At 64.3% G+C, this 67,155-nt stretch overlaps 3 protein-coding genes across 7 annotated transcripts in view; 1 reads left to right on the top strand and 2 right to left on the bottom strand.

The window, feature by feature from the left end:
- KIRREL2 (kirre like nephrin family adhesion molecule 2) overlaps nt 1-20,913 on the bottom strand; it is a 24,117-nt gene extending 3,204 nt beyond the window's left edge. Inside the window, exons 1-12 of the mRNA XM_075906974.1 lie at nt 20,420-20,913; nt 12,922-13,071; nt 11,978-12,127; nt 11,681-11,838; nt 11,259-11,409; nt 8,639-8,744; nt 8,278-8,426; nt 6,942-7,069; nt 6,593-6,719; nt 5,498-5,598; nt 4,912-5,110; nt 4,073-4,183 (exon numbers count right to left, since the gene is read on the bottom strand). Coding sequence (XP_075763089.1) covers nt 4,073-4,183; nt 4,912-5,110; nt 5,498-5,598; nt 6,593-6,719; nt 6,942-7,069; nt 8,278-8,426; nt 8,639-8,744; nt 11,259-11,409; nt 11,681-11,838; nt 11,978-12,127; nt 12,922-13,071; nt 20,420-20,471 — 1,582 coding nt within the window. The 5' untranslated portion in view covers nt 20,472-20,913. The remainder of the gene's footprint in view (nt 1-4,072; nt 4,184-4,911; nt 5,111-5,497; nt 5,599-6,592; nt 6,720-6,941; nt 7,070-8,277; nt 8,427-8,638; nt 8,745-11,258; nt 11,410-11,680; nt 11,839-11,977; nt 12,128-12,921; nt 13,072-20,419) is intronic.
- A 14,339-nt stretch (nt 20,914-35,252) lies between these two features.
- On the top strand, nt 35,253-61,030 carry NPHS1 (NPHS1 adhesion molecule, nephrin). 5 transcript variants are annotated; one of them, XM_075906961.1, is made up of 30 exons: nt 35,253-35,387; nt 36,369-36,485; nt 37,917-38,111; nt 38,766-38,888; nt 38,978-39,109; nt 39,386-39,467; nt 39,691-39,794; nt 41,320-41,441; nt 41,586-41,757; nt 43,666-43,823; nt 44,308-44,449; nt 44,852-44,976; nt 48,409-48,577; nt 48,762-48,891; nt 49,005-49,177; nt 50,614-50,754; nt 52,097-52,237; nt 52,313-52,434; nt 53,096-53,267; nt 53,666-53,822; nt 55,236-55,387; nt 56,004-56,115; nt 56,311-56,483; nt 58,068-58,118; nt 58,275-58,391; nt 58,514-58,538; nt 58,688-58,793; nt 60,053-60,152; nt 60,327-60,496; nt 60,828-61,030. In XM_075906961.1, the coding sequence occupies exons 2-30, from the start codon at nt 36,431-36,433 to the stop codon at nt 60,960-60,962; spliced, it is 3,756 nt and encodes a 1,251-aa protein (XP_075763076.1). In that variant the 5' UTR covers nt 35,253-35,387; nt 36,369-36,430; the 3' UTR covers nt 60,963-61,030. The 5 variants fall into 5 exon arrangements, with proteins under 5 accessions (XP_075763076.1, XP_075763077.1, XP_075763074.1 ...); XM_075906962.1 differs by having other exon boundaries at nt 35,268-35,387; nt 36,386-36,485; XM_075906959.1 differs by lacking the exon at nt 35,253-35,387 and having other exon boundaries at nt 36,358-36,485; nt 60,345-60,496.
- A 92-nt stretch (nt 61,031-61,122) lies between these two features.
- On the bottom strand, nt 61,123-66,832 carry NFKBID (NFKB inhibitor delta). Its single transcript, XM_075906983.1, is given in 13 exon segments — nt 61,123-62,929; nt 63,123-63,287; nt 63,510-63,626; nt 63,833-63,978; nt 64,396-64,447; nt 64,561-64,706; nt 64,888-64,994; nt 65,285-65,477; nt 65,480-65,507; nt 65,642-65,913; nt 66,160-66,193; nt 66,442-66,551; nt 66,554-66,832. Coding segments are annotated over 13 exon segments (1,584 nt in total). The 5' UTR covers nt 66,699-66,832; the 3' UTR covers nt 61,123-62,860.
- Between the last annotated feature and the right edge of the window lie 323 nt (nt 66,833-67,155).

The following is a 67,155-nucleotide window of genomic DNA, read 5'->3' as shown; positions in this document are numbered from 1 at the left end:
GTCAGTGCTCTTGCACAAATTCAAGCGGCCAGTGTAGACAGCTGGCAAGCTTTTACGCAAAAGCAGTTGCTTTGCGCAAAATCTTGCCAGTCTAGACACACCCACTGGGGTTACCACATCACTGGAGATCTGTCTGAGACACCTCATGGCTCCAGGAGTGCATGGGAATGACAATCATGTTCATGCCTGGGGACCAGGGCTGCTCACATACGTGAAGGTTTGCTCGTGTGACCTTACATGTGACACGTTTCATGCCTGTACAGACATGTTCTTGGAGGGCAGCATGCCTGACCATGTCACCATGGATATGTCTACACTACAAAGTTAATTCGAACTAACAGACGTTAGTTCGAATTAACTTTCATAGGTGCTACACATGCAAACCGCTAGTTCGAACTTAATTCGAACTAGCGGAGCGCTTAATTCGAACTAGGTAAACCTCATTCTACGAGGACTAACGCCCAGTTCGAATTAACTAGTTCGAATTAAGGGCTGTGTAGCCACTGAATTCGAACTAGTGGGAGGCTAGCCCTCCCCAGCTTGCCCTGGTGGCCACTCTGGGCACCACCAGGGAAACTCTTCTGCCCCCTTCCCGGCCCCGGACCCCTTAAAGGGGCACGGGCTGGCTACGGTGCCCGTGCCAGGTGCAAGCCTGCGAGCACCCAGCTAGCAGACCCTGCACCTGGCACGGCTCGAGCCGGCCACCCGCTGCCACCCAGCCCTCCGCCTCTTCCTGGGACCAGGCTGGCGGCTCCCGGGAGCCTGCCCAGGTCTGCTAGAGGCGGGCGCCCGCCTGGTCTAGTGCAGACATTGTGGACCTCATCCACAACCTCCGCACTAGGCACAGGAAAGTGGCCGTCTAGGGCAGGAGAGCTGCCAGCCTGGCCACCCAGGAGCAAGTTGGCATGAAAATCAAGGGGGTCCACTGAGACCCCCGACCCTGAGCCCTGAGCTTACAATGGCCGTACTGGGTCAGACCAAAGGTCCATCTAGCCCAGTAGCCTGTCTGCCGACAGCGGCCAACCCTAGGTACCCTGGAGGGGATGGACCGAAGACAATGACCAAGCCATTTGTCTCGTGCCATCCATCTCCAGCCTTCCACAAACAGAGGCCAGGGACACCATTCCTACCCCCTGGCTAATACCACTCCATGGACCCAACCTCCATGAATTTATCTCACTTCTCTTTAAACTCTGTTCTAGTTCTAGCCTTCACAGCCTCCTGCAGCAAGGAGTTCCACAGGTTGACTATTTGCTTTGTGAAAAAGAACTTTCTGTTATTAGTTTGAAGCCTGCTACCCATTCATTTCATTTGGTGTCCTTTAGTCCTTCTATTATGGGAACTAATGAAGAACTATTCTTTATGCACCCTCTACACACCACTCCTGCTTTTATAGACCTCTATCATATCCCCCCTCCATCTCTTCTTTTCTAAGCTGAGAAGTCCCAGTCTCTTTAGCCTCTCTTCATATGGGATCTGTTCCAAACCCCTGATCATTTTAGTTGCCCTCCCCTCTCCCACCCTCTCTCTTCCCCTCTCCCACCTCCTTTTCCCAGTCTCCCCGAGTTTTGTTCAATAAAGAGAGTTTCTATTTTTGAACACGTGTCCTTTATTTTGTACATCAGGAAGGGGGCTAGGGAGGAGTAAGTGGAAGGAGGTGAGGGAGGAATAGGGTACGAGCCCCCAATGGGGAGGACTGGGGTGGCTCTGCGGGCTCCTCGGGGTGGAAGCTCTCCTGCAGCCCCCCCGATTGACTCCCCCCTCCGGATGGCAGCCTGCGGCAAGTGCAGCCAGGCTGATGGCCGAGTGCTGTGATGTGCCGAGTGTGGGCACTCAGGGCACTCCAAGCCAGGACTGCTTTGCAAGCGGGGCACCCCTGAGAACTGTCTGTCCGGGGTGGGGGTCGGGTCCCTTTAAGCACAGCCCTCGGCTAGCCTGAGACAGCAGCTCCACACTCTAAGTCCTAACCTGATGCCCTGCCGTCACTGCCTCCAGCCATCCTTAACCTCGGTTCAGGGTCCACTCAGTGTGGACATGCTAGTTTGAATTAGCAAAACGCTAATTCGAACTAGTTTTTAAGTCTAGATGGGTATGTCTACACTACCCTCCTAGTTCGAACTAGGAGGGTAATGTATGCATACCGCACTTGCTAATGAAGCCCGGGATTTGAATTTCCCGGGCTTCATTAGCATAAGCGGGGAGCCGCCATTTTTAAATCCCCGCTGCTTCGAACCCCGTGTAGCGCGGCTACACGGGGCTCGAACTAGGTAGTTCGGACTAGGTTCCTATTCCGAACTACCGTTACTCCTCGTGAAACGAGGTGTACCGGTAGTTCGGAATAGGCACCCTAGTCCGAACTACCTAGTTCGAGCCCCGTGTAGCCGCGCTACACGGGGTTCGAAGCAGCGGGGATTTAAAAATGGCGGCTCCCCGCTTATGCTAATGAAGCCCGGGAAATTCAAATCCCGGGCTTCATTAGCAAGTGCGGTATGCATACATTACCCTCCTAGTTCGAACTAGGAGGGTAGTGTAGACATACCCGATGAGATAATTCGAATTAGCTTAGTTCAAATTAGTCCGGTATTGTAGACATACCGCATGAGACTAACAGCAACCCGCATGGATGCCCGTATCTAAACATGCATGTCCATGTGTCTCCAGAGGTCAGCATGGTAACATGTGTGGGTCCATGTATTAGCCCTGGTGTGTTAACACATGTTAGAAGCTGTGACGTAGTGGGGGTACTTGCTGGGCTGTGGTGACCTCTGCTGTCTGGAGCAAGACCCAGGAGGGAAAACCTTCTTATGCAAAGGTACCATACCGGTTGAACCAGCCCACCCCCCATGGGGAGAAACAAAGGGAGGTGGAATGATGCCCTGGCTGGGGGCAGGGCTTGGAGAGGGGGGTTAGTTCCTGTCGGGAAAGCAGGGAAGAAGGAACTGGGGAGGGGGCTGGGATCCCCCCATCTCAAGGGGGCACTGAGGCCTCAGCCCCCAGTTCCTGTAACCAGATTACATCTGTGCTGTGCTGTATCATGGAGAAGCAATAAACCACCCTCAATTCCACTGATTGGTGGAGTCTGTTTGTGCCATTTCGGGGTGCAGGAGACGGAGGACCCCCAATGCGCCGTCACAGAAGCATGTCTGCATGTGAAGGGGGACAGGCCCATCAGCCTGGCAGGTGGTCATGTCTGTACATGGGTGTGAGGAAGTGGGGAGTTTGGGGGGTTCAAAGGGTGGTTACAGACAAGGGGGCACTCAGTGTCCGGATGTTACTGGTTTAATGTGACAGTGGTGGGGAATCTGTTGTTTCAGAGAACAGCCCAGAACTGAAGCTGCGGAGTCTGGTACCCTGATGACCCCGGCCCTGCTCAGAGGACACAGCTGGTTCTGGCCAGATGATAGACAATGGGCGGCAGAGGGGAGACCCCAGGGACCGGCCCAGTGGACCCCAGCGGGGGGAGAACATTGGATGGAGGAGAAGAGGTGGAGAAGAGAGGGACTGGATGACCATCTTAGTTAGAGAGAAGACAATGGCTAGGGGAGGGGCTGTTGCTGGGGATATTGGAGGCTCTGCTGGGAGACGGGTTGTTTTTTGGGGGATTGAGAGCAGAGCAGGAAGGTCTCACTGGCTGCAGGGGAGGCTGATGTATGGGCTGAGGGCCCAGGCCGACTGGCCTGAGAGATCCTTTGCTGTGTTCAAAGCTCAGTCCTCCTGTTTTGTGCTGGCTGAGTGTTGCTCTGGTCTAGAGAACAGGGGGCACCGTTCCTTCTGAGGGTGGAGGCCCCGGGGGTCCAGAGGGAGTGGACCCCCCGAGGGGGCTCACGGCAGAGGCAGGCGGCTGAAGGCCCTGACAGGCGCTGTCCCAGAGGCGGAGGGGCAGACCCCCCAGGTGAGAGTGGGCCCCCCAGGAGGGGGTCGCTGCACTGGAGTGGACCCCTGAGAAAAGGCTGTCTCACTGCTGCTGGAGAGGAGTGGGCTCCCCGAGAAGGGGCTGCCGCACTGGAGAAGGGGGGCCCTGCCCAGGGATGGATGGGCTGCGGGAAAGGGCGGGGTTAGCCAGTGATCTCACCTTTCCCACGGCACTGGCGCAGGCAGCAGACGGACAGACCAGTCAGCAGGACCAGCAGCAGGGTGACAGCAGCCGCGGCCGAAGCCCCAATTATCATGATGGGCAGGACCTCTGTGGGGGAAGGACAGGTGAGCGCGAGCATGGAGACAGTTCGCCCGATGCAGCCACCTCTGGGGCTGGCAGGTGGGGATAATCGGGCTGGGGTTGGATCCCATGGGACCCACCCAGGGCTGGACCGAGCCATTCTGGCGCCCCGGGTGGACAGTTTAATTGCACCCCGAGTTGGGGGAGGGCGCATGCATGGCCCCACCCCCACACCAGCGCCTGGGAAAGGGCGCATGTGCGGCCCCTCCCCCACACCAGCATGTGGGGGAGGGCGTGCAGAGCTGGCGGCGGCAGAACGCACATGCCCAGCCCAGTTATCGCCACTGGCACGCAGCCTGGGGCTGCCCGGGGCGGGCCGAGCCTGGCTGTGCAGGCCGCAGGGGGAAGGGCGCTGTTGGCCGGCGTTGCGGGGGTTAACGTGACCCCCGCCCCGGGTGGCCGCTACAGAATGGCCGCTGGGAGCTGTTGCAGCCCGCGATCCAGGAGCTGTCATCAGGGGCCCCCCGGCTGGCCCTTGCCTTAATCTGGCCCTGGACCCACCCTTTCAGGATGGGACTAAGTAGTGCCAGGTCACACAGCAGTAGCAGGCTTGTGGGTGGGTGGGGCCAGTGAGGGCCATGGGCGGGGCTAGTGTGGATATGGGCGTGGCTATGGTCTGGGACAGGGCTAGTGAGGATGTGGGCAGAGTCAGGAAGGATCTGGGCGGGGCTAGTAAGGATGTGGGCGGAGCTCACCCTGCCTGCGCAGCATGAGGGCCGCCGAGCGGGCCCCAAAGCGGTTCCAGGCCGTGCAGTTGTAGGGCAGGGTGAAATCTTCAGGGCGTGTGGGCTGGATGAGCAGGGCTGAGAGCACCCCCCGCTCTGTCAGCGCTGTGTCCACCGTGAAGCGCTCCTCCAAGCCGCCGTCCAGCACCTGCTCGCCCCATGCCCACACCTGCCACGAGACCAAGACACGGGCCCCTCAGTGGGGGAAGGGAGTGGGAGAGAGCAGTATTCATGATGTGCTTAGGGGGCAGGTTGGTGGGTTGGGAAACAGTGGGGGTAGGTGCGGGACTACGAGTTAGCGGAAGTGGGGGGGGACAGGTAGGGGACTGGGGGACAACGGAGGAAGGTGGGGGCAGGTAGAGGGCTGGGGGGCTCAGTGGGGTTGGGAGGGGAGCAGGCGGGTGTCACTGGGTGGGAGGTAGCACTCACGATGCGGGGGGCAGGTCGGTGGGTTAGGGAGTCAGTGGGGGCAGATAGAGGGTCTGGAGGTCAGTGAAGGTGGGTAGGGGCAGGTAGGGGTCTGGGGGCTCAGTGGGGATGGGGGGGCAGCACTCACAATGCGGTCGGGGGGGGGTGAGCTCTCCACCAGACACTCCAGCCGCGCTTTGTCCCCCAGCGCTGTCTGCTGGTCAAACTCAGTGGCAATAATGGGGGGCCCTGCAATGAGGGGAAGCACATTAAAGAGGGTGGCACCAGTTCATGTCCCTTCTCCAGCACAGAGACCCCTCATCTCAGGGCCTGCCCCACCCCATGAGAAGCCACTCCTGGGGAGGGGCCACCTCTGGCCTCACCCATGGCTTACCATCCCCCAATAATGCCCCGCCCCCAGGCTATGCTCCGCCTAGGATGCCCCGCCCCCAGGCTATGCTCCGCCTAGGATGCCCCACCCCCAGGTAATGCCCCTCCCTGGGATGCCCCGCCACAGGTAATGCCCCTCCCTGGGATGCCCCGCCCCAGGTAATGCTCCGCCCTGGGATGCCCCGCCCCAGGTAATGCCCCACCCCAGGTAATGCCCCTCCCTGGGATGCCCCGCCACAGGTAATGCCCCGCCCTGGGATGCCCCACCCCAGGTAATGCCCCTCCCTGGGATGCCCCACCCCAGGTAATGCCCCTCCCTGGGATGCCCCGCCCCAGGTAATGCCCTGCCCTGGGATGCCCCGCCACAGGTAATGCCCCTCTCTGGGATGCCCCGCCCCAGGTAATGCCCTGCCCTGGGATGCCCCGCCCCAGGTAATGCCCTGCCCTAGCCGGACCCTGCCCCAGGTAATGCCCCTCCCTGGGATGCCCCGCCCCAGGTAATGCCCCGCCCTGGGATGCCCCGCCCCAGGTAATGCCCCGCCCTAGCCCGACCCTGCCCCAGGTAATGCCCTGCCCTGGGATGCCCCGCCACAGGTAATGCCCCTCCCTGGGATGCCCCGCCCCAGGTAATGCCCTGCCCTGGGATGCCCCGCCCCAGGTAATGCCCCGCCCTAGCCCGACCCTGCCCCAGGTAATGCCCCTCCCTGGGATGCCCCGCCCCAGGTAATGCCCTGCCCTGGGATGCCCCGACCCAGGTAATGCCCCTCCCTGGGATGCCCTGCCCCAGGTAATGCCCCGCCCTGGGATGCCCCACCCCAGGTAATGCCCCGCCCTAGCCCGACCCTGCCCTCACCGTTGACCGCCAGCGTCACCTCCTTGTCAGCCACACCGATGCGTGGCACGATGGCCTTGCACACGTAGGTGCCAGCATCCTCCTGTGTCACGGCCTTGAGGTGCAAGGTGTTCCCATTGCTCAGCACCTGCAGTCACACGGGGCAATTAGAGCAGGGAGAGGAGTGGGGACTAGTGGTTGGGGGGGAGTCAGGATGCCTGCATTCTATTCCTTGGTCTGGGGGGAGCATGGGCTAGTGGTTAGAGTGTGGGATGCTGGATGCCTGCCTGGGTCCTGCTGGCTGGAGAGGGGAGGGGAGTGGGGGTAGTGGTTGGCACGGGGCCAGGCCTGTGGAGGGCAGGGCACTTACCACGCTGGATCCCTTCTTGGTCCAGGCCAGAGTGAGGGGCGGGTTCCCGGCCCAGGTGCAGGTGAAGGAGGCGTCGGCTCCGACATCCACGGTGAGGGGCTTGGGCTGGGAGACCAGGCGGGGACCGACTGCAGGGGGAAGAGTCAGTCAATGCGGGGGTGGGGCATCCCTACAACACTGCCAGCCCCGCCTCCTGTGGCTCCAATCCCACCCTGCACCCCCCTTCAGTAATCCCCCCGCTAAGCGCCCAGCCCCGCAGCTACCACAGCCCTCCCCTTCCCCCATCCTGCTGCCCCCTGCCCATCTCCAGCCCATTTCCCTCCCTCCAGGCAGCGCCCTTCCTCTGACTCCCACCACAAGTTGTGCCCTCAGCACCCACCCCCGCTCCACTGCAACCCCCCATGCCCACACACAGTACCCAGCCCACCCCCTCACAGTTCCTGCCCAGCCTGCCCCCTCACAGCACCCAGCCCACCCCCTCACAGTTCCTGCCCAGCCTGCTCCCTCACAGTACCCAGCCCGCCCCCTCACAGTGCCTGCCCAGCCCCCTCACAGCACCCAGCCCACCCCCTCACAGTGCCTGCCCAGCCTGCGCCCTCACAGCACCCAGCCCGCCCCCTCACAGAGCCTGCCCCCTGCCCCATCACAGCACCCAACCCGCCCCCTTACAGTGCCTGCCCAGCCTGCTCCCTCACAGCACCCAGCCCGCCCCCTCACAGAGCCTGCCCAGCCCGCCCCCTCACAGCACCCAGCCCACCCCCTCACAGTGCCTGCCCAGCCTGCGCCCTCACAGCACCTAGCCCGCCCCTCACAGAGCCTGCCCCCTGCCCCATCACAGCACCCAACCCGCCCCCTTACAGTGCCTGCCCAGCCTGCCCCCTCACAGCACCCAGCCCACCCCCTCACAGTTCCTGCCCAGCCTGCCCCCTCACAGCACCCAGCCCACCCCCTCACAGTTCCTGCCCAGCCTGCTCCCTCACAGTACCCAGCCCGCCCCCTCACAGTGCCTGCCCAGCCCCCTCACAGCACCCAGCCCACCCCCTCACAGTGCCTGCCCAGCCTGCGCCCTCACAGCACCCAGCCCGCCCCCTCACAGAGCCTGCCCCCTGCCCCATCACAGCACCCAACCCGCCCCCTTACAGTGCCTGCCCAGCCTGCTCCCTCACAGCACCCAGCCCGCCCCCTCACAGAGCCTGCCCAGCCCGCCCCCTCACAGCACCCAGCCCACCCCCTCACAGTGCCTGCCCAGCCTGCGCCCTCACAGCACCCAGCCCACCCCCTCACAGAGCCTGCCCAGCCCGCCCCCTCACAGCACCCAGCCCGCCCCCTCACTCACAGTGCACGTCCACCAGGGTGCTGACGTTGGTGCTGCCCACAGCGTTGGCCACCTCGCAGGACACGGGCTGGGTGAAGAAGGAGTGGTCGACTGTGGCCTCGTAGCTGTCCCCATTGGCCTCGGCGATGGTCACGCCGCCCTTCGCCCACCTGCCCCACAGCAGGGGGGAAGGAGATACAGAATTAGGGGAGCGCAGGCTGCATCAGCTGGGGTAGTACCACGTGTGCCCACCAGGGGGCGCAGGCTCCCCTCTGCTCTGGGCCGGAAAGGCAGGAAGAGCAGGCGGAGGGGGCCTGCACGTGCCCCCGCAGCCACCAGGGGGCAGGGCGGGGCAGCCCGCAGGCCGGGTGCAGGCACTTACCGGTAGCCCGTCACCTCCGGGTTGGCGGTGGCGGTGCAGAGGAAGCTGACCCTGCCCCCCTCCGCCACAGTCTGCGGCTGCACAGAGAGCATCACAGTGGGCGGGTCTGGGGGGGGAGAAACCTGTCAGCGGGGTGCGACCAGCTCTGGGGTGGGGCTCACCTGTCCTTGCAGCACAGCTCCCCCTCCAGGCCCCGCCCTGTCCCGCAGCACAGCGCCCCCTCCAGGCCCCGCCCTGTCCTTGCAGCACAGCGCCCCCTCCAGGCCCCGCCCTGTCCCGCAGCACAGCGCCCCCTCCAGACCTCCGCCCTGTCCCGCAGCACAGCGCCCCCTCCAGGCCCCGCCCTGTCCCCGCAGCACAGCGCCCCCCCAGACCCCGCCCTGTCCTTGCAGCACAGCTCCCCCTCCAGGCCCCGCCCTGTCCCCGCAGCACAGCGCCCCCCCGACCCCCGCCCTGTCCTTGCAGCACAGCTCCCCCTCCACGCCCCGCCCTGTCCCGCAGCACAGCGCCCCCTCCAGGCCCCGCCCTGTCCCCGCAGCACAGCGCCCCCCCGACCCCCGCCCTGTCCTTGCAGCACAGCTCCCCCTCCACGCCCCGCCCTGTCCCGCAGCACAGCGCCCCCTCCAGACCTCCGCCCTGTCCCGCAGCACAGCGCCCCCTCCAGACCTCCGCCCTGTCCCGCAGCACAGCGCCCCCCCAGACCCCGCCCTGTCCCGCAGCACAGCGCCCCCTCCAGGCCCCGCCCTGTCCCCGCAGCACAGCGCCCCCCCCAGACCTCCGCCCTGTCCCCGCAGCACAGCGCCCCCTCCAGGCCCCGCCCTGTCCCGCAGCACAGCGCCCCCTCCAGACCTCCGCCCTGTCCCGCAGCACAGCGCCCCCTCCAGGCCCCGCCCTGTCCCCCGCAGCACAGCGCCCCCTCCAGGCCCCGCCCTGTCCCCGCAGCACAGCGCCCCCCCGACCCCCGCCCTGTCCTTGCAGCACAGCTCCCCCTCCACGCCCCGCCCTGTCCCGCAGCACAGCGCCCCCTCCAGACCTCCGCCCTGTCCCGCAGCACAGCGCCCCCTCCAGGCCCCGCCCTGTCCCCGCAGCACAGCGCCCCCCCCAGACCTCCGCGCTGTCCCCCTCAGCACAGCGCCCCCTCCACGCCCCGCCCTGTCCCCGCAGCACAGCGCCCCCTCCACGCCCCGCCCTGTCCCCGCAGCACAGCGCCCCCCCAGAACCTGCCCTGTCCCCCTCAGCACAGCGCCCCCCCAGACCCCGCCCTGTCCCCCGCAGCACAGCGCCCCCCCAGACCCCGCCCTGTCCCCCGCAGCACAGCGCCCCCCCAGACCCCGCCCTGTCCTTGCAGCACAGCGCCCCCTCCAGGCCCCGCCCTGTCCCCCTCAGCACAGCGCCCCCTCCAGGCCCCGCCCTGTCCCCGCAGCACAGCACCCCCCCAGGCTCCCGCCCTGTCCCCGCAGCACAGCGCCCCCCCCAGACCCCCGCCCTGTCCCTGCAGCACAGCGCCCCCACCAGGCCCCGCCCTGTCCCCGCAGCACAGCGCCCCCACCAGGCCCCGCCCTGTCCCCGCAGCACAGCGCCCCCCCCAGACCCCCGCCCTGTCCCCCTCAGCACAGCGCCCCCCCCGACCTCCGCCCTGTCCCTGCAGCACAGCTCCCCCTCCACGCCCCGCCCTGTCCCCCGCAGCACAGCGCCCCCTCCAGGCCCCGCCCTGTCCCCGCAGCACAGCGTCCCCCCCAGACCTCTGCCCTGTCCCCCTCAGCACAGCGCCCCCCCAGACCCCCGCCCTGTCCCCGCAGCACAGCGCCCCCACCAGGCCCCGCCCTGTCCCCGAAGCACAGCGCCCCCCCAGACCTCCGCCCTGTCCCCCTCAGCACAGCGCCCCCTCCAGGCCCCGCCCTGTCCCCTGCAGCACAGCGCCCCCTCCAGGCCCCGCCCTGTCCCCTGCAGCACAGCGCCCCCACCAGGCCCCACCCTGTCCCCTCAGCACAGCACCCCCTCCAGGCCCCGCCCTGTCCCCCGCAGCACAGCGCCCCCTCCAGGCCCCGCCCTGTCCCCGCAGCACAGCGCCCCCCCAGATCCCTGCCCTGTCCCCCTCAGCACAGCGCCCCCTCCAGGCCCCGCCCTGTCCCCCGCAGCACAGCGCCCCCTCCAGGCCCCGCCCTGTCCCCCGCAGCACAGCACCCCCCCAGACCTCCGCCCTGTCCCCGCAGCACAGCGCCCCCCCAGACCTCCGTCCTGTCCCCCTCAGCACAGCGCCCCCACCAGGCCCCGCCCTGTCCCCCGCAGCACAGCGCCCCCTCCAGGCCCTGCCCTGTCCCTGCAGCACAGCGCCCCCCCAGACCTCCGCCCTGTCCCCCTCAGCACAGCGCCCCCACCAGGCCCCGCCCTGTCCCCCGCAGCACAGCGCCCCCTCCAGGCCCCGCCCTGTCCCCTCAGCACAGCGCCCCCCCAGACCTCCGCCCTGTCCCCGCAGCACAGCGCCCCCACCAGGCCTCGCCCTGTCCCCCGCAGCACAGCGCCCCCTCCAGGCCCCACCCAGCTCCCCGCAGCACAGCGCCTTCTGCTGTGCTCACAGGCCAAGCCCCTCCCTGCGCCCATGGCCTGGCTCAGGACTCACACAGCACGTCCAGGCTGACGGAGGTCTGCTTGCCGGCGGGTGCGGCTGGGTTGGCGACGCGGCAGGTGTAGGTGCTGCCCATGTCCCGGGTGCTGGGCGTGAGGAGCAGGGTGCTGACGGCCATTGCCCGCTTTCCATCCTCCATCAGGGCCTGGGGGGCAGAGCTGAGCCTCAGCCTGGGGGCCTGGGCCACCCTCTTTGGGTCCCGGGGGCTGGGAAGGAGAATCCCTTCATGCCATAGCCCATGGTCCCTTTAATTCCCTACCCCTCATAGCCAGGCCCACCCCTTTAATATCCTGTCTCACACCCACCCATCCAGACCACCCCTTTAATTCCCTGCCCCACATAGCTAGGCCCGCCCCTTTAATACCTTGTCCACACAATCTGGGCTGCCCCTTTAATACCCTACCCCTCTCACTCACCTTGGCGTAGAGGGCTGAATCCTGCATCTGCCCATCACGATACCAGCTAATCTCAGGGGCGGGCTTGGCGCCCGACACTTGGCAGGTCAGGTTGTAGGGCACACTGGCCTGGACCCGGACGATGGGGCCATTCTGGATCACAGGGTCATTGGGTGGCACTGGGGGGTAGATGGGGACAAGGGGTTAGTGATGGGATGGGAGTTCCCATGTCAGTACCCGAAGCTGGCGGGGGAGAGGCTGCAAAGGGGTGAGCTTCCCCAGAGCAGTGCCCTAGGCTGACAGGGGAGGGGCACTCACGGAGCACAGTGAGCTGGGCACGCTGGGAGCGCAGGGCCGCCTGCGTTGCCTGGCACTCGTACGCGGCATCGTCACCCAGGTCAGCAGATTCGATCCTCAGGTTGTGCTGCCCGGCAGCCGGGTCCCCAATGATGGAATAGCGGGGCCAGCCTGAGGGAGAGAGGTACAGACTGCAGAGACTGGCACAGCCCCCTCTAGCCCCCTCAACAATGTCCCCTTGGGACCCACCTCCAGCACAGAGCCCCCTGGGGACCCACCCCAGCACAGCCCCCCCGGGGATCCACCTCCAGCACAGCACCCCCCTGGAGACCCACACCCAGCACAGCCCCCCCTGGGGACCCACACCCAGCACAGCCCCCCCTGGGGATCCACCTCCAGCACAGCACCCCCCTGGAGACCCACACCCAGCACAGCCCCCCCTGGGGACCTACCTCCAGCACAGCACCCCCCTGGAGACCCACACCCAGCACAGCCCCCCCTGGGGATCCACCTCCAGCACAGAGCCCCCTGGGGACCCACCCCAGCACAGCCCCCCCTGGGGATCCACCTCCAGCACAGAGCCCCCTGGGGACCCACCCCAGCACAGCACCCCCCTGGGGATCCACCTCCAGCACAGCGCCCCCCTGGAAACCCACACCCAGCACAGCCCCCCCTGGGGATCCACCTCCAGCACAGAGCCCCCTGGGGACCCACCCCAGCACAGCCCCCCCTGGGGATCCACCTCCAGCACAGAGCCCCCTGGGGACCCACACCCAGCATAGCACCCTCTGGGAACCCCTCATCCCCTTCACAGCCTGGTGCCCCCTAGGGAACCTCAAATCCCCACCCCCAGCACAGCACTCCCTGGGGGCCCACCTGGGGTCCTCCCCTGCGTTACACCCCTCCCCCCAGGGATTCTCATCCCCCTGCAGCAGGGTGCCCCCTGATGACTGCCGTGTACGTACCAGGCAGGTCTCGCTCTCCGCCCAGTGCCAGGCCATCCTTGGTCCACTGCACCATGCCCCGGTAGCCCACGACCACGCAGGCCAGCGTCACCGACTGCCCTGCCACAACCACCTGGTCCATGGGCTGCTGGAAGAAATATGCGCCCCAGCCTGGCAGGAGCAGAAGGGGGAGGCAGGCGTTAACCACTCAGGTCGCTGGGAGCCGGGACTCCAGGGTTCAGTCTCAGTTCGGGGAGGGACACAGGGGGGTTTGTAGGGGAAGGCTCCCAGCAGGGGCACAAGGTGAGGGGACATTGGATGGGGAAGAGGACAGAGTGGGGAGCAGAGTCCAGGGGACAAGGGAGATCCAGGCGGGGGAGTGCAGGCCAGGGGAGGTTGGGGGATCCAGGCAGCAGTGGGAGTGTGGGAAGGAGTGCAGGTGGGAGGGTGGGGCACCCCAGCACCAGGGGTGTGTGTGTGGGGAGTGTAGGCAGGGAGATGGGGGATCTGGGCAGCAGAGGTGTGTGTGGGGAGTGCAGGCCAGAGTCATCCAGGCAGTGGGAGAGGAGGGAAGCCCCCAGCAAATCCGTTTGTAATTGCAAGTGAATGAGGGACTGGCCTGGTTCAGGGGCCTTTCTGGTGGGGGGGGGGGCTGAATAGGGTGCGGGGCGGCAGGGAAATGGAAGGGGCAGGCAGAGGGGTGTTTTGAGGGGCAGCCACTCTGGCTGGCAGGCAGGGACAGGGAATGGGGCCTGGGACCTCTCCCCTCTAGTGGGTGCTGGCTGCAATCCAGACCCATGGTGGGGCCTGGCTGGCTGGGGGGTGCTAGTTGACCTACACTGGCCCCCTAAAGGATGGAGGGTGCTGAGGGGCTTGGAGCTGGCCCAGGCTTTCTGTGGGGCTGGCAGGCTGGGGAGGCATGGGGGTGTAGGAGCTGGGGCCCAAATGATGCTAGGTTTGGGGGCCAGGAGTCAGAGACCCCTCAATGCACTCAGGTCTGTCTGCCCCCAAAAAGGTGGGGGGGAGACTGAATGGGGAAGACCCCCCCTAATCCTCCAGCTCCATTCCCACAGATCCCCCCTCTTCTGGGATCCCCACCCAGCTCCACCCCTCCCAAATACCCCCTCCCCCAAGGGTCCCCCAGGACCTCTTCCCCCAGCCCAACCCCACCGATACCCAATGCCCCAGAAACCCCAATTACCATCCTATGCTGGTACAGAGACGCCACTCAGTTCTGCCCTATTGCCTTGCAGACCCTCCCACTTCCCCTCCCTCCCCCCAGCCCCTATTCACCTCTGCCCGCTATGCCCAGCCTGGGACCCCAGCTCTGATCTCCTGGCTAAACCCTTCCTAATTCCAATCCAATCACCCGACCCTTGTCCCCTGTGTCCACGTTTACCCAATAAGCCGGGCTCTGAATAAGGGGATAATCCGCTGGGGAGGGGCTGGGGGAGGAGACAGAACCAAAGCGGGGGATGGACCCATGCCAGGCTTCCCACAGCACAGGGACCCTGCTCTGACCCTCACCCCTCTCCGTGGGCCCGGGAAAACCCCAGGCCTCCTGGCAGGGAAGGCAGGGAAGAGTGACGGGGCAGATCGTGACCTCACACAGAATTGGGAGGGGGGCAATGTCCTGGTTCATTTCCAGCCCCCCACCCTTTAATTTCACTCCTTGACTGGTTTTGACTTCGCTGATACTGAATATCCCCTCCCCCGCTAATTAGATTGTGGCTCTGTAATTACAGGGAGCGTTAATGGGATTTCTGTGGGTGAAGGGATGGAGGAGGGATTCCCCCTGCACAGTGTCAGGGGATGGACACCAGCCCCAGAGCAGGGACAGATGGGCACCACGTGGACACCCGCTCCCAACCCCCAGCAGGCCAGGCTGCACTGGTTGTGCACTGGTTATCGGGGGAGGGCAGAGGGGGTGACGTGCACACGCACACACACAGAGCCCTCTCTCTCTCTCACTACCCACCCATTGCCCTCTCTCGCTCTCACACACACACAGACACCTCCCCCTCACACACACACACGCGCGCACACACACACACACACAGAGCCCTCTCTCTCTCTCACTACCCCCCCATTGCCCTCTCTCGCTCTCACACACACACAGACACCCCCCTCACACACACACACACGCACACACACAGAGCCCTCTCTCTCTCTCACTACCCCCCCATTGCCCTCTCTCGCTCTCACACACACACAGACACCCCCCCTCACACACACACACACACACACACACGCACACACACAGAGCCCTCTCTCTCTCTCTCTCTCTCTCTCTCACTACCCCCCCATTGCCCTCTCTCGCTCTCACACACACACACACACACACGCACACACACACACACAGACACCCCCTCACACACACACACACGCACACACATAGAGCCCTCTCTCTCTCTCTCTCTCACTACCCCCCCATTGCCCTCTCTCGCTCTCACACACACACAGACACCCACACACACACACACACACATAGAGCCCTCTCTCTCTCTCTCTCTCACTACCCCCCCATAGCCCTCTCTCGCTCTCACACACACACACAGACACCCACACACACACACACACACACACAGAGCACTCTCTCTGTCTCTCTCACTACCCCCCATTGCCCTCTCTCGCTCTCACACACACACACATACACACACACACACACACACACACACACACACACAGCACTCTCTCTCTCTCTCTCTCTCTCTCTCTCACTACCCCCCCCCACACACACAGCCCTCTCTCACTCTCACACACACGGGCTCTGTGGCACACCCACAGAGCTGTGACACACACCCAGGGCTGTAACACATACACGGATGGCTCACCAACAGACAGAGCTTTTGCTTGATACACAAACACACTTTATCCTCTCAGGGATGGTCTGGACAGTATTTGGTCCTGCCATGGGGGCGGGGCACTGGACTCAATGACTCTCGAGGTCCCTTCCAGTCCTAGTGTTCTAGGATTCTATAGCCCATGACACTGAACCCCCCATCATACACTGACTCAGACACACTGCCAGATTTACACGTGCACAAGGAATCACATACACCTTGACCCAGATTCACCCCTCCTGACACCCCCACAACATCACACACCCAGTCCCCCCTCCCATTGACACACACAGACTTACAAACCCTTGGGGCTCCCCACACACACACGGAGGCCCCTCAACATCACTCACCCAGGCCCCTCTACCCTGACACACACACAGGGTCACACACCTGTGAGCCCCCCCCCCCAACACACAGGGTCACACACCCTCAACAAGGTTGCAGATGTCTCTGCACAACCCCATACATACACTGGCACTGGGCACAGTCGCACACACACACTCCATGGATGGACCCAGATTCCCCACCCCTGCTCCCCGAGTACACTCACACCCCATGACGCAGCAACAGCCGCAGCAACAGCCGCAGCGCCAGGCTGATGCCCACAGCCTGGCATGCCCACTCACCAGCACTCAGCACACCCAGCTGTCCCCATGCCTCCCTCCCACCCTGCAGGAGAAGATATATGGCACTGATCCAGCACCCCCCACTGCCTCCCAGAGCTCTGGAGAGAGCCCAGGTGTCCTGGCTCCCAACCCAGCCCAGTTCTAACCACTAGACCACACTGCCTCCCAGAGCTGTGGAGAGAACCCAGGTGTCCTGGCTCCTAACCCAGCCCTGCTCTAACCAATAAACCCCACTGACTCTCATAGCTGGAGAGAGAACCCAGGTTTCCTGGCTCCCAACCCAGCCCAGTTCTAACCACTAGACCTCACTGCCTCCCAGAGCTGGGGAGATAAGCCAGCGGTTCCAGGCTGGAACCCACTCTGCACCCCCAGCTGGAGACAGGGAGAACGATGCCAATGATTAGAGTCAGGGGAGGGGGCACCAGGACACTGGGTTTCTATCCTGTCTCTGGGATGGGAGGGGCATCTAGTGGCTAGAGCAGGGGGAGGGCTGGGAATCAGGACGCCTGGGTTCTTTCAGCATCCCTCATTCCCCGCTTGTCAGCTCTCCTGCCCCCGCACTCACAGACACTCAGGCGCATTTCCACGCTTGACAGCAAATCCCCCTGGAAGCTGCGCAGAGGCCTCGGATTCCTGCCTCCTAACAGGCGTGAAATCTGGGCCCATTGTGCGCCTGGCTCTGGGGAAGGGGCGCTGGAAGCTGCACAGTTCTGACAAATAGCTTTGTGTAGAAACTGGGGCCCCACTGATCCCAGCCTGGTCAGGGCCCTGCCCCCCCCAGAAAGCCCCCCCTGTACAGGAGGGGGGCAGAGTGGGAGGAAGGGCGAGCAGAGAGCTCTGAGCTTCCCAGACTGGAACTAGCCAGAGGCAGGGTGGGTTAGCGGTTACAGCATGGGACAGTGAGTCAGGAAACACAGAGGCCAGGGGCTGGGAATCAGAGGAGGTAGGTCTAGGGGTTAGACCAAAGGGGGCTGGGAGCTAGGACTCCTGGGTTCTCTCCCTGGCTCTGCCCCTGTACTACTGCCTAGGAGATTCTGGACAAGTCCTGTTGCTTCTCTGTGCCTCAGTTTCCCCATCTTACATAAAGAGGATAATGAGAGTGACAGACAGAGGGGGCATCCCCAGGAGGCTGTCCCATTTCCAACCCCTGTGAGCCAGCCAGTTAGCCTTAGGGCCAGTACCTTCCCCTTGTGGGGCAGGAGGGGTGGATGAAGCAGGGGAGGGATAGGCAGGCAGGGCAGGCCATAGGGCCTATGTGGAGAGGGAAGGGCCCACACAAAGCTGGTGTTGTGCTGGGAGCCACAGAGGAGGGTGTGGGGGGGGAGCACAGGAGGCTCCACCCTGGGACAGGCAGCTTGTGGGAGCGGGAGCCGCCAGGACCCACAATGGACCCCTTTGTGCCAGGGCTCACTCTGTGCCCATCCCCCTCCTCTGTCCAGCTATCTCCCCGTCTGCTGCCTCTGCAGCCCAGAATGGGGCTGGTCACTCCTCACACACACCCCAGCCTGGCCCTCCCGCCCCATGGCTTGTGCTTCCCGCCGCCACGAGCCTGGCCCTGCACCCCATGTCCACGGCTGACATCCCTCTGGCCTGGCTCCATGAGCACTGAGACCTGCACCTACCTCCTTTGCTGGCCTGGCCCTACCTCCTACCCCCAGGGGGTAGCAGGAGAGAGAGGAAGTGGGGGATAGACAGATTTGGGATAGACAGACAAACAAACCCTGCCCCTCCCCCCGTCATGGGTGGGGAATCTTGCAGCTGCCCCGGGCCACCCCTAATGGCATGAGACACCCCCTCCCAGAAAGCCCCATGGTGGAGGGGCACATGCCCCACCTGTCTGCCTGGCAATGAGCAAACACCCCCGGCGGGTTTGCCAGCCCTGCCTGGCACCAGCTCGGCCCCCAGAAATTAGGTCACTTCCAAACAGCCAACAGATGTTAATTTTGTGTGTGTGTGTGTCTGCAAAGGCAGCCCCTCCCCCACCCCCAGAGGAGAGGCACGTGGGGATTAGAACCCAGGAGTCCTAGCTCCCAGCCCCTCCCCACCCACTAGACCCCTCTCCCAGATATGGGGCAGAGCCCAGGCGTCCTGGCTCCTAGTCCCCTCCCCTGGTCTAAACACTAGACTTCGCTCCCCTCCCAGAGCCACGGAGCAAACCCAGGCGTCCTGACCCGTATAGAAAGCATCACTGAGCAGGGTTAGTTATTGAACCTGCCTGGCCACAGGACCAGGGCCCTGGGTTTCACATCCTGGGCAGCAGAGAACCAGGGAGGGGCAGGTACCAGGCTGGAAGGGCCTGTGGGTCTGACTGGAGCAGGGGAGAAATGGGGAAGATTGGCCCAGGAAAAGCAGCTTTGGGATAGTTATGGGCCCTTCTCCTGAGCCCTCCTCTAACCCAGCCCCAGAAACCCCCACAGTCCTCTAGGCCCCCATCCCTCCCCTGTCAGACACCAGTGACCCTCAGCCTCCTTTTCCCCCCTGAGCTCCCATCCCCAATTCCACTCAGCCCCATAGCCCCCCAATTTCCCCATGTCCCCATCCCCCTCAGTCCCATAGCCCCCCAATTTCTCCCTGCTCCCCATCCCTCCCCTGTCTGACCCCAATGCTCCTCAGCCCCATAGCCCCCCAATTTCCCCCTGTGCCCCATCCCTCCCCTGTCTGACCCCAATGCTCCTCAGCCCCATAGCCCCCCAATTTCTCCCTGCTCCCCCATCCCTCCCCTGTCTGACCCCAATGCTCCTCAGCCCCATAGCCCCCCAATTTCTCCCTGCTCCCCCATCCCTCCCCTGTCTGACCCCAATGCTCCTCAGCTCCATAGCCCCCCAATTTCCCCCTGTGCCCCATCCCTCCCCTGTCAGACCCCAATTTCTGTCAACCCTCTAAGCCCCCAATTCCTACCACTTGGACTCTAACCCTCCACTGTCAGACCTCAAACCCACTCCCCTAATCCCCTGTCATCTCCTCTAAGATGAGTGGATGAAAAATTGTGCCCCAAGGCAAAGACCCCACCCCCATTCTACCCCCCCCCCCCCCGACACCCTGCCCCAAACCGCTCAGGATTCATTAGTGTTCTGTAAAGGGAATTCATAGCTGGGGGCCCAGCAGCCCAGCCAGGCGTGTAAGTGTGAGCTTGGCTCAGCTCCCCTGACACCTCCACACACCCTGGATGCCCACGCCCCCCCTGGGCGATTGGCACTCAGCCATGCCTGGGCACCCCGTACCCGCCCCACGGGCTGATGTGCTCCTTGCCCTGTCAGCACAGCAGAAGAGAGTCTGACAGAGGCACCGCAAAAGCGGGGAGAAGGGGGCGGGGAGGATGGAGCTGAGGTTTCGCTTCCTGCCTCCTGTCCCCCTGGAGCCCCAGCAGAGATCAAGGCCTCCAGAAGGAGAAATTGAGGCAGATTTAAGAGCCAGGCATCCTGGCTCCCAGCCCCCTTCCAGCCATTGGCTCTCACTCCCCTCCCAGGGCTGGGAGAGAACCCAGCAACTCCTGCCCTGAGAACACTCTGTAGGGGACCATCTCAGAAACTGCAGGATTTCTTTCCCCAGAGTGCCCCATGCAGGGAGGCTAGGAGACAACTCCCCACCGCCTGCCCCCTCCTTCCTCTGGGGGACCATGCAGCACCCCACCAGTCAGTGCAGGATCCCTCCCTGGGCCATCCTCAACCCCCCCCCCTCGTGCCCCCAGACACGTCCGTATCCCCTGCCCCCAAACACACTGCTTGGCTCCATCTTCCTGCATAGCAAAGGCCAGAGGAGCTCGCTCAAGGTCAGGATGACAGTCACAGAGCGCGAGAGAGACCCCAGGAGTCCTGGTTCCCAGCCCTCCCTCCTTCCCCTCTCCCCACTAGACTCCTCTCACCTCCCAGAGCCTGGGAGAGACCCCAGGAGTCCTGGTTCCCAGCCCCCTGCAGCCCGTGTTGTGTTTGCAGAAGCCCGAGGAGGAAGTCCAAGAAGACCCCCAAAACCAGCCATTGCTCATCCCACTTTGGGAGTAGCAGGAGATATGGCCTGGGGGACCCAACTGATCCCCGTTCCCCCAGCTCCTACCTGTGTGGGCGAAGCAGGTCAGGGCCAGGAAGTAGGGGAGCAAAGCTGGCATGTCCGTGCTGGGTCAGGGAGCCCCCGTGGGGATCCAGCCCTTGGTTCCGGTCCGCTGCTGGCACTGGGATGGGGATCGGTAAATCCACAGCGTGGCTCTGCTCCAGATTCCTCTGCACCCACCGGGGGAGGGTGGCGGTCAGGACTCCCGGGTTCTATCCAAGGGCAGAGAAGGGCAGGAGGGGGGGGGGGTCTAGTGCTTAGAGTGTGTTGGGGCTGGGAGCCAAAAGTCCTGGGTTCTATGCCCAGCTCTGGGAGGGGAGTAGGGTCTAGTGGTTAGAGTGGGGGAGGCTGGGAGTTAGGACTCCCGAGTCCCGGGTTCTGTCCCTGGCTCTATGTAGGGAGTGGGGTCTAGTGGTTGCTGGGAGCCAGGACTCCTGGGTTCCTTCTCGATCCTGAGGACCTGCTTTGCACAGCCAGGCTGATGCTCTGAAACCCTTCAGCTCTGGGGATAGCAGCTCATTGAGGCCAGCAGCCGGTAGGCCCCGCCCAGGGTGGGTGCCGATTGGTGGAAAGGGAGCGCTCATTAATAAAAAAGATCACACACAGCCTGGGTCATCTGCTGCTGCATGGGGGGGAGGGAAGCCCCATATCCCAAACAGAGGATACCCCAAGCAGTATGAGAAGGGTGTGTGCGTGGAGGGGGGGGGGGTGTAGGTGTGCTACACAACATAGTACATACATGCATGGATCAAGCCAGCTCACAAGAACAGTAAAGGGAAAAGTGCACACACAACATGTGCATTTCCACAGCCTTCCCCCCACCCCCTGGGTGTGGGTGGGTTTGGGGGGGGAGGGAGCTGCTGTGTATAGCAGAGTGTGTGTAGTTGGCAGTACATGTGCACGTACACACTGTCATTTGTGTGTCTGCACAGTGCGCGTGTGTTGTTTCTGTGTGCAGTGTCTGGTGCACAATCGGAGCTGGCTGCTCCCCTGGGGCCCCCCCAGGCAGGGAGGCCTAAGAATAGGAACTGGGAGTCCCGGGGGGCAGCCACTGCACAACAACCTGACGCAACCTCCAACTTCCCTGCCAGGCACAGCCCGCTCCCCCTGCTTGGGCTGGCTTCTTGTCCCCCAGCCCTCAAATGCCTGGTCTGCTGCCTCCTCTGCCAACCCCTGTTCTGTAGCCTGCCCCACCCCCTCTCTGCCTGGGCAGGTAGCACTCCCTGACAGAACACAGCCCCCATCCTGGGCCCTGCACCCTGCCTGCCATGGGGAGTCCTGTTCCCGCAGGAGTGGAGATGCCATGAGGCTGGGAATACCCCCATCATCTTTTGGGGGTTTATGCAACAGAAAAGGGGGGGCACAGAGGCCTGATGGAGTCGACTCACCCCACACAAGGGGGTAGAACCTAAGCTCCCCACTGCCTGCCTCAAACCACTAGACCCCAGAACCCCCAGCTCCCCTGCTGCGGCTGTGGCTGGAGCCCAGGCATCCTGGCTCCCGGCCCCGCTGCTCTGCGTGCTGCGCCATGCTGCAGGCACATGCCTGTGCTGCCAATCCCCTGGGTGATGGCTGTGAATGGGAAGCAGATTGTGCTGGGGTGTGGGGCGGGGGAGAGATTTAAGGGGATTTCGCCTGGTTTGTGTCTTCTTTGCTAGACAGATTTAACCCACAACTCTGCGCCAGGAAAGACACTTAGCTCCAATCCAGGGAGGACAGCTCCCCTGGGCTGAGCTGTGCGCATGCACTCACACACAAATACCCATGCGGAGATGTGCACATAGATGCACACGCAGATATTCATAGAGAGACACTCACGGATACACACAGAGAGAGGCACACAGACACACACACACACACACACACACACTGTCTACACTGTACACTGAGTCCAAGCCCCCGATCTGTCCATGCACCAGGCATTTCAGTGAGCACTCAGGACTTGAGGGCTGCACAGCTGCACCAGAAGGGCTGTGTGGTGCAGTGTGGATGCTAGCACAGCTGGGAGACCTGGCTGTAAAACCCAGGTTCACAACACAGGGTGGACGTTTCCCCAGAGTACTTCTGAGCCATTGACAGCCTGTGAGGGCTGAGCCGAGGGGATCCGTGTGTTGTGAATCTATGTGTGTGTGTGTGTGTGTGTGTGTATGCATGGCATGTCAGTGGGTATGGGTGTGCATGTATCTGGGTGTGTTTCTGTGAGTGTGAATCTGTATGTCCGGGTGTATGTGTATGTTTAAGCATTTTTGTATATTGTGCATGTATGTTAAAACATGTTTGCGTAGTGTGTGTATTTGTGTGTCCCCCACACACGTGTGCATTGATGTTGCTGTGTCTCTGGGGTTAAGGAATGGGTCTCTCTCGCTCTGGAGGCTCGTGTCTGGAGGCTTGTGGTGGGCACTGCGGGTGAGGGCGAGGGGGGGGGGGGCGGGTGGCTTGGAGACACCCAGTGAGCTGCTGCTGGAATCCGTCCCAAGAGGATTTGGAAAGAATATTCTGAAGATTTGGGGATTAAACAGAAAAAAAAATTGGCATCTGTATGGAGTGGGGGAGGGGAAATCACTGGGGCTGGGGGCAGGGTCCAGTCACACCAGGGCACCAGGAGACAGGACTCCTCTGTGCAAATACCAAGACCCTTGAGCCTAACCACTGCACCCCACTTCCCTCCCAAAGCTAGCGAGAGACCTCAGGCATCCTGGGTCCCAGCCCTCCCACCCTTAGACCCCACTGCCCTCCCAGAGCTAGCGAGAGACCTCAGGCATCCTGGGTCCCAGCCCTCTCACCCTTAGACCCCACTGCCCTCCCAGAGCTAGCGAGAGACCTCAGGCATCCTGGGTCCCAGCCCTCTCACCCTTAGACCCCACTGCCCTCCCAAAGCTAGAGAGAGACCTCAGGCATCCTGGGTCCCAGCCCTCTCACCCTTAGACCCCACTGCCCTCCCAGAGCTAGCGAGAGACCCCTGGCATCCTGGCAGCACAAGTTTTCCTAGGAGACTTCACTGGTGCTATCAGCTTACAGTGCAGGGAGAGGGGGCATACCCCCCCCAACACCTGCCCCGCCCCCCCATCTGAATGGCAGGCGGCCCATCAATTGGCGCGGGCGTCAGGAAAAGCTGTCGGACTTCCCAGGCCCAGCAGGGCCCGTCGCCCGGGCAACGGGGCCTTGTGGGAACGGGCCCTGCTGCGGCCCTATTGAGGGCTGGCGATGGGGGAGGGGGACAAAATCCTGAGGGAGGAGTGTGAAAAAGCCAAGGGACCCCCCGCCACTGCCACGGCAACATGTGGCCGCGCTCCCACCCGGATCTGCGCCCCACAGCTGCCTGGCAGCGCCGCCACTCATCAGGAGCAGAGGCTGGAAGCCAGGACCCCTGGCTTCTCTGGGAAAGAAGGGGGGGGGGGTCTAGTGGATTAGGGCAGCGGCACCGGGAGCCAGGGCTTCTGGGTTCTCGCCACAGATGGGGGAGCAGGTGTAAGTTTGGGGGACACGGGACTAGGATGGCTGGGTTCTCTCTGTAGCTCTGGGAGGGAGCTGGGGGCAGGTGTAAGTTTGGGGGATACGGGACTAGGATAGTTGGGTTCTCTCTGTAGTTCTGGGAGGGAGATGGGGGCAGGTGTAAGTTTGGGGGATACGGGACTAGGATAGTTGGGTTCTCTCTGTAGCTCTGGGAGGGAGACGGGGGCAGGTGTAAGTTTGGGGGACACGGGACTAGGATAGCTGGGTTCTCTCTGTAGTTCTGGGAAGGAGATGGGGGAGCAGGTGTAAGTTTGGGGGACACGGGACTAGGATGGCTGGGTTCTCTCTGTAGCTCTGGGAGGGAGATGGGGGGCAGGTGTTAGTTTGGGAGACACGGGACTAGGATGGCTGGGTTCTCTCTGTAGCTCTGGGAGGGAGATGGGGGGCAGGTGTTAGTTTGGGGGATACGGGACTAGGATGGCTGGGTTCTCTCTGTAGCTCTGGGAGGGAGATGGGGGGCAGGTGTTAGTTTGGGAGACACGGGACTAGGATGGCTGGGTTCTCTCTGTAGTTCTGGGAGGGAGATGGGGGGCAGGTGTAAGTTTGGGGGACACGGGACTAGGATAGTTGGGTTCTCTCTGTAGCTCTGGGAGGGAGATGGGGGGCAGGTGTTAGTTTGGGAGACACGGGACTAGGATGGCTGGGTTCTCTCTGTAGCTCTGGGAGGGAGATGGGGGGCAGGTGTAAGTTTGGGGTACACAGGACTACGATGACTGGGTTCTCTCTGTAGTTCTGGGAAGGAGATGGGGGAGCAGGTGTTAGTTTGGGAGACACGGGACTAGGATGGCTGGGTTCTCTCTGTAGCTCTGGGAGGGAGATGGGGGGCAGGTGTTAGTTTGGGAGACACGGGACTAGGATGGCTGGGTTCTCTCTGTAGCTCTGGGAGGGAGATGGGGGGCAGGTGTTAGTTTGGGGGACACGGGACTAGGATGGCTGGGTTCTCTCTGTAGCTCTGGGAGGGAGATGGGGGGCAGGTGTTAGTTTGGGAGACACGGGACTAGGATGGCTGGGTTCTCTCTGTAGCTCTGGGAGGGAGATGGGGGGCAGGTGTTAGTTTGGGGGATACGGGACTAGGATGGCTGGGTTCTCTCTGTAGCTCTGGGAGGGAGATGGGGGGCAGGTGTTAGTTTGGGGGATACGGGACTAGGATGGCTGGGTTCTCTCTGTAGCTCTGGGAGGGAGATGGGGGGCAGGTGTTAGTTTGGGGGATACGGGACTAGGATAGTTGGGTTCTCTCTTTAGCTCTGGGAGGGAGATGGGGGGCAGGTGTAAGTTTGGGGGATACGGGACTAGGATGGCTGGGTTCTCTCTGTAGCTCTGGGAGGGAGATGGGGGGCAGGTGTTAGTTTGGGAGACACGGGACTAGGATAGTTGGGTTCTCTCTTTAGCTCTGGGAGGGAGATGGGGGGCAGGTGTAAGTTTGGGGGATATGGGACTAGGATGGCTGGGTTCTCTCCGTAGCTCTGAGAGGCGAGTGGGGTCTGTCAAGTTAGTGGGCAGGGGCAGGGAGCCAGGACTCCTGGGTTCTATCTATGCTTCGATACATTCTGATGACGGTTCCTGCCCAATGTGTGTTGTAGGGCCCTGTAATGAGACGTGAGTTCTCACACCCCAATTTGATTCAAGACAGGGGCCCGGCTGGTACTAAACTTGCCCCCGAGGAGGAAAATTAGGGTTGAATTTACTAAGGAGAGAAGGTCCCTTCCCCACCCCAGAAGGCTTCCCCAGACTTTGAACTGCACTCACCCAGCTCTGAGATGCAGCCACCTCTGGAGCAAGGCAGCTAAGGAACAGCCGCACGTAACATTGTATGGGGACAGGTGGACTGAGCTGAGATGCAGCCGCCTAGGTGGGGCCAGGCAACTGGGGAATAACTGCACAGCAAGGGATTAGGACAGGAAGTGAAGGAGAATCCTGTACCTGAGCACAACCCAGTGAAGTGATGGGGAACACATTGGCCTGCAGAGTTGGCCTGGAGCTTGGGGTTAACACCCCACAGGGCATTTTACCAGCTACTCTATTTCCAGGCCACAGCATCAGGTCTCTTGGGCATTTTTTTTCCGACTGCACGCCCGGGGGAACCGCAGGTGAGGTCATGGAATAATGCGGGGCAGAGTGTGGTGGGTAATTACCTCCAATGGGAGGCCGGGTTTGTACCATGCACAGAGCTGAGGCTACAGCCCAGGCACCAGGTCTGGGGGGAAATAAGCAGTGCCTGGCGACGGGGCTAATTTAAGCACCTTCTTCAAGGACTTCGACAGGCTGGCTGGGGGTCTGATGGCAGACCCCCGCGGGGGGAGGAGGGGAGGCAGAGTGCAGGGGATGAGTGTGTCTGTATCGGGGCGGGGGGGTGTCACAGCTTAGGGCTAAGAGACTGACCCCTAGCTGGGATCTTGTCTCTCAGTGCATCCCCATATACCCTTCTACCCCCTGCACTCCCATAGATCTGCTTCCCCCTTCTGCCCCAAAAACACACAGCCCCATTATATCCCCTATGTACCCTGCCCCCATTATAGCACCATATACCCTGCCTCCTGCTGTGCCCCTCCCCCAGTGAACTCCCTGAATCACTGGGTACCCTGCCCTCCATCTCCTCCCCTCACCTCGGCCTGAGCTGCCCACGGTGCCCTGCTGCCATTGAGGGGCTGACAGGCGGTGATGGACGGTGTGGCGGCCATCTGCTCCCCATGTGGGGACAGGCTGGGAGCCGCCTGCCTTCGCCGTGGGCCGCAGAGGCCTCCAGATGGGGCTAGGGCCTCGGCAGCCATCGTGGACCTTGTGTCTGCCACGGGGACTAAACCTGCCCTTACTACCGACCCTTTGCCCCCTGGGGGCAGTATGGATGCTGGTGTGATCCCTCCAGCTCCTTTCTACTCAGGGGGAAATTTGGATACAGAGGAGGGAACCTAGGAGGCCTGGCTCCTAGCACCCCCTTGCTCTAACCAGTAGACCCCCCGCCCTAACCCACTAGATACCCTCACCCTTATGCTGAGCAGAGCAGAGGAGAGAACCCAGGAGGCCTGGCTCTGAGCTCCAAGAAGCAGAGCTCTCTGGGTATAGGTGGGAGGAGGCCAGACTTCTGCTCTGTCCCTCTTACCCAGCCCTGTCCCCTCGCCCCCCTCTCCTTCTCCAGGAGGGACCACATGAGCCACCCACTTCAGTTACAGACCAACGTACCTACCTCAGGGGCAGCTCTGGGGCTGGAGCAGCAGCACCCGCTTCCAGGCCAACAGTAGGCCGAGTAAATTAGTGCCAGGGTGCCTGGACACCAAGATCCCTGAGCTTCGTCTCCAGCTCTGGCAGGGGGGTGGGTTCTGGGGGATGGGTGCTGGGAGCCAGGACTCCTGGGTTCTGTTCTCAGCTCCTGGGTGGGAGAGAAGCAGGGCCTAGGAGTTAGAGCAGAAGAGCTGGGAGTCGGGACACCTGGGTTCTGTTCTCAGCTGTAACCTTGTGGAGCCAAGCTGTGCCTCGGTTTCCCCATCTGTGAATTTGACAGTTTCCCACAGCAGGATGGGGAACAGCAGCCTTGGACAGAGGCTGGAAACCGCTCTGAGCCCGGATGCTCCATCTGCCAAGCATCTCATGCATCGGCGCTGGGACCAGCCCCAATCCATAGGCTGGGCTGCTGGGACTTTAACTTGTCACACACTTCCCAGGGTTCCAGAGCCCCCAGGCCTGCCCCTCTCTGCCTCAGGGAGGGGAAAGAGCAAATGGCACTCACGCCAGCAAGCCAGCCATCACCCCATCACAACTATCTACCCACGAATCCATCTACCCTGGCAGTTGTTTTACTGTATAACCAAGTGCCGGCCCCTCCTCCCCCTTTTGTTCCTGGGAGGTGAAGCAGGCGGGGTGGGGGGGCACTCTCACCATGACGACCCCCACCCCCCTCCGTGGGGTCAGGGACCCCGATTGTGCCGCTGCGTCGTGCTTCATTAAATCTTGATCGGAGTTCATTAAAAGTGTGGTTTGGACATTCCTGCATAGTCTATTAATCCTGGCCTCCCGCCCCCTCCCCCTTCCCCTCCGCTCCCAGCCCATGGCTCCATTATCCCCCACAGGGGTCACAAAAGCACCATCTGTTTCTGCCGCGTTCATTCCCTCCTGACATGTCAGCAGTGTGGGAGGGAGGGGATGGGGGGCCGCGCGGCTGGGTCTGCCCGCCTTCCTCTGGGCACTGCTTTGCATCCTCCTTCCCTCGCTGGGGACAGGAGCCCAGGAACTGGTGAGCTATGGACCTAGCTAGCCCCAGACATGCCTTCGGTCTAACTATCCATCTGTATATGCCCCACTATCAATCTATCTCCCTATTGCACCTCTTTCTGTCCACCCGTGCACTCCCTGTCTGTCTGGGGTGCAGGCCGGTCCGTCTCCATGGCCCGTTGTACTAAGTTGCTTCTCCATAGAATGTGGCCCTTGTTAAAGGGCACGGCAAAATGTAGTTCACCCAAAATTTTCATAGGGTATGTCTACACTAGCTCGTTAGTTCGAGCTAGGTAGGGTAATTAGGGCAAGCGGAGTTGCAAATGAAGCCCAGGATCTAAATATCCCGGGCTTCATTTGCATGTTCCCAGGCGCCACCATTTTTAAATCCCCCTTAGTCCGAACTCCGTGCCCGCGGCTACTTGTGGCACAGAATAGGTAGTTCGAATTAAAGAGTCTAATTCGAATTACCGTTACTCCTCATTCCACGAGGAGTAACAGTAGTTTGAATTAGAATCTTTAATTCGAACTACCTACTCTGTGCCGCGTGTAGCCGTGGGCATGGAGTTCGGACTAAGGGGGATTTAAAAATGGTGGCGCCCGGGAACATGCAAATGAAGCCCGGGATATTTAAATCCTGGGCTTCATTTGCAACTCCGCTTGCCCTAATTACCCTACCTAGCTCGAACTAACGAGCTAGTGTAGACATACCCAGAGAGAGTAGAGACAGGAATGGGTTTCACTCCTCCCTGGGGCTGGATTCAGCCATCCCATTCTTCTGCTGGTGGGTAGGTCTGACAGTTATGTGGGGCTGTGAGTGGTGGGGACACAGAGACAGGCTCACCCCCCAGGGGACCCTCATTCCCAAGAGCAGCAGCATAGTCCATGCTCAGCACTCTGGGGAGTATTGAATTTGGATTTTCAGGGACTTGTTGATCCCTTTGAATGGATGGAAGATGGAAGCCAATGCCCCTGCTGGAGGCCTAGTGTCCAGGGCAGGCCGAGAGGGAAATACGCCAGGGAGGTGGACTCTTGGGTCCAGGAGTGGGGGATGAGCCCTCAGTCGCAGAAAGTCCAGCATGAGGCCAATGGAGCAGGGTGGGGAATGTAATGGAGCCAGGTCTTTGGATGGAATTCAGTGGACTTCCTGTTGGGACAAGAACTGGCCGTACAGCCATGTTTATGTTGCCCTTCTCTCCCCTGGTTGGCAGGTTTCCTCCTTTACTTGCCCGGCCCGTGTCCCCAAATCGAATACTGCTCTTCTGGTAGGATTGCCAGATGCTTTCAACAAAAATACCGGACACACTTGATGTTACTTCACAATCTATGTTGCCTCGGATTCAGAAAACACCGGACATTTCTATTTTGAGGCACTTGGAAGAGAGGAAGGTGATCAGGAATAGTCAGCATGGATTCACAAAGGGCAAGTCGTGCCTGACCAACCTGATTAGCTTCTATGATGAGGTAACTGGCTCTGTGGATGTGGGAAAGTCAGTGGATGTGATATACCTTGACTTTAGCAAGGCTTTTGATACAGTCTCCCACAATATACTTGCCAGCAAGTTAAAGGAATGTGGATTGGATAAATGGATGGTAAGATGGATAGAAAGATGGCTAGAAGGCCAGCCCCAATGGGTAGTGATCAATGGCTCGATGTCAGGATGGCGGTCGGTTTCTAGAGGAGTGCCCCAAGGCTCAGTTCTAGGACCCGTTTTGTTCAATATCTTTATTAATGACCTGGATGGATTGCACTCTCAGCAAGGGTACGTCTAGACTACCGCGTTTTGTCGATGGAAGTTTTGTCGACAGATACTGTCGACAAAACTTCCATCGACAAAGAGCGTCCAGACACATTGAGTTCTGTCGACAAAGCAAGCTGCTTTGTCGACAGAACTCCGTAGTCTGGACGCAGTGTTACAGGCAATAACACCTTCTGTCGACAGAGTTCTGTCGACAGAAGGCGTTATGCCTCGTAAAATGAGGTATACCAGCGTCGACAAAACTGCTGAGTTCTGTCGATGTTATGTCGACAGAACTCAGCAGTAGTGTACACGCTGGTATAGTTTTGTCGACAAAAGTCCACTTTTGTCTACAAAACTAGGTAGTCTAGACACACCCTAAGTTTGCAGATGACACTAAGCTAAGGGGAGAGGTAGAGACGCTCGAAGGCAGAGATAGGGTCCAGAATGACTTAGACAAATGGGAGGATTGGGCCACAAGAAATCTGATGAGATTCAACAAGGACAAGTGCAGAGTCCTTCCCTTGGGACGGAAGAATCCCAAGCATTGTTACAGGCTGGGGACCAATCAGCTAAGTAGTAATTCTGCAGAAAAGGACCTGTGGGTTACAGTGGATGAGAAGCTGGATATGAGTCAACAGTGTGCCCTTGTAGGCTAATGGCATATTAGGGTGCATTAGGAGGAGCATTGCCAGCAGATCTATAGAAGTGATTATTCCCCTTTATTCGGCTCTGGTGAGGCTACATCTGGAGTATTGTGTCCAGTTCTGGGCCCTCCACTACGAAAAGGATGTGGACGCATTAGAGAGGGTCCAGCGGAGGGCAACCAAAATGATATGGGGCTGGAGCATATGACTTATGAGGAGAGGCTGAGGGAGTTGGGTCTGTTTAGTCTGCAGAAGCGAAGAGTGAGGGGGGATTTGATAGCAGCCTTCAACTTTCTGAAGGGAGGTTCCAGAGAGGCTGGAGAGAGGCTGTTCTCAGTAGTGACTGATGGCAGGACAAGGAGCAATGGTCTCAAGTTGTGGTGGGAGAGGTCCAGGTTGGATATTAGGAAAAACTATTTCACTAGGAGGGTGGTGAAGCACTGGAATGGGTTACCTAGGGAAGTAGTGGAGTCTCCATCCCTAGAGGTGTTTAAGTCTCGGCTTGACAAAGCCCTGGCCGGGTTGATTTAGTTGGGATTGGTCCTGCCTTGGGCAGGGGACTGGACTTGATGACCTTCTGAGGTCTCTTGCAGGTCTATGGTTCTATGATTCTATTTGCTCATTTCCATTGTCTCAATTTGTTTCAGACAGAAAGCTCAAATACTGGACTGTCCGGTTCAAAACTGGACACCTGGCAACCCTATCTTCTGGGCCTGTGCTGGGGTGAGGATGGGGGCGGTGGTTATCTGCTCTGTCCTTCTCGCTTCTCCCCCAGTCCCTCATGACTGGGGGATTTGGAGGGCGTGGCGGAGCACAGACACCCCAAGGCATGAGGAGAAGGGGCAAGAATGGCTTCACCACCCCAGCAGGCCTCATTTGGGTGCCAGGCCCAGGGCTAAGTGACAGGACATAGGGGTGTGGGAAGCAGGGCAAGATGCAGCGGCAAGCCCCCATTTTCTTCATAGGGGGATCATTCAACATTTTGGACTGACTTGAAAGGCGTCTGATTCCACTGATCACCCAGAGAACCCAGCGGGGGGGTCTAAGTGTGCAGGAGGAATTCCTGAAGTCCCCTACCCCACAATGCCCCTCACCCTGACATCTGGGCACATGTCCAATTCTCTACCCGCCGTCCAAGCGGCTGGTTTGTTTGGGGCAGAGGGAGGGGCAGGTGGCCCCCTGGCTAATCCTGTAATCTCATTAAGAGAAGCTGATTAATTGCCAACAATCCCTACAATTAATTAGAAAAGGGGACGGGGAGAGGAGCGGCTGGTGAGGGGTGAGGCAGGTTGGCTGGCAGTGCCAGGTCACACGACTGGCACTGCTGGGGGGGGCGGTGGGGCAGTGAAAGGCGGCACCAGCTGGAAAGGAAGCGGGAGGGGCAGAGGGGGGCAGTCCTGCCCGTTGATCCGTATTTCCTAGCTGTGGATTTTCGCACAGTCGGTTGGTTTAAAGCACGCAGCCTTAAAGCCCTCGCTCGGCGGCGGATTAAGTTCTCAGCCCGTTTGCACAGGGCATATGTCCTGCCATTATGTTCACTTGCGTGTGCACAGAACCTACTGGCATCTTGCCGCCACCTGATGGCCAAGCATGGCAATGCCGGGCGACTCCCACCCGCTGGGCCCGTTAGGAGGCGAATTCTTTACCCACTTAAGTAATTAGTGGCTGGTGGGAGGCTGGGGTGAGGCCCTGGGTCTAGGACAGTCTCTCCCCTTTGCAAAGCCCTGGGAAATGCCAGGCAGGCAAGGAAAGGGATTTCCCGCACAACCCCAGTAGCTCCAGCGCTGCGTGGAGATGAAGACTCTCTGGGAGGGGACGCCCGCGGCACTGGGCAGGCACCCAGGGTCGGTCACAAGAGTGTGTCCCCCAAACAACTCCCAGACAGGAGAAAGTGGAAGGTCTCTGCAGAGAGGGGACCCCAGAGCCCTGTCCCGGCCCTTCTTCACGGACTTGGGGACCCCAGAGCCCTGTCCCGACCCTCCTTCGGGGGCTTGGGTACCCCAGATCCTTGGCCCGGCCCTCCTTTGGGGGCTTGGGGACCCCAGAGCCCTGTCCCGGCCCTTCTTCACGGACTTGGGGACCCCAGAGCCCTGTCCCGACCCTCCTTTGGGGGCTTGGGTACCCCAGATCCTTGGCCCGGCCCTCCTTCAGGGGCTTGGGGACCCCAGAACCCTGTCCCGGCCCTTCTTCAGTGGTTTGGGGACCCTAGAGCCTTGGCCCGGCCCTCCTTTGGGGGCTTGGGGACCCCAGAGCCCTGTCCCGGCCCTCCTTTGGGGGCTTGGGGACCCCAGAGCCCTGTCCCGGCCCTCCTTCAGTGGTTTGGGGACCCTAGAGCCTTGGCCCGGCCCTCCTTTGGGGGCTTGGGGACCCCAGAGCCCTGTCCCGGCCCTCCTTTGGGGGCTTGGGGACCCCAGAGCCCTGTCCCGGCCCTCCTTTGGGGGCTTGGGGACCCCAGAGCCCTGTCCCGGCCCTCCTTCAGTGGTTTGGGGACCCTAGAGCCTTGGCCCGGCCCTCCTTCGGGGACTTGGGGACCCCAGAGCCTTGTAGGGTTGCCAGATGGTTTCAACAAAAACACCGGCCACATTTGACCTTCCATCACAATCTCATTTCTATTTTATCAATTTGTTTCCCGAACAGACAGTTCAAAAACCGGACTGTCTGTTTCAAAGCCGGACACCTAGAGGCTTGGCCCTGTCCTCCCTCAGGAGCTTGGGGTCAGCGGTGCCTGCACCGCCCTCCCCACGGGCAGCTCTGCGGTGATGTACCCTGCTTCGGGGTAGTAGGCGAGTGAGTGCGGGAGCAGAAAGGGTTCCCCCCCCCCCCACCACCATGCACAACTGGCCGGATGGATTCTGAATTGGTTTCTGCCTGCAGTGCCAGGGGTTGGCCACAGCTGGGCACAGGACACCCGGAGGAAGGTTACTGGAGAACTAGTCCAGGCAGGGGCACCATGGGCTGTTCTGGGGGGCGGAGGGATGCTAACTGTGACTTGGGACCCCCTCTGCTCACTGCTCACCCCGAGCATCATTGCTTAGCCAGCGAGAGTTATTTCACCCCGTCTTCTCAGCGCAGTAAGAGCAATTCAATGAGCACAGATTTAATGGCACCTAGGATTTCGCAGGGGTGAAAGTCACATTTCTCACAGGTATTGTGGTTGGGGGCGGTTCAGGAATAGGGGCAGGAAATCTGGGTGTGTTCAGGAGTAAGGGTGGGGGCTGGGGTTAGGAAGGAGCTGGGGTCAGAGTACGGGTGGGATTTGGGGGTGTTTGGGGTTCAGGAGTAAGCATGGGGGCTGAGGGCGTAGGTGATTCAGGAGTCAGGGCGGGGGCTAGGAATGCAGGGGGTTCAGGAGTAAGGGCAGGGGCTGGGGGTTTAGGGGGTTCAGGAGTAAGGGCGGGGGCTGAGGGTTTAGGGGGTTCAGGAGTAAGGGCGGAGGCTGTACGGGTGAGGGTGGGGCCAGGGGGGCATTTCAGGAGGGGGGGGCTCACTGCACATCCTGGTCACTGCTGCTCTTCCTCGGCCCGGTGACTGGGGGGGAGGGCGCAGTTTGCGGGACGTCTCCTTTGCCCTGCCCTGAGTGGCGGGTGAGGGAGGCTCACCCGCTGCACACTGTTCCCGCGCTCCCATGTCCTCCGGGGAGGAGCAGCCGAGGTCCCGCTACACGCCGCTGCCGCCTCCCCCGCCAAAAGGCACAAGGGGGGAGTGTTGGGGGTGGGGCAGCCCTGGACTCATGGGGGAGGGGGGCGCACACCCCCAGCCTGCCCTTGCCCTTGCTGGGCTCCCTGCGGTGTAGCAAGGCACCTGCAGGGGTGCCCCGGGAGCCTGGCTGGGAGCAGCTGCAGCCCAGTGCCCCCGCCTGCCGGCTGTTCGGGCTTGGGCCCCTGTGGCCCTCACGCAGCATGTCCTGCCCCCCATCCCCTTCCGGCTACCAGGCTGGCGGGCCTGGCTCATGTGCTCAGGGTAGGCGGGTTGCCAGGCTTGGGCTGGGACAGGGATGCCCCCAATCAGATGGGTTGGGCAAGAGGAGAGTGTGGGGGGGCATGGATGAGCTGGGCAGCTGGGTCCCGCCCGTCTGCCTTGCCCCACAGCACTTGAGTCTCTTGAGGCCTGAAATGCCCCAGCCTAAGTCCAGGGCCCATTAGCTGGGTCCTAGGGCAGCCCTAGCCTGGGTTCTCCTGGCACTCAGCCTAGACACTTGGGTGCTGCGCTCCAGGGCGCTGTGGCTGGCTTGCTCCTGCCCAAGCCCAGCACAGGGCGGGAAGGGGGTCGAGGTGCAGAGGGCGCAGGATGCACATACAGCCACTGAGGGGCTGGTTTGCTCTCCCTGCCCCCAGAGCTAGCAGCGGCAGTCGCGGGTCACAAGCAGGGCCTGGAGCCACCCAAGGTATGATGCCACATGTGCATCCCTGCCGCCCCTCTGTGGGTCATAGCCCTTGTACTGCTCCTGGCTGTGGGGGATTCTCCTGCAGCTGAGACCTGAGCAGTGGGGCAGGTGCTGAGCTCTCGGAAGTGGGGTGGAACAGGCCCTGGGGTTCTGATGGGCAATGGGGGAGAGACAGGGCAGGATGTCCTGTCCTGGGCCCAGCCAGCTCTCACAGGCCTCTGCCTCATCCTGTAATTAACTGAGCCACCCCCACGGCCTCCAGCCGCATCCCTGGACAGGGTCTTCACAGTCAGGCAGGGGCAGTGCTGGGAGATGTCCCAGCTGGTGTCAGCTGGTGGAAGGGGGCAGGGCTGGGGGCGTCATCCAGGGCCAGAATCCATCTCTTTCTCTCCGCGGCAGGCAGCCGGCGGCTGGGCGCAACAAGCCAGCACATCCCCAGGGAGATCCTCCTGCAGAGCTAGGGGCTCTGGGGGGCCCCAGGCCACTGGGTAAGGGGGGGGCAGGGTAGGATGGCACCCGGGGTCTAATCCAGGATGGGGGAGATCCAGGGTCTGATGTGGGGTGGGAGGGAAACGGGATGGGACAGGCCCAGAGGTCTGATGGGAGTGGGGGGCATTTGGGGTGGGACGGGCCCAGAGGTCTGATGGGAGTGGGGAGCATTCAGGGTGGGACAGGCCCAGGAGTCTAATGTGGTGGGGGGGCATTTGGGGTGGGACGGGCCCAGGGGTCTGATGGGGGTGGGGGGAGAGAAAGAGAAATCCTGGTTCCTGCTCTGGGACAGTTAGGATGGACAGGGGTTGGGGGGGGGGGTATGGGGATAGATAGATCGATCGTTGGGTCGCTGGGTGGGGTGTGACTGACAGTCCCTGGGAAGATGGAGGACAGCACCCCCAGAATGGCTGGGTGACAGAGGGTGGCATCTGCAAGTGCCAGGCCAGGGAGATGGGGCATTGCAGAGGGATGGAGAGCAGTGCCCCCTAGCGCCGGGCTGGGGGATAGGCAGGGCCGGGGGTGGAAGGGCAGTGCCCCCTGGGCTGGGCTGGGGGATGGGCAGTGCCCCCTGGGCTGGGCTGGGGGATGGGTAGGGCCAGGGGTGGAAGGGCAGTGCCCCCTGGGCCGGGCTGGGGGGAAGGGCAGTGCCCCCTGGGCCGGGCTGGGGGAAGGGCAGTGCCCCCTGGGCCGGGCTGGGGGGAAGGGCAGTGCCCCCTGGGCCGGGCTGGGGGGAAGGGCAGTGCCCCCTGGGCAGGGCTGGGAAGGAAGGGCAGTGCCCCCTGGGCCGGGCTGGGGGAAGGGCAGTGCCCCCTGGGCTGGGCTGGGGGGAAGGGCAGTGCCCCCTGGGCCGGGCTGGGGGAAGGGCAGTGCCCCCAGGCCGGGCTGGGGGAAGGGCAGTGTCCCCTAGTGCTGGGCCGGGGGCGGTAGGTAGCTCGCTCACCCCACGTGCTGCCAGTACCTGTCCAGTTGTATTTCAGACTCTCAACCTTCCCAGTGGTTCCCGTTTATCCCCCTGCCTGGCCCAGCGGCGCCGGCGGGAATGGAGCAGCCGGTCACGGCCTTCCTCTGCCTGCTCCTCGGTGCCTGCGCAGGAGGTGAGAGCAGTTCTGCCGACGTTCGCTGCAGCCGAGCATCCCCGGCGCGACACGGGCCCAGCGTCCCCAGCCTGCCCACCCCCATTCCCCGCAGCCTCCCCCAACGGCCTGCCAGGCATGGTTTCCAACAGGGGCCTTGCACTAGAGGGTGCCATTTTGGAAATTGCATTCAAAACCATCTGAGCTCTTCTGGGTTACAGTCCAAGCAGTGAAAGCATCAATGTTGGGTTTTTGCCCGGCTGCCAGTCCAGAACACCTGCCCATTTCCTTCACACCTGGCTGGCTGTGGAGATCTCACTGGCATCTAAACAAGACAAGCAGGATGAAAAATGGCATCAGAGGGTTTAACGTGATGGTCGTTTCAAGCTCTGTTTTCTCCAACGGTCCCATCAGAAATGTTGCATGTAAATCAACTGAGAACAGCTGGGTCCATTTCCTTCAAACGTGGCTAGTTTTGGAGCTCACAGGAACATCTAACAATAAGCCAGGTTGGATGAAAATGGAACAAGGGATTTCAAGTCGCGCGGTGCTTCGGCGTTGCAGCTTTCTGAAGCTGCGGGATAGATGGGCCATGGCGTAGGATTCTGTGGGATTTCCTCACATAGAATCATAGAATCCTCAGGCTGGAAGAGACCTCAGGAGTCATCGAGTCCAGCCCCCTGCCCACAGCAGGACCCACCCCAACTCCATCACCCCAGCCAGGGCTTGGTCAAGCTTTAAAAACCTCTAGGGATGGAGATGGACTCCCTACGGAACCCATCCCAGAGCTTCCCCACCCTCCTAGGAAAACAATTTTTCCTAATATCCAACCTAGGCCTCCCCCACTGTAACTTGAGCCCATTGCTCCTTGTTCTGCCAACTACCACCACTGAGAACAGCCTCTCTCCATCCTCTTTGGAACCTCCCTTCAGGAAATTGAAGGCTGCTCTCAAATCCCCCCTCACTCTTCTCTTCTTCAGACTAAACAAGCCCAACTCCCTCAGCCTCTCCTCATAGATCATGTGCTCCAGCCCCCTCATCATTTTGGTTGCCCTCCGCTGGACCCTCTCCAATGCGTCCGCATCCTTTCTACAGTGGGGGGCCCAGAACTGGACGCAATACTCCAGATGTGGCCTCACCAGAGCCGAATAAAGGGGAATAATGACATCTCTGGATCTGCTGGCAATGCTCCTCCTAATGCGCCTAATATTCCATTAGCCTTCTTGGCTACGAGGACACACTGTTGACTCATATCCAGCTCCTCATCCACTGTCATCCCCAGGCCCTTTTCTGTCGAACTGCTGTAGCCAGTCGGCCCCCAGCCTGTAACAATGCTTGGGATTCTTCCATCCCAAGGGCAGGACTCGGCACAGCTGACGAATACTCGATTCTGATGTGAAATCTTTTTTAAAAACTAGAGGTTAATGAAGTTCCTCCTGTTTCCTCCGCCAGGGGCCAGTCTGCAGCAGGCTTTCAGGGTGGAGCCGGATAACATCACAGTCCTGGAAGGGGCTGCGGCTGTCTTGCAGTGCATGGTGGACAATCCCTCAGGCGTGGTCCAGTGGGTGAAGGACGGGTTACTGCTCGGACCGGACCGAAGCATCCCCGGATTCCCCCGCTACAGCATGACAGGAGACCCCAGCAAAGGTGAGTGGGTCTCCAGGCAGCCAGATGCAGCTGAGGGTGGGCTGGCTGGTGCCCTCTGTCCCTCCCACGTCCAGCCCAGCTCTGGCAGCTGTGAACCAGCTGGCTACGTCTACATTGGCCCCTATTACGGAATAGGGATGCAAATGTAGAACTTTGGAAGAGGCAAATGGGCGGGGGATTTAAATATCCCCCGCGGCATTTGCATTTTCATGGCCGCCGCTTTTTTCCGGCTTGGAGATAAGCCGGAGAAAAGCTTAAGTCCAGACTGGAATAAGAGATCCTCCGGAATAGGGCTTTATTCCGGAGGATCGCGCCAGTCTGGACGCTTTTCTCCGGCTTATCTCCAAGCCGGAAAAAAGCGGCAGCCATGAAAATGCAAATGCCGCGGGGGATATTTAAATCCCCCGCCCATTTGCCTCTTCCAAAGTTCTACATTTGCATCCCTATTCCGTAATAGGCGGCCAGTGTAGACACAGCCGCTGTGTGTGAAACCCTGACAGGCCTTGTTCTAGGACTCCTGGGTTCTATCCCAGCTCTGGGAGGGGAGCGATGTCTAGTGGTTAGAGCAGGGGGGTGCTGGGAGCAGAGCTGGGCACAGAACCTAGGTGTCCTGGACGTATAGATTCACAACCCTTTCTGTGCCATGCCTGGCAGGGGAGCACCATCTGCGGATCGTGGGCAGCCGGCTGGCAGACGATGCAAGTTATGAGTGCCAGGCAGGGCGCTCCGAGGATAGCCCAGGCATTGTGTCGCGCACGGCGCTGCTCAGCGTACTGGGTGAGCTGTGGGCCATGGGGGGCTTTGGCGCTGGGAGATGGGGGAGGAGCAAATCTTCAGGACCAATCCTCGTCTCCCCTCCCCCACAGTGCCCCCCAAGCTGCCCATCATGAAGGAGTATGAGACTGACAGCACCGTGACCTGGGTGGCCGGCGTGGAGTACAGCGTAACCTGCAGCGCCAGCGATGCCAAACCCGCCGCAGAGATCTCCTTCAACAAGGGTGCGGCCGGGGGCCTGAGTGGGGCCTGGGCAAAAGGGGCCCCGAGTCTGATCTGGCAAGGTGGGCTAGGCTGGAGGCGCCCATGGATCTGTGTTGGGGGTGGAGCTGGGCTGGAGGAGCCCATAGGTCTGTACTGGGGTGGCAGGGCTGTGGAGATGTCTCAGGGACCCCTGCCCCTTTCCAGAACAGGGCCGTGGGGTGTCCTCAGGGATGCTGCATTGGCTGGGGGGGCTGTGCAAAGAACCTCATTCCCCTCATAGCCCCTCCCACCCCCAGGTGGCTCCCCCCTCCCTGAGGTGTCGCTCCAGGTGAACTCCGGGTCCAACGAGAAACTCTCCAGCACCGAGGCCGTGCTCAGGTGAGAGGGTCCAGGGGATGGGCTGCGCTGGGGAGGAAGGTCCCATGGGCCTGTGCCTGAGGATGGGCTGGAGGGGCCCAGGGGTCTGTGCTGGGGGGTGAGCTGTGGTGGAAGGGCCCGTGGGTCTGTGTTGGGGGGGGAGGGGAGGCTGGGCTGGAGGGGCTCCCCACCTGGACCCCCTTGCAAGCGCTAGATGGCTCAACCCGTCCCCCTCTGCCCCCAGGGTCACTCCACAGAGCTCGGACAACGGGAAGCGTCTGGTCTGTGCAGCCACAAATGAGGCTGTGTCAGCCCCTTTGGTAGCTGGTGTTACCATGAACATCCTGTGTGAGTCACGCACCCCGGGCCTTTCGCGGGGCGCACCCGGGACCACTCAGCACCGGGGCTGACAAGCCCCCACTGCCCTGGCCTCCTCACTCTGCTCGGGACTTCTGCCCTTGGTGTCTCCCCTTCCACAGCCCCCCGCGTGGTCACCCCAGCCGACTGCTTTAACTCCCCCAAGAGACTCAGGTGAACAGCGACCCCCACCGTGGCCCCAGGAACAGGAGTCAAAGACCAGGCGGTGCCCTGCTCAGCCAACCCCTCAGGGGCTCACCCTGCGCCCGCAAGACAAGAGCCTTCCTGGCTCGTGCCCAGAAGCCAGCCCGCAAAGGGCAACTGTTGGGGGTGGGAAGCCACGTCAGCGACCAGCCTTTGGTGCCTGAGGGGCGAAGAGGGGCTGGCTCCCTGTTTCAGCCGCCCCCTCAGCCATTCCCGCAGAGCCCGAGGAGGAGACTCGTGCCCATCAGCTGGGCGCTGCCTGGGGGCCCGGCACAGGGACCTTCTGAAGAGCCGAGGTCGGCTCGTGTGGGCCCCTTGAGCCCTCAGAACAACATGCGGGGCTCCGGCCTCTGCCAGCCATCTCCCTCGCTGGCCCGCCCACGGAGACAGAGGGGCCAGCTGCAGCTCATGCTCACGGCCCACTCCACTGCCAGCCCCTGGAGCCCTGAGCAGTTTGGGCCATGGGGGTCCGTCAGCCACGCCTCAGGCACCCTGTAGACCAATGGGGAGTCACAGAGGAGGTGGACTGAACCCCCCCGCCCGCGTAACTTCACTCCCTGTACATGCCGGCCCATGGCCATCAGCCTTTCCCAGCCAGGGGCACTGCAGGACGTCGTGTGGACATGGATAAGCACAGCTGAGGGCACCACATGCCTGGAGCTGATAGGAAGGCCTGTGCCGAGCTGCTTGGGGAGCGTGGGGTACATTGGCGGGGGGCTGAATGCGTAGGCAGGTTTCCCTGCCCCACCCCCAATCTGGGGACACCTACCAGCTTTCTGTGCGACTCCACGAAGCAAATGGGGTGGGAGGGGGTGAGTTGATAGGGAGGTGATTCTGCCTCTGCTCGTTAGGCAGCTCGTTAATTATGCACCCAGCACCCTGGGCTGCTGCTGTCCCCAAGCACCCACTGAGTGAGCAGGTGCAGCTACACTGAGTCCCCAGGGGGCCCTGCAGAGTGGGGAGGACCGTGTGTGTTTCATGCATCGTTCCCGGCCCCTGTCCATCCATCTGTCTGTCTGTGTGGAGTCTCTTCTCTGCCTCCCACTCCCCTGCCCCCTCCTGTTCTGATATCCTGGCAGCCTCCTGCCCCTCAGTCCACAAGAGCTGGATGCCCCCAGGATAGGGGGTATGGTTCAGCCTGGATCCAATAGTTTGTGGTCATCCACAGCTGCCTCCCCAACCCCCGCTGGCCCCACTGACTCCCCCCCCTCCCCCCGTGGCAGGGACAGGACACTGAGTGCAGGCTGTGGGTCCCAGCTCCCCTGCCCTGGGTCCCCCCCCTCCACCTGCAATCTTTGTCTCCCACCCCCAGTCCCGCCCGAGCCACCCACCATTGAAGGACACACGCGCCCCGAAATCAAAGCTGGGGAGACCCTGAAACTCACCTGCATCTCCCGGAGCGGGAACCCTCTGGCCACGCTGCAATGGCTGAAGGTACAAGGATGGACAGCGGAGCTGGGGGTCCAGAGTGAGGGGCCTGGCAGAGCTGGGAGGAGGGAGCCCAGGGCTGGCAAGGGCTGGGGGTCTGGAGGGAGGGCCCAGCAGAGCAGTGGGGGATGCTAGCCCTTGTGCCCACAGAATGGGGACGTGGTCTCCACGAGCTGGGAGACGGATGACACCGGCCGCGCCTCCCGCAGCCTCCTGACGCTCAGCATCAAACCCGAGGACAACGGGGCCCAGCTGTGCTGTGAAGCCGTGAACCAAGTGTCACCCCTGCCCCTGCCAGCCGGCCTCACCCTGCGCGTGGTCTGTGAGTGTCCCCAGTGCCACTGCTCCCCCAGCCCCCTGCCGGCCTCACCCTGCGCGTGGTCTGTGAGTGCCCCCAGTGCCACTGCTCCCCCAGCCCCCTGCCGGCCGCACCCTGCGCGTGGTCTGTGAGTGTCCCCAGTGCCACTGCTCCCCCAGCCCCCTGCCGGCCTCACCCTGTGCGTGGTCTGTGAGTGTCCCCAGTGCCACTGCTCCCCCAGCCCCCTGCCGGCCTCACCCTGCGCGTGGTCTGTGAGTGTCCCCAGTGCCACTGCTCCCCCTTCTCCTGCCGGCCTCACCCTGCGCGTGGTCTGTGAGTGTCCCCAGTGCCACTGCTCCCCCAGCCCCCTGCCGGCCTCACCCTGCGCGTGGTCTGTGAGTGTCCCCAGTGCCACTGCTCTCCCGGCCCCTCTGCCGGCCTCACCCTGCGCGTGGTCTGTGAGTGTCCCCAGTGCCACTGCCCCCCCTTCCCCTGCCGGCCTCACCCTGCGCGTGGTCTGTGAGTGTCCCCAGTGACACTGCTCCCCCTTCCCCTGCCGGCCTCACCCTGCGAGTGGTCTGTGAGTGTCCCCAGTGCCACTGCTCCCCCTTCCCCTGCCGGCCTCACCCTGCGAGTGGTCTGTGAGTGTCCCCAGTGCCACTGCTCCCCCTTCCCCTGCCGGCCTCACCCTGTGCGTGGTCTGTGAGTGCCCCCAGTGCCACTGCTCCCCCGACCCCCTGCCGGCCTCACCCTGCGCGTGGTCTGTGAGTGTCCCCAGTGCCACTGCTCCCCCAGCCCCCTGCCGGCCTCACCCTGCGCGTGGTCTGTAAGTGCCCCCAGTGCCACTGCTCCCCCGGCCCCTCTGCCGGCCTCACCCTGCGCGTGGTCTGTGAGTGTCCCCAGTGCCACTGCTCCCCCAGCCCCCTGCCGGCCTCACCCTGCGCGTGGTCTGTGAGTGTCCCCAGTGCCACTGCTCCCCCTTCCCCTACCGGCCTCACCCTGCGCGTGGTCTGTGAGTGCCCCCAGTGCCACTGCTCCCCCAGCCCCCTGCCGGCCTCACCCTGCGCGTGGTCTGTGAGTGTCCCCAGTGCCACTGCTCCCCCTTCCCCTGCCGGCCTCACCCTGCGCATGGTCTGTGAGTGTCCCCAGTGCCACTGCTCCCCCAGCCCCCTGCCGGCCTCACCCTGCGCGTGGTCTGTGAGTGCCCCCAGTGCCACTGCTCCCCCTTCCCCTGCCGGCCTCACCCTGCGCGTGGTCTGTGAGTGCCCCCAGTGCCACTGCTCCCCCTCCCCCTGCCGGCCTCACCCTGCGCGTGGTCTGTGAGTGTCCCCAGTGCCACTGCTCCCCCTTCCTCTGCCGGCCTCACCCTGCGCGTGGTCTGTGAGTGTCCCCAGTGCCACTGCTCCCCCTCCCCCTGCCGGCCTCACCCTGCGTGTGGTCTGTGAGTGTCCCCAGTGCCACTGCTCCCCCGGCCCCCTGCCGGCCTCACCCTGCGCGTGGTCTGTGAGTGTCCCCAGCCCTCCCATTGTGTACGCGTTGGGCAGCCTGAGGCAGCCTCTCCTCAGTGAGAGCCACACCCAAAACTCCCACCCCCAGCCAGGCACCAGTGCAGTCCCCAGGAAAACTGAGGCACACCCAGCATTACTACAGAACAGCAGGGGTCAGTAGAAATCCCACGCCACGGAGCGGAGTGAACAGATACAGTCTCCACTTCCTCACAATGTCCCACCCCCACCCTCAGCACCACCGCTCCCTGAGCCTTAATTCCCAGCCCCCCTGCCGGCCAGCCTCACCCTGCGAGTGGCCTGTGAGTGCCCCAGCTGGGCCAGGCTGGGGCTGGAGTACCCCTGAGCCAGCTCCCCTGCCCTACTGTGCCCCACTGGTGGCAGCTGGGGCTGTGGTTCTGAGGTCTCTCCCCTCCCCCCCCCCCAGTTCTCCCCACAGAGGTTTCCATCCTGGGCTCCAGTAACACCCCGGAGAACAAGCAGATCTCTCTGTCCTGCTCCACCGCCCCCAGCAACCCCCCAGTGCAGCTGCGCTGGTGGCTGGGCTGGCGGGAACTCACCACCGCCGAAGTCACCGTCTCCGAGGTCAGTCCCCTGCCACGGGCCTGCTGCTCCCATGGCCACCACAGCTGGAGACACGGCGCAAGAGGAGAACGGGGAGGGCTTGGGGGGCTGGGAGTCCAGACTCCTGGGATCTCTTCTTGCCTCTGCAAGGGGAGTAGGGTCCAGTGGGTAGAGAAGGGGGAATGGAGCCAGGGCACCTAGGTTCTCTCCTAAATCCTTTGTGAATTTCAATGACCCTGTCCCTTTATGGGTGCCTCAGTTTCCCTTGCTACTTAACAATAGAGACTGTCCCATTCCCAGCCCTGCCCAGCCAGTGAGTTCCCTGCCCTGGGGCTAGGTGGGAGCTGGCAACCCTAGATGGAGCAGGCCCTGTGCTCCATTCCCTGCCCACCTGAACCAGCCAGACCCACCCTGGAGCTGGGTGGGAGCCCCAGACCCCATCCCCCCCTCCCCAGCCAACTCACGCCCTGGGAGCAGGGGGCTGGGTGCCAGGTTCTCTCCCCAGGCAGCGCATGGCGGGACAGTGACCGTCTCCAACCTGACGCACGTGGCCCGGCGCGAGGAGAACGGGCTGCCCCTCACCTGCGAGGCCTTCAACGAGGCCGTGCTCTTCACCCGCAGCGCCAGCCTGCCCCTCAACGTGCAGTGTGAGCCCCCCCGGCAGACAGGCGTGGGGGAGGGATGCCCGTGGGAGGTGGGGCTATGGGGAGGGATGAGGGGGCAGTGGGGGAGGAGAGAATAGGGAGGTAGAGCAGAGGGGCTGGGGGGCAGAGGAAGTGGGGAGCCAGAGGAGGGAAGGTGCCCCCCTGTTCTGCCCCACAACCCCTTGCTGAGACCCCAGGTCCCCACCTCTGTGGTAGCCTCCCAGCCCTGCTCCCTCTCACCCCAGCCTGGGAGGGCAGAGAACAGGGGCCCTGGCGATGGGGGAGCGGTGGGCTGCCCCACCCCTGTGGTGCTATTTAGAGGGAGGGTAGGGGACTGATACAGGTTGTCATGACATCGTGGGAGTTGATTGGCATTACACCCTCCTTTCATTCCCCACCCCACAGATCCCCCCCAGAAGCTTTGGATTGAGGCCCCGCCCCCCAACAGCCAGTTCCGGGCTGGCACCAAGGTCAGGCTGACCTGCTTCGCCAGTGGGGGGAACCCAGCCCCACGCCTCGTCTGGATCAAGGTCCTGGGGGCACCGTGCTGTGGGGAGTGGGGCGGAGGCTCAGCGGGAGGCACCGTGCTGTGGGGAGTGGGGCAGGGGGCTCAGCAGGAGGCGCCGTGCTGTGGGGAGTGGGGCGGAGGCTCAGCGGGAGGCGCCGTGCTGTGGGGAGTGGGGCAGGGGGCTCAGCAGGAGGCACCGTGCTGTGGGGAGTGGGGCAGGGGGCTCAGCAGGAGGCACCGTGCTGTGGGGAGTGGGGCGGAGGCTCAGCGGGAGGCGCCGTGCTGTGGGGAGTGGGGCAGGGGGCTCAGCAGGAGGCGCCGTGCTGTGGGGAGTGGGGCGGAGGCTCAGCGGGAGGCGCCGTGCTGTGGGGAGTGGGGCAGGGGGCTCAGCAGGAGGCACCGTGCTGTGGGGAGTGGGGCAGGGGGCTCAGCAGGAGGCACCGTGCTGTGGGGAGTGGGGCGGAGGCTCAGCGGGAGGCGCCGTGCTGTGGGGAGTGGGGCAGGGGGCTCAGCAGGAGGCGCCGTGCTGTGGGGAGTGGGGCAGGGGGCTCAGCGGGAGGCGCAGTGCTGTGGGGAGTGGGGCAGAGGGCTCAGCGGGAGGCGCCGTGCTGTGGGGAGTGGGGCGGAGGCTCAGCGGGAGGCGCCGTGCTGTGGGGAGTGGGGCAGGGGGCTCAGCAGGAGGCGCCGTGCTGTGGGGAGTGGGGCAGGGGGCTCAGCGGGAGGCGCAGTGCTGTGGGGAGTGGGGCAGAGGGCTCAGCGGGAGGCGCCGTGCTGTGGGGAGTGGGGCAGGGGGCTCAGCGGGAGGCGCCGTGCTGTGGGGAGTGGGGCAGGGGGCTCAGCGGGAGGCGCCGTGCTGTGGGGAGTGGGGTGGAGGCTCAGCAGGAGGCACCGTGCTGTGGGGTGTGGGGCAGGGGGCTCAGCGGGAGGCGCCGTGCTGTGGGGTGTGGGGCAGGGGGCTCAGCGGGAGGCGCCGTGCTGTGGGGAGTGGGGCGGAGGCTCAGCGGGAGGCGCCGTGCTGTGGGGAGTGGGGCGGAGGCTCAGCGGGAGGCACCGTGCTGTGGGGAGTGGGGCAGGGGGCTCAGCGGGAGGCGCCGTGCTGTGGGGAGTGGGGCAGGGGGCTCAGCAGGAGGCGCCGTGCTGTGGGGAGTGGGGCAGGGGGCTCAGCGGGAGGCACCGTGCTGTGGGGAGTGGGGCAGGGGGCTCAGCGGGAGGCGCCGTGCTGTGGGGAGTGGGGCAGGGGGCTCAGCGGGAGGCGCCGTGCTGTGGGGAGTGGGGCAGGGGGCTCAGCGGGAGGCGCCGTGCTGTGGGGAGTGGGGCGGAGGCTCAGCGGGAGGCACCGTGCTGTGGGGAGTGGGGCGGAGGCTCAGCGGGAGGCACCGTGCTGTGGGGAGTGGGGCAGGGGGCTCAGCGGGAGGCGCCGTGCTGTGGGGAGTGGGGCGGAGGCTCAGCGGGAGGCGCCGTGCTGTGGGGAGTGGGGCGGAGGCTCAGCGGGAGGCACCGTGCTGTGGGGAGTGGGGCGGAGGCTCAGCGGGAGGCGCCGTGCTGTGGGGAGTGGGGCGGAGGCTCAGCGGGAGGCGCCGTGCTGTGGGGAGTGGGGCGGAGGCTCAGCGGGAGGCACCGTGCTGTGGGGAGTGGGGCGGAGGCTCAGCGGGAGGCGCCGTGCTGTGGGGAGTGGGGCAGGGGGCTCAGCGGGAGGCACCGTGCTGTGGGGAGTGGGGCGGAGGCTCAGCGGGAGGCACCGTGCTGTGGGGAGTGGGGCAGGGGGCTCAGCGGGAGGCACCGTGCTGTGGGGAGTGGGGCAGGGGGCTCAGCGGGAGGCGCCGTGCTGTGGGGAGTGGGGCAGGGGGCTCAGCGGGAGGCGCCGTGCTGTGGGGAGTGGGGCAGGGGGCTCAGCGGGAGGCGCCGTGCTGTGGGGAGTGGGGCAGGGGGCTCAGCGGGAGGCACCGTGCTGTGGGGAGTGGGGCAGAGGGCTCAGCGGGAGGCGCCGTGCTGTGGGGAGTGGGGCGGAGGCTCAGCGGGAGGCGCCGTGCTGTGGGGAGTGGGGCAGGGGGCTCAGCGGGAGGCACCGTGCTGTGGGGAGTGGGGCGGAGGCTCAGCGGGAGGCACCGTGCTGTGGGGAGTGGGGCGGAGGCTCAGCGGGAGGCGCCGTGCTGTGGGGAGTGGGGCAGGGGGCTCAGCAGGAGGCACCGTGCTGTGGGGAGGGAGGGGCTCAGCGGGAGGCGCCGTGCTGTGGGGAGTGGGGCACAGGCTCAGCGGGAGGCGCCGTGCTGTGGGGAGTGGGGCACAGGCTCAGCAGGAGGCGCCGTGCTGTGGGGAGGGAGGGGCTCAGCGGGAGGCGCCGTGCTGTGGGGAGTGGGGCACAGGCTCAGCAGGAGGCGCCGTGCTGTGGGGAGGGAGGGGCTCAGCGGGAGGCGCCGTGCTGTGGGGAGTGGGGCACAGGCTCAGCGGGAGGCACCGTGCTGTGGGGAGTGGGGCACAGGCTCAGCGGGAGGCACCGTGCTGTGGGGAGTGGGGCACAGGCTCAGCGGGAGGCACCGTGCTGTGGGGAGTGGGGCACAGGCTCAGCGGGAGGCACCGTGCTGTGGGGAGTGGGGCACAGGCTCAGCGGGAGGCACCGTGCTGTGGGGAGTGGGGCACAGGCTCAGCGGGAGGCGCCGTGCTGTGGGGAGTGGGGCACAGGCTCAGCGGGAGGCGCCGTGCTGTGGGGAGTGGGGCACAGGCTCAGCGGGAGGCGCCGTGCTGTGGGGAGTGGGGCACAGGCTCAGCGGGAGGCGCCGTGCTGTGGGGAGGGAGGGGCTCAGCAGGAAGCATGTGCTGGGGGGGCTCAGCAGGAGGTGCCATGATATGGCAGTGGGGGGGGGCACTTAGCAGGGGGCGATTCCCTTTACCCCAGAAGTGGCTTCATTTCTATGATGGGTGAGCCTTATCTAGGGGGTGTTATATGGCCCAGAGGTGGCTGCATCTGTCACCAAGGGGTGGGGGAGTCTCCGGGCCCTGCACCCCCACCCAGACATGACTCCCAGCCAGCAGGCAGGACAGAAGGTTCATGGATTCCCAGGGACACAGCATGGAGCAGACTTGTCAGCCCAGGAACCAGGAGCAGCCAGCACAGCCCAGCTTAGGGAGAGGGGCTCAGAGCCAAGGCCCCTGCCCCTCAAACTACCCAAGACTAACCAGACCCCTACCAGCCTGGTCCAACCCTGCAGCCAGCCCACCTGCCCTGTGTTCCCCTTCCCAGACCAAAGGTGTCACTTGGCCGGTTACAGAGGCCTTGGCCATACGCACTGGGCTAGGGTAGCTTCCCCCATCTAGGTGCTAGTGCAGTACCCAGGGAAACTGAGGCACACACGGGCTACAACAGGACAGTAGCACTCACATGCAGCACAGCCAAGTGAATCCAGTCCCCCTTCTCCACATCTCTGGTCGCTCACTGGGCTCTGGGCTCTCCCGACAGGATACCAAGTCCCTCAGGGAGGGGACCCAGGTGGCCTCGGGCAAGATTGTCTCCAAAGAGCTGATCCTGACCACCAGCCCCAGCGACAACCGGGCCACCTATCGCTGCAACGCCTCCAACGACGCCAAGAGCCCAGCGCTCACCGCCCAGACCCGCCTCCACATCCAGTGTGCGTCCCCAGGCCCGGGGGCAGGGTGGCATGTGCATTACCCCCCCGGCCACCGGGGGGGGGGGCAGCGTGTGCACAAGGCGGAGCCAAGTAACCCCGCCCCTTAAAGGCACAGCCCCCCTTGGGTTGTGGCAGTCATGCACCCAGCTCAGTTCTGCCCCTTTGCTCCCCTCCCACCGCCCAGTTCCCCCGATCGACGTGAAGATCACGACCACCGCCAAGGAGGTGCGACGAGGCCAGGCGCTGACCCTGACCTGCACCACCGGGAGCAGCAACCCCTTTGCCACCCTGGCCTGGTTCAAGGATGCAGAGAAGTAAGAGGGTGCCCCGCACTCACGACCCATCCTGGGCTGCCCCACCCGCCCCTGCCAGGGCTCCTCATTCCCAACCCACAGCCCTGCTCTCCCATCTTGTGCTGCTCTTGCAGGCTGAAGGGGGTGGATCTGGGGCGGAAGCCAGCAGAGTTCGGGGGGCTCTCCACCTCGGGGAAGGTGACCCTGGTAGTGTCATCCTCGGACAACGGGCAGCGGGTGACGTGCCAGGCTCACAGCTCCATCCTGGCAGAGACCGTCAACACCTTCCACAAGCTCAACGTCCTGTGTGAGAACTTCCCCTGCCTGGAGAGCGGGGCGCTGGGCCCCAGGGAGCGGGGCGGGGGCCCGGCAGGGGGCGCTGGGCCCCAGGGAGCGGGGCGGGGGCCCGGCAGGGGGCGCTGGGCCCCAGGGAGCGGGGCGGGGGCCCGGCAGGGGGCGCTGGGCCCCAGGGAGCGGGGCGGGGGCCCGGCAGGGGGCGCTGGGCCCCAGGGAGCGGGGCGGGAGCTCGGCAGGGGGCGCTGGGCCCCAGGGAGCGGGGCGGGGGCCCGGCAGGGGGCGCTGGGCCCCAGGGAGCGGGGCGGGGGCCCGGCAGGGGGCGCTGGGCCCCAGGGAGCGGGGCGGGGGCTCGGCAGGGGGCGCTGGGCCCCAGGGAGCGGGGCGGGGGCCCGGCAGGGGGCGCTGGGCCCCAGAGAGCGGGGCGGGGGCCCGGCAGGGGGCGCTGGGCCCCAGGGAGCGGGGCGGGGGCCCGGCAGGGGGCGCTGGGCCCCAGGGAGCGGGGCGGGGGCCCGGCAGAGGGCGCTGGGCCCCAGGGAGCGGGGCGGGGGCCCGGCAGAGGGCGCTGGGCCCCAGGGAGCGGGGCGGGGGCCCGGCAAGGGGCGCTGGGCCCCAGGGAGCGGGGCGGGGGCCCGGCAGGGAGCGCTGGGCCCCAGGGACCGGGGCGGGGGCCCGGCAGGGGGCGCTGGGCCCCAGGGAGCAGGGCGGGGACCCAGCAGGGGGCGCTGGGCTGCAGGGTGGGGGGCGGGGGCCCGGCAGGGGGCGCTGGGCTGCGGGGTGGGGAGCAGGGGCCCGGCAGGGGGCGCTGGGCTGCAGGGTGGGGGGCAGGGGCCCGGCAGGGGGCGCTGGGCTGCGGGGAGCGGGCCCGGCAGGGGGCGCTGGGCTGCGGGGAGCAGGGCAGGAGCCCAGCAGGGGGCGCTGGGCTGCAGGGTGGGGGGCAGGGGCCCGGCAGGGGGCGCTGGGCTGCAGGGTGGGGAGCAAGGGCCCGGCAGGGGGCGCTGGGCTGCAGGGTGGGGGGCAGGGGCCCGGCAGGGGGCGCTGGGCTGCAGGGTGGGGAGCAGGGGCCCGGCAGGGGGCGCTGGGCTGCAGGGTGGGGGGCAGGGGCCCAGCAGGGGGCGCTGGGCTGCAGGGTGGGGGGCAGGGGCCCGGCAGGGGGCGCTGGGCTGCAGGGTGGGGAGCAGGGGCCCGGCAGGGGGCGCTGGGCTGCAGGGTGGGGGGCAGGGGCCCGGCAGGGGGCGCTGGGCTGCAGGGTGGGGGGCAGGGGCCCGGCAGGGGGCGCTGGGCTGCAGGGTGGGGGGCAGGGGCCCGGCACGGGGCGCTGGGCTGCAGGGTGGGGGGCAGGGGCCCGGCAGGGGGCGCTGGGCTGCAGGGTGGGGGGCAGGGGCCCGGCAGGGGGCGCTGGGCTGCAGGGTGGGGGGCTCATTTGCTGTTGCTCCCTGTGTGCCCCAGTTCCCCCTGAGTTCTCGGCAGAGCAGCCGGCCACGGCCCAAGCCGTAGAACATGGGGCCGTGGAGCTGCCCCTGCGCGTCTCCGCCAACCCCCCCGAACTGAGCTGCAGCTGGAGCTTCCGTGGGCAGGCGCTGATACCAGGTGGGGGAGGAGCTTGGGGGCAGGTGTTAGGGGCTCCCCCTGGGGTAGGTGTTGGAATCTCAACCTCCTTCATGGAGTCCCTGTGGAGGTGGAGTTTGGCTGCGGGTGGGGGAAGGGCTGTGGGTCTCCGGGGGCGCTGTCCGTGCCCACACTGGGGGTGGGGGAAGGGCTGTGGGTCTCTGGGGGAGCTGTCCGTGCCCACACTGGGGGTGGGGGAAGGGCGGTGGGTCTCCGGGGGCGCTGTCCGTGCCCACACTGGGGGTGGGGGAAGGGCTGTGGGTCTCCGGGGGGGGCTGTCCGTGCCCACACTGGGGGTGGGGGAAGGGCTGTGGGTCTCCGGGGGCGCTGTCCGTGCCCACACTGGGGGTGGGGGAAGGGCTGTGGGTCTCCGGGGGCGCTGTCCGTGCCCACACTGGGGGTGGGGGAAGGGCGGTGGGTCTCCGGGGGCGCTGTCCGTACCCACACTGGGGGTGGGGGAAGGGCTGTGGGTCTCCGGGGGCGCTGTCCGTGCCCACACTGGGGGTGGGGGAAGGGCTGTGGGTCTCCGGGGGGGCTGTCCGTGCCCACACTGGGGGTGGGGGAAGGGCTGTGGGTCTCTGGGGGTGCTGTCCGTGCCCACACTGGGGGTGGGGGAAGGGCTGTGGGTCTCCGGGGGTGCTGTCCGTGCCCACACTGGGGGTGGGGGAAGGGCTGTGGGTCTCCGGGGGTGCTGTCCGTGCCCACACTGGGGGTGGGGGAAGGGCGGTGGGTCTCCGGGGGTGCTGTCCGTGCCCACACTGGGGGTGGGGGAAGGGCTGTGGGTCTCCGGGGGCGCTGTCCGTGCCCACACTGGGGGTGGGGGAAGGGCTGTGGGTCTCCGGGGGCGCTGTCCGTGCCCACACTGGGGGTGGGGGAAGGGCTGTGGGTCTCCGGGGGCGCTGTCCGTGCCCACACTGGGGGTGGGGGAAGGGCTGTGGGTCTCCGGGGGCGCTGTCCGTGCCCACACTGGGGGTGGGGGAAGGGCTGTGGGTCTCCGGGGGCGCTGTCCGTGCCCACACTGGGGGTGGGGGAAGGGCTGTGGGTCTCCGGGGGCGCTGTCCGTGCCCACACTGGGGGTGGGGGAAGGGCTGTGGGTCTCCGGGGGCGCTGTCCGTGCCCACACTGGGGGTGGGGGAAGGGCTGTGGGTCTCCGGGGGCGCTGTCCGTGCCCACACTGGGGGTGGGGGAAGGGCTGTGGGTCTCCGGGGGTGCTGTCCGTGCCCACACTGGGGGTGGGGGAAGGGCTGTGGGTCTCCGGGGGTGCTGTCTGTGCCTAGGCAGGGCACAGGATCCAGGGGTGACCCCCTCTCTGTCTGGCTTGCAGAGGGGTCCCCCCGGCACCACCTGCGGGAGGGGGCCAGTCTGTGCATCTGGAACGTGAGCCGGGCCGATGCAGGACCGTACCGGGCACGGTGCCAGAACCCCGAGGGGCAGAACGAGACCCTCCTCCACCTGGACGTGCACTGTGAGTGCCAGTCCCACGCGCGCCCCCCCACTGCCCCTCTCTCAGCACCCCTCTGAGCCCTGCCCTCTGCCCCAGACCCGCCCTCCATCCGCAGCCTGGGCGACCCCGTCTCCGTGGACCTGGGCGCCACAGCTGAGCTGGTCTGCGTGGCCGATGCCAACCCTGCCCCCGCAGGCATGTTCCAGTGGACCTGGCTGGTAAGGGGGCAGCAACCTTTGACCTGCACGGGCCCCGTGCCCCACTCGTGACCTTTGCGCCTGCTCAGGCCAGTCTGACCGGGGCTCATTCCCCTCCCTGGTGTCCTGGCCCTTGCCCGCTGACCTTTGCCCTTCCTCGGCTGGTCTCTGTGCTGAACTCTGACCTTTGACATCTCATGTGACCTTTGCCCCCCTGGCATTTGGATGTATCTTGGACCTTTGACCTTATGTATCCAGCTCTGGTCCTTGCCCTCCAAGCTGTGACCTTTGCACCTTCCCATCCCTGGCTCGGGACCTTTCAGGTGCATGGTCACCATCCGGCCGCGTTCCTCCCATGCAGTGCTCGGGCGGCCTGTGACCCAGGCTGACCTTCACCCGCGCGTATTTCACTTCTGCACTGAACTCTGACCCTTGACAGCTCTGATGTGACCTTTCTCCCTCCCCCAGACCCTTTGATTGTGTCACGTTTAGCCTTGATGGACTCTGCCCCCACTTTGACCTTTGATCCTCTTCTGACCTTTCATTTTTCTCTAACCTTTAACATTTGCTGTTGCCTGTCCAGCCCCTGGCCCCCCGCTGTGGCCTGTGAGCCGCGCAAATATCAGGGTGACCTTTGCCCTCCCTGGGTGCCCCCCACCTGCTGACCCTGCCTTTCCTGCAGGGGATGGAAGAGCGCAGCCTGGAGGAGCTGGAGCTGGAGCCGGAGGCCTCGGGGGCCGTGGGGCGGCTGCGGATCCGGGGGGCCCGGCGGGCTCAGGCCGGGCTGTACGAGTGCCGTGTGGACAACGGGGTGCCGCCCCCTGCCCGGGGCAGTGCCCGCCTCATCGTGCGCTGTGAGTGCCCCACGCAGACCTTCCCACCGAGAACCCCACCCTGGAGCCCTCCAACCCCAGAGACCCTCACCCCGAGCATCTCCTCACCTCTGCTCCTCCCCTTCCCAACATCCGCCCCAAGGTCCCATCCTGGTCCCCCCACACTGGGGAGCCTTCTCACAAACTGTCTCTTCATCTCAGAGTCCCTGATGCCCTCTGGAGCCCCCACCTGGGAACCCCCTCTCCAGGGAGCTGCCCCCCAACAGTGATGCAGATCCTATGTGGCCTTTGCCCATCCCCCTCTGATCTCTTCCCTCCCTCCCCGACATCTCCCCCCCCCCCGGGACTTCTCTGACCCTCCCGGAGCCCCCCGACTCTCTGCCCCTCAGTCTCTAGACTGCCCCCCTCTCTCCCTCCAGTCAAGCCAGAGCTCGAGAAGGGAGTGGGGCTGGGGAAAGTGGCCGTGCCCGGGGACAGGAGCTCGCCTGCCTCCCTGCAGTGTCGCGCCCAGGGGGTGCCCAGCGTGCAGTTCAGCTGGGCCAAGAACGGGGCAGCCCTGCCACCCGACAACCCCAGGTAGGGGAGCCCTACGCTGGCGGGGGGGAGGGGACGCCATAACCCCCTGACCTGGGTATGCAGCCAGAATGGCCTGAGCCAGGTGGGGGTGATCAGTCCCCAGCACACTCGCATCGGAAGCCCTGAGACTGGCTGTGCTGCCCCCACCTGGCCCCTCCTTTCCCAGCTCCGCGGCACCGGCACTGCCAGGGCACAGCTGGGCATCGCTTCCAAAGCCGGGCCTGGTGGCCGGCCGGCCCTCTGCAGGCCTGGGGCACCCATGTGGGGCAGCCAGACCGCAAGTGCAGAAACCTGGGACAGGCTTTTCCGGGGTAGGGGGGTGCGATTCCTTATCTAAGACAAAGCCCCTGGTATGGGGATATCCGGTCGTCCCAGCCCCACATCCTCTGCCAGACAGAGCTGCCCTCTCTGTTGGACCCCCAGCCGGCGGCAGGAGAGGCAGGTGCTGGGGGGGTGAGAATCACCTTAGCCGGCTCCAATGCCACTCGCTGTTGGTGTCACTGCCTGGCCCCCACCACGGGCCTGCTCTCTGCAGCCACAAGCCGGGGAATTTGCATCCAGGTTGCTGAGACGTGGGGAAGGGGGGATTTTCCGGCAAGGTGCAGGGCTGTCCGCAGGTGAGGTTGGCAACCTGCGCTCAGCTAGGCTGTAACTTTTGGAATCTCGAATCGAGGCTCCCATCCCCCACCCCTGCCATTCCCCACAACCACGAAAACATCAGCTGTTCCAATAGCCCCAGAGTGATTCCAAATAAACATGGGGACACGGACACACACACCCCTTGGCAGCCCCTGGGGAGTGATGCAGAGAGGGAAACTGAGGCAAGCAGCACCTTCGTTAAAACGTCACAGAAAATGCCAGCATTGGCACAGAAATGACAGGGTAGGATTCCAGTGTGTCCCCTGTTGCCTGGATACAGGGCACCCCAGTGACCCCAAACTGAGACCCCCACCCCAGACAAGTGCCTTCCCACAGCCCCTCCCCACCCTGTCCTGATCAAACCCTTGTTCTGGTCCCGTCCTGGTCCTTATTCAGCCCCTGAGCCTGGTTCTGATTCAGCGTGTGGGTCATAAGAACAGCCAGGCTGGGTCAGACCAAAGGTCCATCTAGCCCAGTGTCCTGTCTGCCCACAGTGGCCAATGCCAGATGCTCCAGAGGGAGGGGTCACCCCAGGTAATCCTCACCCACCTCCAAACAAACAGAGGTCAGGGACACCATTCCTACCCATGCTGGCTAATCGCCATTGATGGTCCTAACCTCCATGAATCTATCTAGCTCTTTTTTGAACCCTGTTAAAGTCCTAGCCTTCACCGCATCCTCTGGCAAGGAGTTCCACAGGTACAGCATCTGGGCCTGGACCTGTTCTGATTCAGCACCTGGGTCCGGGCTGGTTTTGACAGTGTCCTGCCCCAGGTACACGGAGCACACGTGGCACGAGGGCGCCTGGCACAGCAGCACCCTGACCATTGCCAACGTGAGCGCGGTGCACGACTACGCCACCTTCACCTGCCGCGCCAGCAATGCGCTGGGCACCGACACCCTCGACATTCAGCTCCTCAGCACCAGTACGGCCAGGGCTGTGGTCAGGAGTGAGGGGCACCGGCAGAGCTGGGGGGGCAGGGGCTGTGGGTCGGGAGTGAGGGGCACCGGCAGAGCTGGGGGGGCAGGGGCTGTGGGTCAGGAGTGAGGGGCACCGGCAGAGCTGGGGGGGGCAAGAGCTGTGGGTCGGGAGTGAGGGGCACCGGCAGAGCTGGGGGGGCAGGGGCTGTGGGTCGGGAGTGAGGGGCACCGGCAGAGCTGGGGGGGGCAAGAGCTGTGGGTCAGGAGTGAGGGGCACCGGCAGAGCTGGGGGGGCAGGGGCTGTGGGTCGGGAGTGAGGGGCACCGGCAGAGCTGGGGGGGCAGGGGCTGTGGGTCAGGAGTGAGGGGCACCGGCAGAGCTGGGGGGGGCAAGAGCTGTGGGTCGGGAGTGAGGGGCACTGGCAGAGCTGGGGGGGGCAAGGGCTGTGGGTCGGGAGTGAGGGGCACCGGCAGAGCTGGGGGGGCAGGGGCTGTGGGTTGGGAGTGAGGGGCACCGGCAGGGCTGGGGGGAGCCCAAGGCTGGGGGGGAAGGGCTGCGGGTGGGAAGTGAGGGGCACTGGCAGCAGAGCAGGGTGATCTCTGCCCCCCCCCACCTCTACAGGCCGCCCCGACCCCCCCACGGGATTAAAGATCGTGAGCGTCACCCACAATTCAGCTGCCCTGGAGTGGATCCCTGGGTTTGATGGGGGGCTACCCCAAAGATTCCGCATCAGGTAGGACACAGGAGTGGGGACTGTGGCGCTCAGAGCTGGGAGGTGGAGGGGCCGTGGACTCAGAGCTGGGGGCTGGGATGGGTGGAGCTTGTGTTGGGTGGGGGAGATGAGCTGGGCCCCCCGCAACCTCTGGCCTGGGGCACTGCCCCGGAGAAGCTCACAGCCTGGGCTCCCTCACCCCTCTGTGCCCCCCAGGTATCGCTGGCCAGGCGCCCCCAGCGCCCTGTATGTGGACGTGTTCCCCGCCCAGACCCCCGCGTTCACCCTGACGGGGCTGAGCCCAGCTACCCCCTACAGCGTCGGCGTCAGTGCCCACAACGCGCTGGGAGAGAGCGCCCAGGGCCCCAGCATCACCATCACCACCGCAGGTGGAGGGCACCGTGCTGGGGCAGCTGGGTGGGGAGAGCTTTGCTATGGGGGGCTTGGCGGCTGTTCTGTGCTATGGGGGATGCTATGCCATGGCAGGGGGCAGGGCTCTGTGCTGGGATGGGGGGCGCGTGGCCGTGGCGGGGGGCTCATTCGGAGGTGCCATGGCAGGGGGCAGGGCTCTGTGCTGGGATGGGGGGGCTCGCGGCTGTGGCGGGGGGCTCGTTCGGGGGTGCCATGGCAGGGGGTGGGGCTCCGTGCTGGGATGGGGGGTGCGTGGCCGTGGCGGGGAGCTCATTCGGGGGTGCCATGGCAGGGAGCAGGAGCTCCGTGCTGGGGTGGGGGGGCTCGTGGCCGTGGCGGGGGGCTCATTCGGGGGTGCCATGGCAGGGGGTGGGGGCTCTGTGCTGGGATGGGGGGGCTCGTAGCTGTGGCGGGGGGCTCATTTGGGGGTGCCATGGCAGGGGGTGGGAGCTATGTGCTGGGATGGGGGGCTCGTGGCCGTGGCAGGGGGTTCATTCGGGGGTGCCATGGCAGGGGGTGGGGGCTCTATGCTGGGATGGGGGGCGCGTGGCCGTGGCGGGGGGCTCATTCGAGGGTGCCATGGCAGGGGGTGGGGGCTCTATGCTGGGATGGGGGGCGCGTGGCCGTGGCGGGGGGCTCATTCGAGGGTGCCATGGCACGGGGTGGGGGCTCCGTGCTGGGATGGGGGGTGCGTGGCCGTGGCGGGGAGCTCATTCGGGAGTGCCATGGCAGGGGGTGGGGGCTCTATGCTGGGATGGGGGGGCTCGTGGCCGTGGCGGGGGGCTCATTCAGGAGTGCCATGGCAGGGGGCAGTGGCTCCGTGCTGGGATGGGGGGGCGCGTGGCCGTGGCAGGGGGCTCATTCGGGGGTGCCATGGCAGGGGGTGGGAGCTATGTGCTGGGATGGGGGGGCGCGTGGCCGTGGCAGGGGGCTCATTCGGGGGTGCCATGGCAGGGGGTGGGGGCTCCGTGCTGGGATGGGGGGGCGCGTGGCCGTGGCGGGAGGCTCATTCGGGGGTGCCATGGCAGGGGGTGGGAGCTATGTGCTGGGATGGGGGGGCGCGTGGCCGTGGCAGGGGGCTCATTCGAGGGTGCCATGGCAGGGGGTGGGGGCTCCGTGCTGGGATGGGGGGGCGCGTGGCCGTGGCGGGGGGCTCATTCGGGGGTGCCATGGCAGGGGTGGGGGCTCCGTGCTGGGATGGGGGGGCTCGTGGCCGTGGCGGGGGGCTCATTCGGAGGTGCCATGGCAGGGGGTGGGGGCTCCGTGCTGGGATGGGGGGGCGCGTGGCCGTGGCGGGGGGCTCATTCGAGGGTGCCATGGCAGGGGGTGGGGGCTCCGTGCTGGGATGGGGGGGCGCGTGGCCGTGGCGGGGGGCTCATTCGGGGGTGCCATGGCAGGGGTGGGGGCTCCGTGCTGGGATGGGGGGGCTCGTGGCCGTGGCGGGGGGCTCATTCGGAGGTGCCATGGCAGGGGGTGGGGGCTCCGTGCTGGGATGGGGGGGCTCGTGGGCATAAGGGGGCTCAGCAGGAGGATCTGACCCGACTGGGCTGGTGCCGTTTCAGAACTGCATGTGGAGGAGCCGACAGCTGTGGCGTCTGAGGAACCGAAAGCAGGTGGGTCCCAGTGGGCTGGGAGCCCGGACACAGCGGTTCTCTCCTGGCTTGGGGAGGGCAGTGGGGGCTAGTGGTTAGTGTGGGGACAGGTTGCCTGGGGGTGTGTGAATGGGACCTGACATGTTCCCTCTGGGACACTCGTCTTTGCTTTCCCAGAAGCCCCGGCGCTGCCCGTGGGCCTTGCTGGGGGGCTGAGTGCACTGGGGGCCCTGCTGCTGTTCTCCAATGCCGCCCTCCTCTTCTGCCTGCTCCGACGGTGCCAGGCGCGGGCAGGTAACCCCTCCCCACCTCCCGGCCTGGGGCACTGCCCCAGGGAAGCTCACAACACTGAGTGGCCTCCCCGCAAGGAGGCCCTGCCCAGCTGACCCTTGCTGTTTTCTGGTTCTGACTTGCAGGGATCCAGCGGGAGGCTGAGGAGAGGTGAGTGTCATGGGCAGGAATCAGGGGTGGGGGGGGGGGGCAGTTCTGCATCCTGTTGCCCTCCAGCACCATAACACAAACCTGCAGCCCCCCTGAGCTGGGGAGAGAACCAGGGATCTGGCATCCTGGCTCCCACCTTTGCCTTGCAGGAGGAAGCCCAGTGCCATGAATGACTACGGCTCCGGGGAGGCCGTGAATCCAGCCGCCCGGCGCACGCTGCTGGACAGCTACTCAGAGAGCTGCACCTCCTCTGCGGTGAGAGCACAAGGCAGCATGGAGGCTCAGCAGGGGGCTCTGGGCTGTGGGGAGGAGGGCGGGTTATGGAGTGCAGATGCTGGCAGAGGAGAGATGCAGGCTCAGGGGCTGTGGGGCATGGGTGCTGGCAGGAGGGGAGTGGGGCAGAGCAGGGGCTAGAGGGGCACAGATGCTGGTGGAGGAGAGATGCAGGCTCAGGGTCTATGGGGCGCTGAGAAGCACGATGGGGCTATGGGGTGTGGATGCTGGTCAGGGGAGATGGAAGCGAAGGGACATGGAAGCTGGTGTAAAGGAGATGGGGGCTAAGGAGCGTGGATGTTGGCGGTGGGGAGATGGAGGCTAGGGGGCGTGGATGCTGGTGTAAGGGAGATGGGGGCTAAGGGGCGTGGATGCTGGCGGGGAGGAGATGGAGGCTAGGGGGCGTGGATGCTGGTGTAAGGAAGATGGGGGCTAAGGGGCGTGGATGCTGGCGGGGGGGAGATGGAGGCTAGGGGGCGTGGATGCTGGTGTAAGGGAGATGGGGGCTAAGGGGCGTGGATGCTGGCGGGGAGGAGATGGAGGCTAGGGGGCGTGGATGCTGGTGTAAGGAAGATGGGGGCTAAGGGGCGTGGATGCTGGCGGGGGGGAGATGGAGGCTAGGGGGCGTGGATGCTGGTGTAAGGGAGATGGGGGCTAAGGGGCGTGGATGCTGGCGGGGAGGAGATGGAGGCTAGGGGGCGTGGATGCTGGTGTAAGGAAGATGGGGGCTAAGGGGCGTGGATGCTGGCGGGGGGGAGATGGAGGCTAGGGGGCGTGGATGCTGGTGTAAGGGAGATGGGGGCTAAGGGGCGTGGATGCTGGCGGGGAGGAGATGGAGGCTAGGGGGCGTGGATGCTGGCAGAGGGGAGATAGAGGCTAGGGGGCGTGGATGCTGGCGGGGGGGAGATGGAGGCTAGGGGGCGTGGATGCTGGCGGGGGGGAGATGGAGACTAGGGGGCGTGGATGCTGGCGGGGGGAGATGGAGGCTAGGGGGCGTGGATGCTGGCGGGGGGGAGATGGAGGCTAGGGGGTGTGGATGCTGGCAGTGGGGAGATGGAGTCTAAGGAGTGTGGATGCTGGCGGGGAGGGGGGAGATGGAGGCTAGGGGGCGTGGATGCTGGCGGGGAGGGGGAAGATGGAGGCTGGGGGCGTGGATGCTGGCAGGGAGGGGGGAGATGGAGGCTAGGGGGCTATTTCAGGCTGGGAGGTTGTGACAGGGTCTCTCTGTGGCTCCCCCACAGGGCAGCTCCATGGGTGCCTGGCCAGGGTATGGGCCCACCAGGGCGTATCATCCCCAGCTGTCCTCCCATCCCGAGGGGGAGACAGACGTTGGCACCACAGGTGGGTGAGGCCCCCTGTCCATCCCTCACTCCCCTAGTCCCCCCGCTGGCACCCCCTAGAGCAGAGCGGCCCCTGCCCGATTCCCAAGGCAGCTGGCCCCCCTCTTGGGCCACAGGTGAGCCAGCGCCCCCTTGGCCAGACAGGCCCCCTTGTTCTTTGTTTGACCCCCCCCAGGTGCCTTTGCCTCTACAGACTCTGTGTTCCATGCCCGCTGGCATGGCCCCCCACTCCTCCATGAATATGAGGACATGATGGAGCCTAGGGTCTATGAGGAACTGGGGGCCCTTTACCCACAAACTCCTACCCCACTGTGCCCAGGACTGGCCCCCTGTCAGGATTACATGGTGAGTGGTCTGCCCCCTCCCCCCACTTCAGCAGCATTCCCGCTTCTCTCCCTGGCTTCGCAAGAGGCGCAGGGTCTAGTGCTTGGAGCAATTGGGGCTGGGAGCCAGGACTGCTGAGCTCTCTCCCTGGCTCGGGGAGGGGAATGGAATGGGGCCCAATGGTTGGGAGGAGATGGGAGCCAGGACACCTGGGCTCCCTGCCTGGCTCCGGGAAGGCAGTGGGGGGTCTAGTGGCTGTTGGGGGAAGGGAGGAGATGAGGGGGCTGGGAGCCAGGATGCCTGGGCTCCCTGCCTGAGCGAGGGAGGGGTGACCAGCTGTCTCTCTTCCCAGGGTACCTATGCATGGAGGGGCCAGGCCCTTGCTGGCTCCGAGGCCCCCCTGAGGATCTACGACCGGGTGGCAGACACCCCACCCCCTGGGGCAGATGAGGAGCTGCCCTTTGAGCTCAGAGGCGAGCTGGTGTGAGGGGGCTGGGGGCTTAGTATCTGACCATGTAATAAACCCCTGACCATGTAATAAACCTCTGCCCACAGGCCTTGACCCCTACTTGGGGGGAGGGACCATGGGCTGGAGGGCAGGGGACTGGGTAGGGAAGAATCATCCAGCTGTCTCCCTCTCCCCCGACAAGGAGCCAGGCAGTAGGGAGTCAATAGCCATTTATTATTCAGGGGTGTCAGGGAGCCACTGATGCCAACACCCCCCACATAACACAGCCCAGGCAGGCAGGCCTGTGGGGAGATGCAGCCCCCCCAGGCCGCATGCTCCTGGGCCCAGAGGTGGGACCAGGATTTCTGCCTGGATGGCTGCTGTTGGCTCAGGGGGATGAGGAAAACGGGGAACAAGATTTTTCAGCTGAAGGGAGCAGCTCTAATGGAAAGGGGGCGGGGACAGAGGACACTGTCCCCGGGTAGGCAGGGCCAGGCCCTGGCCCTATGCCCAGCCTGGCAGGAGAGCGCCCAGTGCTACCCCAGGGCAATAGGCCCAGCATGATACTGGCTGCAGTCAGCTGCTAGGACAGGTGGGCTAGGAGGGGGTTATCTGGGGCAAGAGCCCCACTGATGCCCACAGGGCTAGGCAAGTAACTCTGTCAGTGCCAGTGGCAGGAGCAGAGGGGCCTGGCCCTGGCACACTGGGGGCCGTACAACCCAGGACAAGCTCAGTCTGCCCCCGTGCACGGACAGAGCGCTGGAGTTTGGAGGAAGATGGTGCCACCCCTGATGTGGGGGAGTCAGGGCACAGCTGCATGTAACACTGGCCAGTGCAGAGATGCAGCCACCTCTGGGGCTGGGCCACTGGGCCCAGTGGTAAGTTGAACCAGGGTATCTGGCCTACGGGTTTCTGTAACACAGATGCTGTGTGGGAAGTTTGAACAGGCAAGAAGCATAAACCTTAAACCTTAATTCTTGTGTTCCAACAGGGGAACAAACTTGGGAACCCCCTGCAGGGGTAGCAGCAGTCTGGAGTCCAAACTGCTGTTACCTCCCACGGAGAATGGCTCTTGGCAGTATGGGGGCTATGAAACACAGACAGCAGTTGTGCTTGCTACCCCTAGAGGGTCACTGCCCTGCCATCACCCTTACCACAGTCAGTCCCTCAAGCCTGCTTGGGGGAGGCGGTGCTGTGGTAACTGGGGGTGAGAGGAGACCCAGGGCGGGGGTGGAAGGCCACATCAGACACACAAGTCTGCCCCACACCCTGCCTCCCCTGTGTGAGCCACTGTGGCTCATAAGGCACATTTCACAGAAATGATACGAGTGGGGGCGGGGGAACCCCCACCAGGGGGCTGGACACAGCCCAACCAAGACGATTTCACAGAAATCAGAGAGCCCGGGGCTGGTGCTGAAGGACACACCGCTGCCCCTCTGCCCCAGTAGGAGGGGGGCTGCCCCAGGTGCAGATCTGGACTAAGGAAAGGGACCCCCCCTTCCCTTACAGGGGGGAGGGGGGCAGGGAGGCTCAAGTCAGGACACCTGAGTTCTAGGCTGGGGGGGTGGATTTAGGGGGTTACAGCCAAGGCTGCCCCAGCCATCCCCCTCAGCTGCACTGGCATGTGCCGCCCTTCTGTCAGTGCAGTAGGGGGCAGTCCTATGCCTAGCCCCCCCCAGGGGCTCTGGCCCCCAGGGATGCAGCAGGCAGCAGACCCAGCGCTCCAAACGACAAGAGTGTAGGACCTGGAGAATCCAGGTGTCCAGGCGCAAGGCACCCGGCCTCTGCAGAACCCAGGCCCCTGGGCCCCCTGCCCGCTACAATAAGTTAGTTAAATAGAGACAATATTACAGACGATTTCCCAGCAAAATCCCAAGCCCTCCCCCCTCCCCTTCAGCGCGCGGTCCTAGACACGCCCCTGGCCCTTCCTTCGGCAGCTAGGGGGGCTGGGAGGAGCGGCGGGCAGTGCCAGGGGCTGGGCGCCGGCTCTTCAGCAAGAAGCGCAGCTGGGGAGAAGAGGAGAGGTTGAGTTAGGGGGATCCTGGAGCACCCCAACCCCCACCAAACCCTGCACCCTGGTTATGCTGGAAGGCACCCGCTTCCCTTGGGGGAAGAGTTGAGGTCCCCTAGGCCTGAGGGCCTCAGCAGGTCCTGGGGGTCAAGGAGGCCTCACTCAGTCTCCTGGGGCAGGGGTCTCACCTGGTCTCCCCCAGGCCCAGGGGGCAGTAGATGGGCCGGCTGCTCGTTCTCCAGGTTGCGGGCACTGGGGTCAGCCCCCCGGCTCAGAAGTAGACGCACGAGGCTCTCCTGGCAGGGGGGGCCTGGCAGGGCTGCAGCCATGTGCAGGGCTGTGTTCCCGTGAGCCTGGGCGGGGGGGGGGGGGGGGGGGGGGAGGGCAGAGGGTTACACACAGTCCCTGCCCCCCCCTCCCTCAATGATATGGCATCCCCTCCCCAGCAGGCCTGGCTGAGGCTCTCCCCCACCCCGTGACATGATTCCCCTGCCAGATCAGCCCCCCATTGCATCCCACCCCCTCCCCTTGCAGAATGGCCCCTCCCCAATCTAACCCCCCCCCCCCATCCTCACCTTCATGTTGATGAAGTTCTGGGGGTGGGATCCTGGCAGCTGCAGGAAGAACTGAACCAAGGGCAGGTTCCCGTCCTGCACGGCCAGGTGCAGAACTGTCTTGCTGCTCTTTATGTCCTGGGGGGAGGGGGGGCAGGGATAGGAAGGTGGTGAGCAGGGGCTGGGGAACCAGCCACCCAAATCCCCAGGCAGCTGCCCCCCAGCACGCCAAGACTGAAATCTCCAGCACCGCCCCCCTGGAATCAGTCAGGGGAGGGACTGGGGCGGGTCTGCTCCAGGCCCCAGGGGTTGGGAGAGAGCACAGTGCCCACCGGGTCACCTACCTGGCTGGTGTAATCTGCCCCCATGTGCAGCAGGGCCTGGATGCAGGCCAGCGTCTCCTGCAGCCGCTCTGGGGTCGAGGTCCTGGTGTCCAGTGCCCGCAGGGTTGCATTGTGGGAGATCACTGCGCAGTGCAGAGGGGTCTGCCCTGGGGGTGCCAAGGGGAGTGAGGGGCCCATGCACAAGATCTTCCCCCACATAGCATGTTCCCCCTCCCCCACGGCAGCCCCTGCTGGGAGAGGCTAGGAGACCCCCCTCCCGCATGCTCCCCCTCCCACCATGGTAGCCCCTGCTGGGAGAGGCCAGGAGACACCCCCCACCCCCCGCATGCTCCCCCTCCCACCATGGTAGCCCCTGCTGGGAGAGGCCAGGAGACACCCCCCCCACCCCCCGCATGCTCCCCCTCCCCCACGGCAGCCCCTGCTGGGAGAGGCCAGGAGACACCCCCCCCACCCCCCGCATGCTCCCTCTCCCACCATGGTAGCCCCTGCTGGGAGAGGCCAGGAGATCCCTCCCCCCAGCACACTCCCCCTTCCCCCACAGCACCCAGCTGGGCATGTCCTACCTTCAAAGTTCCTGGCCTCCACATTGACAGGGACTCCGGAGGCCATCACAGCCTGGGGGAGGGAATCGGGGCTCAGTTAAATGGGGTGGCGGGGGTAACCCCGGTCCAGAGGCTGTCCCTGGGCAGGGGAGCGGGGGAGAGTGGCCCAAGCCAAGCCGGACTCACCATGAGGACGTTGGGGAACCCGTAGGTGGCCGCGAGGTGCAGCAGCGTCTGGCCCTTGTGGTCGGCGGCGTTGGCATCTGCTCCTAGCGCCAGCAGGTCCCGCACCAGCTCGGCTTGGTTGGCTGTGGCCGCCACCAGCAGGGGGAGTCTGGGAGGGGGAGGCGAGAGACCCCAGCGTTAGAGGGCAACACAGGGACTCAGGGCCTGTCCACTAATGCCCTGAGTCTGACAGGGACCCCAGCCCCACTGCTGGCCAAGTCACCTGCAATTTCTTCCCCCCCCCCCGCCCACCTGCAGCAGCACGACCTCTGCTGCCCCCCCTGCTCACCTTGCCCTTGTGCTCCTTGACCTCCAGCCGCCCGCACTCCTTGAAGGCCTCTGCAGCCGCCTGGGCAAAGTGACGCAGCCCCTTGGCAGCCAGCAGGTGGAGGATCCTGCCAGGAGGAGGCGGGGAGATGTCAGAGACCCGTGCCCAGACTCCCCACCCAGGGCCACCTGCTCCCTGCTCCTCCCTAAACCCCGGAGATCCTCCACCCGCCCCTCGCACCCCCTCCACTTCCACTAGTGTTCCCCTCCAGTCTGGCCCCCTGTTCTCTCCATTACTCCCCTTGGGACACGGCCACCCAGTCCTCCCCAGGGCATGTGGGGGGCTGGGGAGCCCCCCTCCCTCTTCTCCTAGGAGTGAGGGGCCAGGGTGCGTTTCAGGGTCCCTCCACACACTCACGTGTCCCCATCTTCATCCTGCTGCAGCAGGCGCATCAGGTCCATGCTCCGGATCTCAGCGCGGGCCCTTGCCAGCTCCCCAGGGTCCAGAGCCCCAGCAAGGTCTCCGAAGCTGCCTGGCTCGAGGGGCTCAGGGTAGGGGCTGTGCTGGGCAGGCTGTAGCCAGGGGGCATCAGACACCTGCTGGGTTGGAACAGGTCCAGTGATGGGGGTGCCAGGGGGACCTGGCAAGGGGAAGGAGTGGAGGGAGTTTTAGCCTCCATGCTCTGCCAGATCCCCCTCACTCCACCTCCCCCCTGCTCCACCAGTGCTCCCCACTCCCTCAGTTCCCTCCACTCCACTGGTGCCCCCATCTCACATCCAAGTCTCCTGTGGCTGCCATCATGGTGCTGTAGGGATCCCCTGCTGCTAACACCCCGGTGCCCACGGGGGCATAGGAATCCGTCGCGTCGTACGTGGATCCTGGGGGCTGGTAGCTGCTGGCCGCAGCTGAGCAGTGGTAGTGGCAGTCGGGGAAGGCTGCATGGCAGGAAGGGTCAACTTGCCATGGCGGGTAGGGAGCCAGGGGGAGCCCGGGGGCAGATTCCCCCCCAGATCCCCCTCCCAGCCCCATGGACTCCGGGTGTTCGTCTGGAAAGGAGAGACATGGATGGTGGGTGCAAAGCACCAGGGGGAGGAGCAAGGAAGGTCCCCACTGGAGGGAGGGAAAACATGTTCCAGGGGAGGGGGCTGGTGGGGCTGCATGGGATCCAAGGGAAGGGGACTGCTCTCCTGAGCACTAGGAGTGGCATGCCCTGGACAGGGAGTAGGGACCCCAGGGGAAAATCAAAGGGTGTCTAGAGCTGGGAAGTTACCAGGGCTCCTTGTTGGACTCACCTGCCTGGGGAGGGTTGATAGCATCGGTTGGAATCTACAGGGGGGGAAAAAAACAAACTGCTGAAGAGCCAAAGGACAACTTCCTGGCACTGAGCTGCAGCTGCCTCTGGAGTGAGGTAGCCAAGAAACAGCCACATATAACACTGAGTGGCCAGGAAGTGAAGGCAGCACCCCTACTGCAGCATGCAACATGGGGGAGGCAGAATGGAAATGACCCCAGGGAGTCTGGCCCACACCCCTGGCTCGGGGGCTGGAGAGGTCCCAGAGAAATTGGGGGCTCACCTGAGAACTGGCTGCATGGCCCAGCACCGCCTGCTGCCGCCTCTTCTGCTCCAAAAGCCTCTTTACTGTCTGGGGAGGGACGGCGCTTCTGTCTCCTCTGCCGCCTGCCAAGGGAAGTATGGCCAAGGGCTCAGCCCGGGTCTGGGCTCCATCCCTGGCTGTGACAGGGAGTGGGGTCTAGTGGTTAGAGCCGGGGGCTGGGCTCTCTCGGCTCTGGGACCTAGCAGGTAGGGCACTAGCGCCCCTCCTCCCCCCATGGAGCAATCGTTTCCATCCGACCGGTGCCCACACAGCGGATTTTTCCTTTCCTGCCGCCCCAGGAGGAAAACGTGTCATGGGCCGTGTGAGACACTGGAGCCGAGGCCCGTGTCTCCTCCGCCGCCCGCCCCGAGCCCGGCAGGGCGCCCGGCCCCGCGCGTTCCTTCCACGGGGGGACGGAACCGCTCGCTCAGCCGCCCGCCCGCCCGCCGGGGAAGTGACGTGGGCGGGCCCCAGCGACCGGCGGGGGCGGGGGCCAGGCAGCCTGGGTTCTCCCCCAGCTGCAGGTGGAGGGTGAGAAGCCAGGCGTGCCGGCTCCCCGCCCCCTCCCTGCTGGCTAGGCACGGGGGGGGGGGACCGGAGTCCCCACTCCCAGGGGAGGAGACAAGAGTTTAGTGCCCCCCAGCCGCAGCTCCCACCCACTTCCATGTCGGGGGGGGGGGGGAGAGGTCTGCG

This window comes from Pelodiscus sinensis, chromosome 24 (assembly GCF_049634645.1).
Source record: "Pelodiscus sinensis isolate JC-2024 chromosome 24, ASM4963464v1, whole genome shotgun sequence".
In the NCBI taxonomy this organism is placed as follows: domain Eukaryota; kingdom Metazoa; phylum Chordata; order Testudines; family Trionychidae; genus Pelodiscus; species Pelodiscus sinensis.
This window is presented reverse-complemented; position numbering and strand designations above follow the sequence as displayed.

Excerpts from the sequence above, each read along its gene's own strand:
- NPHS1 (XM_075906961.1), top strand. The coding sequence starts at position 36,431 with ATGGAGCAGCCGGTCACGGCCTTCCTCTGCCTGCTCCTCGGTGCCTGC. Across the intron at positions 36,486-37,916 it reads CCTCGGTGCCTGCGCAGGAG|GGGCCAGTCTGCAGCAGGCT; the intron begins GTGAGAGCAGTT and ends TTCCTCCGCCAG. Across the intron at positions 48,892-49,004 it reads TGGTTCAAGGATGCAGAGAA|GCTGAAGGGGGTGGATCTGG; the intron begins GTAAGAGGGTGC and ends CTGCTCTTGCAG.